At 40.9% G+C, this 72089-nt stretch overlaps 1 protein-coding gene and 1 long non-coding RNA gene across 2 annotated transcripts; both read right to left on the bottom strand.

The window, feature by feature from the left end:
- Positions 1 to 7139: 7139 nt before the first annotated feature.
- On the bottom strand, positions 7140 to 23947 carry MCHR2 (melanin concentrating hormone receptor 2). Its single transcript, XM_036890445.2, has 5 exons — positions 23766 to 23947; positions 16071 to 16280; positions 11703 to 11897; positions 9571 to 9690; positions 7140 to 7628 (listed from the first exon to the last, which is right to left on the bottom strand). Exons 1-5 carry the CDS (start codon positions 23945 to 23947, stop codon positions 7313 to 7315), a joined length of 1023 nt encoding a protein of 340 aa, XP_036746340.2. The 3' UTR covers positions 7140 to 7312.
- Positions 23948 to 35879: 11932 nt separating this feature from the next.
- Positions 35880 to 37893, bottom strand: LOC130680088 (uncharacterized). The gene is made up of 2 exons (XR_008993101.1): positions 37682 to 37893; positions 35880 to 36252 (listed from the first exon to the last, which is right to left on the bottom strand). It is a non-coding gene; the product is annotated as an uncharacterized LOC130680088 (long non-coding RNA).
- Positions 37894 to 72089: the final 34196 nt, after the last annotated feature.

Raw genomic sequence — 72089 nt, forward strand, 5'->3', positions numbered from 1 at the left:
ACAAGTGCTGTTATTGGTTATGCTGTAATACAGGGATCCAGGGAGGAGTATGTAGGTACCAACAAGGGGAGGGCTAATTTGGCTTATTTGGGGAGTGGGAGTATAAAGAAATAACCTTTAAATCAGTTCTTAAGGGTAGGAATTTGTTAGGTGGAGGGGAAAAGGGTATTCCAGATAGGAATGGCACATACAAAAGCATGGGTTTGTGAATGCATATCTCATGTGTCATACTGACCAAACCTTAGGGTAAGCAGAGGTAGAGACTGGCCAGTGGGGTTCAATTGTGAAGGACCTCGCACACCAGTCTACATAATTAAGTCATTCACTGTGGCGTCGGACAGGACCAATATCAAGCCCTTCAAGGCCAAGGGTCATCTTGTTATTTTTCTTATCCAATTATCACAGACTTTCTGTTTGGGTATGCAAATAAGGCTCCCTCTGTGCAGAAGACAACCCTCCATTCCTGCTGGAGAAGCCCTTTGCCTAAGCCCATTTGTCTCTTCAGGTGCACCTCTTTCAGAATCAAAGTAGACAGCACCCAGAGCGCTTCCCGAAGACCTTCTCATTGGCAGTGACCCAGGGAACCCGAGCTCTGTTAATAAGCAGTGAGCACCTACTCAGGCTGGCAACTGGGTCGAAGAGTTAATTAATCTCCAATAGCGACATTTTCCCTTCCCTCTTCTTTTGCTCCTTCACCTCTTCAGAGACTTTAATCGAGTCTGAATTTTCCTTACTGCCGAGACTACTGTGGTGTTAAAAATAAGTTAGCCCTTTGCCTGTCTCCTGGGCACCTGTGATCTCAGGCATCATTAGCTTCTCTCCCTTTCCAAGTTAATTATATTCAGTGTGAGCTTGAATTTTCAAATCCATCTGTTTTCTCCATCTCTGGAGACAGTTTATTTATATCTACTCTTTTAAATAGGAAAGAAAACAACAGTTAACTCATACTTTGAACATTTTGAGCTTGATGCAGTAGCCATTTCTTTTAGAATAAGATCAATGGGAATTTATTTTACAGCTGGTCTGTGTCTAAGCACTGATGAAAAGCTGACCAGTAGCTAAGGTCTGTCTCTGTTATTCTCTTTAGGCACTATCATAATTTATAACAATATACTATTTATACACTAGCATTTTTAATGCTAACTGAACTGTAAACTCTGTCGGAACAGGAAAAATATTTTATTCATCAATTATATCTGAAACTTAGTATGTTACCTGGAATATGCTAGGTGCTCAGTAAATATTTATAGAATGAAGGAAGAAAGGAGGGAATCAAGATTCATAATTACTGCAAAACTTTAGAGATTCACTTTTTTTTAATCACCAAGGACCACTGTATTAATTTTTATTTCCATCAATGCTATTTCAGTTACCCATTGGTGCAGAACAAATCACCCCAAAGCATATGGCTTAAAAGAACAACAATTTATTATTTCTCACAGTTCTGCAGATTGGTCAGATGGTTCCTCTGTTGCTCTCACCTAGGTCACACATGTGACTGTAAATGCTGGACAGTCAGTTGGCCCATCAAGTCCAAGATGTGCTCATTCACATTTCTAGCGATGGGCCTTGGCCACCAGCTGTGGTGCCTCAAATCTCCTCTATGTGGCCTTTCATTCTCCAGTAGGCTAGGCCGGCTTTCTTACATGGAACCTCAGTGCAGGATTCCAACAGAAAACAGGTAGAAGCTGCAAGTCTCTTGAGGTCTAGACTTTGGAATTCATGCCGTGTTCCTTCTGCCACAATCTATTGGTCAGAGGAAGTCACAAGGTCAGCCTAGCTTCAAGGGAAGGGGAAATAAGTCTTTACTTCTCAATAGGAGGGATTGTAAAATATTGTTCCTATGTTTTTCAACTTGTCAAGCATTTCTAAGTGATGATAATGAAGATGATGATGATACTAAAAATGCTAAGTATTTATACTATCTAAGCAGTGTTCTAAGTGCTTTAAGTGTTTACACTTCACACACAAAAAAGTATCAAGTAGCGGTATCTTCATCCTCAGTTTCATCCTCAGTAAATGGGAAACTGATGTTTAGAACAGTTAAGGAACTTACTCAAAACCTTAGAGCTAGTAAGTAGCAATTTACAGATACAAATACAGGTTGACTATAGTTTCCCCTCCTTCTCTTTTCTGTACTCTTTATGGAGTAATTAATCCCTGCTGTTTGTATTACGCTTTTCCATCTCAACATCAATCCTGATTTAAGCAATTATACAAAACTATAAAGGGTTAATGATGTTATGAAACCAGAGATTACTGTTGTGTCTGGGTTGCTAATAAATAATAGAGTTGAATAATGAAGTAGACATGTATGCACTGTTAACTACTATTGGTAGCCTAATTTGGTAATTGCTGATAGAGTGAGTCCAGCCTTTTTCTTTTTAAAATTGATTTAAGAACAGATAGAAACTCGATTTAATGAATACATTTTGTAGTTGGCCCTCCTCCTGGGTTTCCATGTCAATCAGTAACTTCCCCAGATGATAGAAGTCTCAAAATAACTTCCTTTCCTTTCCATTTTCTCAACCTACATATGAAATTGATGTACATATACAAATTGATTGATATAATATACTACATTAACAGAATAAAAACTAAAAACTGTATGATTATCTCAATTGATGCAGAAATAGCACTTGACAAAATTCAACATCCATTCAAAATAAAAACTCTTAACAAAATAAGTAGAGAAGGGACTTACTTCAACACAAGATTAAGGCTGTATATGAAAAGTCAAAGCTAACATCAGTCATAGTGGTAAAAAACAGAAAACTTTTCTATTAAGAACAGGCCAAAGATGCCCATTCTTGCCACTTCTATCCAACACAATACTGGAAGTCCTAGCCAGAGCAATTAGATAAGAAAAAATAAATAACAGGTAACCAAATTGGAGAGGAAGAAGTAAAATTACCAGAGTTTGCTGATGACATGATTCATATGGAGTAACAAAGGATCCCAATAGTAAAGGCAATCTAGAACAAGAAGGACAAAGCTGGAGGCATCACACTACTTAATTTCAAAACATACTTAAGAGCTACAGTTATCAAAACAGTATGGCACTTGTATAAGACAGTCATATAGACCAATGAAACAGAATAGAGAGATCAGAAACAAATCCACGCTTTTATGATCAATTGATCTTCGACAAGGGTACCAAGAACACACAGTGGGGAAACTGTCTTCATTATGTAGCATTGGAAAAACTGTAAAGCCACATGCAGAAGAATGAAATTGGACCCTTATTTCACACCATATACAAAAATCAACTAAAAATGAAATAAAGAATTAAATGTGAGACCTGAAACTGGATAAATATTTGCCTTGAGTGTTTTTCAGAGAAATAGCAAATGTATTCATTTCTGTAAATTAAGAAGAACACAATTTATTTAATGTGCTACAGAAACAACTGTATTCCCAGGAAAAATCATGCAGTACTTTAGAAATGTTTTTGGCTTTTGATTAGGGGGTGACTTTATACTTTGAAGTAGGTTTCTGAAAGAAGAGAATACCTTTCGAAGCTGCATCCCAGAATTATATACTCAGTAACAGTGTGCTGAAGTCAAAGATAGCTTTTTATTCTCAAGAAACTCAAAGCTTTATTTTCAGGATGCCATGTTAAGTTTTTTATTTGTTAAGGTAGCAAGTACTTGTGACTTTGTTGCGATGGAAATACAATTTATTTCATAGTTATTCACATTGTTTTCAATCCTGCACCTGAAAAAAGGTAAAATATTTTGTGAGATGTTTAATCAGTTTTATCCTTTTGTATGATTCATTTATGTGTTTGGGCTTAGACATTGATTACAAGTGAGGAAATCACTTGGAGAATTCTTTCATTCGATGATAGAGATGAGTAATTTAATCTTAGAAAAAACGAATGGATGGAGTTGTCAGTATTGTTTCTTTTTTCTCAATGCTGTGATGTGCATTTTCTCACATATTGGTGTTTCTAAAATTAGGGAACATCTTACTATTAATGTGTATGTTTAAAGTTGTATTTTTGTCTCCCAGCAGCACTTGTTGCATTAATGGTGCATTTACAATCGCTTGCATTTTAGAACTGAGCCATTACTGCAGATTGTTCTCAGGTTCACCCAAGTAGTGGAGCTGATCTACAGGAAACACAGGAGACATAAGAGTTCTTGAGATTGGGTCCTTTTTTTTTTTCTTTTAAATTTTCAGTGGATCTAGCGTGGTGCCTTCAAAGTAAATTTTTCTGTAAATGCTAGTTAAATGACGAATTTACAAGCACCAGAAATCCAGACATCAATTTAGCATAGTCATTTGAATAGACTATAGCTGTATCTGAACTAATCAGTAAGAGGGCAAATGAAACAATTTGATGCCATCCTTGCAGGGTGAAGGAATAAAGGGGTCATAGCCACAGGCTGATCCTAACCCGAGGTGAGCAAGGCCACCTGTGGAATGAACTGAATGCTTGTTGTAGAGAGGTATCAACAGAGCTGGGGATAGTAAAACAAAATACTGTTCATTTCTACATTTTGCTTTGGGCTCACTCCATAGAATTCTGTGAAGCGAATGGGAAGTTAATGTCTATCTTCTTGACAGAAGTCCAAGTAAGTTGGAAGGATCCATTTAAAAAAAATATTCTACAACTTTTAACATGTTATATGATCTTGATTTACTCACAAAACTGTCAGAGATTTGTTATAGCCATTATGTGTCCACTTTAATTTTTTTTACTAGTTGTTTTCCACTGTCCCACAAGGGAGGGAATTTTGGAGAAAAGAACTGAGGGCTAGTTTTAAGCTGCCCATTTGGTGTGAGTCTCTGGATACACAATGGACTGTTAAAAATAATTTGATGTATCTGGGTTTATTTTTCTCATTTTAACATTCTATAATCTCTAAAGTATCTTCTAGGTCCAAGATTGCCTGACCTCTATGATATCATAACCCATGGAAAGCAGTAATTCCTGGACTTCAGTTGTAATTCAAGTGCCTACATTTCTGAAAATCTGGTGCCTTCAGACTATTAGCCATATTTAGGACACATTTTACTAATTCTGAAATATTTATTCTTTGTTCAGGAAAATCTGTATTAAGGAAATATGAAATCCTTTATACAAGAAAAACTTAACAATAGAAGCTATAAGCCAGAAGTAAATTAATATCCAAGGAATTTTTATTCATTGACTTATAGTCAATAAAATTTTAGTCAATAAAATAGTCAATAAAAATTTAAATGAGGCACTTGAAATTGAACAAACATAAAGAAGAGATATATAGTTATGATTTTACATAATGATAAATACTCAAGTATTAATTAGATATGTGACTGATCATTAACTTCTCTTGAGAGTAAATATGTACATATCATGCGCAAAAGTTCAAACACAGAGGATCTCTGTCAAGCCACCTCTGCAAATCTGCGTGTGTGTATAAATACGTACATATTATATATAGTGTATATATATATGCCTATGCATAGGAAAGCTCTATAAAGGCACAAAAATGAATTTAATAGTCACCTTTTATTTGGTACTTTGATTAAATGCTAAATTTCTTTACAACCCTAAAAGAATATAAATTAAAATAAATCATGGCCCAATGTATATACTGGAATTATTTGAGGGCTCTTAGAAATGCCATTAGAAAAATGTCTGTTGTTTAAACCCATTTAAATCTTTAAAAATCATGATGTTTTCTGTATTAAAAAAACAATGGAGGTAAACTCTTCAATTGCTCTTCAGTTGAAAGATGTAACGATTACATCTGTTGATGGCCCATTGCCCTGGGTCTTCAGATGTCAAGGTGATTCCCTGAACCCTGACTGTGGCACCATAGAGAAGAGAGAATGAATCCAGGCCCCTGGAAGGGCAGCCTTGACACAGGTTTGGATGGAAATCGTAAAGGAGTTCCCAGTCTCTGTGTCCAGTGTTCCAGACTGTGGTTACAGAACCCAAATATCTCACATGTGACCTGTCTCCATTTGTAGTTCATGTCATTTACGTGGCCTTTCATCGATATATGTATTTAGATATTACCTTATTCCAGAATGATCTTTAGAAGATCCAGGACCAGACACGCTGGGTTAAAAGTCATGTGTCTTGGTAACTGAGATATAAAAAAGGAAAGGAGGTTGTTCAAAAGCTGCCCTCTGTGACTCTTACAAAGGGCTGATTGAAAATCAGCTTCAGATAGCCATGGAGCAAGTGGTTTTGAGTATTTAGACGAGAGAGGTGGGTTTACAGTTATTACAGACAAAATTATGATATTTACACCTTTGGTGAGAATACAGATTCAGAAGCATATTTTTCCTCTCCTTACTGGATCAAAGTGCATGTTTTATACAAGCCAAGAGAGGAAAATATAGATATAATGAACATCTACGAATGTAAGGGCTAATTAACTTTTGTACCCTTGGACAAGCAAACCTATACTGTAACCTAAAGAGAATGGGACTACGTGTGGGATTAACATGCTGTAGAATACTTAAAATGCAGGTGTCAGTTTCTATAATTTGTAGGCATGAGAACAAAGCTAAATGCAAAAGAATATGCTTCAACAGTCAACTTATTTCTTTCACTTTAGTTCTTTCTTTGTAGGGGAAAGCAAAAATCCCCCCCAATACTGGCTCTCTCGGGTATGATAAGCACAGGTTGCCAGGGTGGTGCAGTAAAAACCAGAAACAGGCAGACCTGGATTTCAGCCCAACTCTTACGTAGCTGTGAAGCATTAAGGCCCTTTCTGGGCCTTAGTAAACTGAGATAATACTTAACTCACAGGTTTGTTACATGTAATCTTACATGTTACATGTGTTTAGTACATGGTAACTGTTATGCTAACAGGTGGAGCTGATTATTGAAGGCATTAGATTGGATCATATGACTTTGATACTTTTGTAGATAAAAGAAGTCCAAATTTCAGACCTTGTTGTAAGGTGTTGCCCTCCTAAGAACCTCAAGGGTGCTGTTACAGTGAAGCCAATGTACAGACGGTCAGATTCCTTGGTGAGTTTGCAGTCGGTGGTCATGGACTGCCATTTTTAATCAGTGACTAGTTTACATGCTAGTAAACTAGTAGCATGCTGAAATAACATCCATCCCACAGGGCTCGGGGATCTTAGACGCCCCCCCCCCCACTCCCAGTACAGATTAATATTCTATGTCTTACTAACGTTAACATATTAAACTCATTGTATTTGAGTGGTTACACTTCTGTTCCATGCAACTAAGAGTCACAAGTGCACAAGAAGATGGACACGAGCACACTGCTTCACCTGCCCTTTCTAATACTACCAGTAACAGAGACCCGCCTGTCTAGACTTTTGGTGACCCATGACTCTCCTAAAGGCTGGATTTCAAAGTGTTTTCCATCTGGTTGATTTCCCTTTCAGTCACTCTCCTTTGCACTTGAGGCAGGCGTTTCCGGAAGTTTCCACTCAGCAGGATGTAGAGAAACGGGTTAACGCTGCTACTGGCGTAGCTGAGACAGACAGACAGGTAGTAGCCCACATAGAAAGCCAACGTGGGCCGCCCCACCTGTAGGTTCACCAGTTGTATCACATGATAGGGGGCAGCGCTGAGGATAAAGACGGCCACCAGCACGAGCACCATCTTTGTGAGCTTCATCACTCTCTGCTTTGGGACACCGGGGTTGTAACTACAAAGGAAACGTTAGGATACACAGAACATAAACCAGCACAGAAATCATGGGGCAATGATTTCCTAGAACTTTTTGGACAGTTCATACTGGCTGTGCAGTAGAATATGAACTTCATTTTTATTCCTACTTATTCAGAGCATTGTTAAAAGATTTTTCTTTAATTCCTGTAAAAAATTCCCCATATTTTCCAAAGCTGGACCATTTTGAGAAACTAAATTCCATAGTATTGAATTAAAATCCGAAATACCACACAAATATACATGAGTTATACTGACATAAATAAATGATTGAATAAAATGGGAGAGAAGAGGCAAACTTTCTTTATAGAAGAATTCCAGATAATATAGGTAGATAGTCCCCTTTGTGGGAGGTGGAGCTTAATTTCCACCCACTGCTTTTCACTCTCTAAAGAGTGGGTTATACCTAGTGATTTGCTTCCAAAGAATAAAGAGGTAAATAGTAACCCTATAGTGGAGAAACTACCACAGACACTGCCTTAACCACATGGTCACGGCCAACAGCACCAGCGATGTCATGTAGGCATCATGAGCTACCTGATGTGTTGTGATGAGAAGAGCTGATTTTTCCCCCCAAAACATATAACTACAGTCTAATTGTGATACAGTATTGGACAAACGCAGACTGGGGAACATTCCTCAGGATACCTGACCAGTACTCCTCAAGATAATCAAGGCCATGAGAGACAGGGCAAGTTGACAAACTGTCACAGACTAGGGGACACTGGGGGGACATGACAAGTGAATGCAGTGTCTGGATTGAAACCTGGAACAAAAAGGGGGCTTTAATGGAAAAATTGATGAAATCCAATAAGGGTAGAGTTTAGCTAATAATAATGTGTCAATGCCATTTTCTGAGTAAAGTGTTAGGAGCAAAGTGATCTGATTTAGAAAGCTGCCTTAAAAGGGCTCCAGCACCCTCCCCAGCAATTGGTCTGTTAATATTCTATGTGATTCCAACCTTCTCATCAACTCAGTTCCCGTGATGCATTCAGAAGCTACATTTTTTTTCCTGTAACTGTGGCTGTTTCTCTTTTCCCATTCTAAGTAGACCACCTTTTAAGAATGCAGTATTTCCAAAGAATTTTAATAAGAATTATAAGGAGCTAATTGGGAAAAAAAAGTTATGGGTCAATAGACCACCTCAACCTTTGGTGCCAGGGTTAGCCACAAATTTTGACTAATGGTGGTTAAACTTTTCATCTATTCTTCTTAGTTTAATCTTCATAGTGTTCTTTATGGTGAGTGGGAAACCCAGCAATCTTGTCTTTCCAAAATAAATACAATAATCTATTCTAAAGACACATTTGAATAATGATTTTTTAGCCCAACATTTTATGTAATCACTGACATACTCATTTGAACAATTTGTTGTAGACAATTTTAAGTACAAAATAATTTAGATTTATTCATGTGGTTTTAGAGACAAGTATCTTTATAGGTTCTTCCCAAGTTTATGGTCTTTAGGTAAGTTTTTGGTATAATTTAGTCCTAATTAATCTCGTCCTAAGGTTTCAAATGTTAATGAGATACTTCTTCTCTAAAGAAAATTAAACACAAAAATTAAAAGGTTACACACAACATCTAGGATATTTACATATGTATACAATTCTGCAAAATGTACAAATAAAATATCTAAATAACATTGATGGCAAATATAAAATTGTTCTTTAAATGGAATATTGAGTTATGTTTACATTACTGTGAAACCCCTGCATTGGTCTTTTTGGCATTTACCACTGAGAGGTCCTCAAATAGCTGCTTCAGACATGTCTTATTTTCAGAAAATGTCTTGTGTAGACATTACTGCCCATATGTCTAAGTGCGGTGTGTTTCAAGTGATTGTTTGAATTCTGTGGTAGACGTCTTAGGATCTGTGAATTGTTCTTTTAACAAATAAGGCAAGATAAGGTGAAACTTACCATCTGGCATCCTTGTTCTGTTGATACATCTCCCAAGTATAGCATAAAATTAAAATATAGCACACCAAAATCAAAGGCAAAGGGAAAAAAAAAGTTGTTATCGTCAAATAAAGGGTGTACCTGTAGAATGAGAGAGAGAGAAGGCATGACTATTGCATCCACAATGCTAAGAACTGGCTTCTTCAGTTTATGAGGCATGGTTCTCTGACTTTTCTGGGCCCAGGATTAAAGTCCTTGGGGAAAAGGTAAGGCTCTTTGGGTGCTTTCACATAAAGAAGTCCTGCTTTTCATGGTTCACTCACCATGGTGCTTCTCTCTTTAGCCAAACCCAACTCTGCTGAGTATGGAACAGGTGAGGTTACTTACTGTCAGCCTCATCTTCAGTGTTATTAACAATAGGCGACAGCAGGTGGCATTTCTTATCTAGTAGGCAGTGAGGGGAGTGCTTTCCATACTGGAACCCATTGAATCTGTGCAACCCCATGAGTACAATGCCATTAGTATTCTCACGTTATGGAAGAAACTGAGGCACAGAGAGGTTAAGTGGCTTGTCTAAGGCTCCCCAGCTAGTAAGTGGCAGAGGTGGGATTTGAACCTAGACAGACAGTCGAGCTGCACAGCCTAAGGTCCAGATGGCCTCTCAAAAGGCCTGCTGTAAAATCAGCCAGTCTCTGCTTTGATGCTCCTCGACGGGGAATTCTCGGGTGGGTCAGCCCCATTCCTGCACAGATCCATGTGTCCTCCTTCCTGGCAGACCCTGGGCATGGGTGAGAGAATGCAGCGCAGCTTGTATGCGTGTGGACGGGGTGGCAGAGCACCTGGGGCCAGAGGGACTCTGTGTGTAGCACAGTCGTTCCAGTCTCAGTTCACCGTGAGGACTTACTTCTAGGAGGACCAGCAGAGGCTGAAACCTCAGAGCAGCCGTGATGATAACCCAGCCAAACTAGCAGAAGGAGCTATTGGTATAACGGACTTAACCTTTGTTAGTTTGTTTCTTTGACATAAGCCAAAGTCATGTAGTCATTCAGTGAGCCTCGGGATGCACCCTTCCTGTAGATAGGCTCTATTTATCTAACCCATGTTTCTCCATCAGCCACCTACTGATCTGTTCACCTTCAGACAGGCTGATGGCTTTTCTCTGAGTGTAGCCAAGGCTGGTGAAGAAATAACAAATAACTGAACAATTCTAGGCTGCTGCACTTCTCTGGAGGCTTTTGGTCCTAGATTTGTGGCCTTGCAGGACCTCCAGCTCCATCTCTCTTGGGCTGCGTCCACGTGGGGCAGAAATAAGTCATCTATTTCACAAGTGGTGGATGGGAAAAAGGAATCTGCCAGATTGACTAGAGATAATGCACATAAGGAGCATCTAGCACAGTATCTGACCTTCAGTGGGTGATGGAAAACTTTTAGTCATGGACTCTAACGCTATGCTCAAACTTTCAAATAAAAGCTTTTTGATTTAATTTTTGCTCTGTCGGTCACCTAGAGCTGAGATAACAAATCACCACAAACTGAGTGCCTTAAAATAACACAAGCGTAATTGTTTCACAGTTCTGGAGCCTAGAAGCCTGAACCTGAGGCGTGGGCAGGGCCGGCTCCTTTGGGGGCTCGGAGGAATCCTCTCTCCTAGCCCCTGGCCGTCCGTGGTGTTTCCTGGATCGTATACACATCGCTCCCATCTCTGCCACCGCCTTCATAGGTGTCCCCCTCTCTGTGTGTCTCTCCAAATCTCCCTCTCCTTATCAGGATACCATGCACTGGATTTAGGGCCCACCCCAATCCAGTATAACCCCATTTCAACGTCATTAGATGTTCAAAGACCCTATTTCTACATAGGGAATGCCACCCTGCCCTGATTGCTGTGCCCGCATTGTGTCTGGCGGCCACGGATCTTCCAAATCCATATTTAAATATATTTGTGCCCACTGAGGTTTCATGATTAAGCTCAAACTCCTTTGTTAAGGTCACCCTCTCCTTCAAGTCAATCTATCAGCTCGGTTGCGGAAAGCTGTGAACCAAGCGGGGAGACGGGCCCCAGGAGGCTCCCCACGGGCACGCTGCAGCTGCCCACGCCTTGGCGAGGAGGATGAAGCCCTTCGCAGCTTCGTTCCACTCTATTTTTGTCAACCTACCAGAGTACGTCGTCAGGGGACGTTAAATCAAAAGCACAACTCTCGACGCCGTCTTTAAATGTGATGACCTTCGAGTAGACCCAGACAGGCAACGCCAGAATCAAGGAAGCTGCCCACAGGCCCAGGTTGACGCGGATGGTCGTGTACCTCGTTCTCCAGCCTCTAAGTCGGAACGGCTGGACGAGGGCCAAGTACCTGCAAAGCCGGCGAAGAAGGGTTTGGGAACAATCAATCAAAGCACCGAGCTCCAAGGATGAGAGGTTCCTGACAAGAGTAAATTATTAGTAGGGCGGCCTGCCTCTCTCAGGGCAAAAGAACGTCTGCGTTCTTCAGAGCTGGTTGGTAGAGAAAACAAGTCTTGACCCAGGCAAGCCTGCATAAACCGCTCACCGAAGGAGCCGTCCCTTCCCCGAGCACTGATGGTTACCTGGTTACCTTCTGCATTGCACAGTCTCTCTTTACCAAGGTGCTTCCCCTCCCTGTACGCAAGCCTCTGGAAAACTGCCTCTGCACAGGGATTTCCTCCAGGAGGGAATGGCCTCTTCCCAGGAGGACTTGCTGATGTAGAAGCAGGAAGGAGGCAAGCACGCTGTCTAGTAGGAGAATCCCCCAGCAAGACGGGATCCGGGTCCTCGCGACAGACATTTTGCTCAGAGGGCTTTACAGGAGGGTCCCCTGGCTCGTGGAGGTTCAGTGCGCCGAAGTCACAGTGAGGACAAACAACTGTAACTAGTGTAGACGATGCAAATGCCCCAGGGGATTTATGCTGGAGGCTGGAGGGGAGGGAAATGGGCTAATTTCATGGGGAAGGGTTTTTCTTTCTTTCTTTTCTATTTTTCCATTTGTGGTCCAGACAAAAGGATAATCATTCATCACACTTGAAATCCTGACATATCAAATATATTTGGTTCACCAGCAAATCCAAAGAGAATTTTTCAGAGCCAGCTGAAAGCTACAGGATGAAAAAGAGAAGGAAGGGCATTTGAGAAAGCGCAGTTTTGCTGGGGGGTGGGAGTGGTGGAGGGCGGTATTCATAGAAATTTAAAAAATGGAAAATAGGTTTTGATGCTTATTTAATTCTTTTCTCCAAGGTTTTGTACTGCTCCTCAGTGAAGATTTATGAAAGTGGGAAATTCCCCACGCCCTTGCTTTTTCAGGTTTGCACAAGAGGCAGCACATTCTGCACCCCTGGTAAGAGACCCCTGGGCCTGCAGGGCGAGGCTCGCGGCTCCTTCTGCACGTGGCACCGGCATTACCTGCAGCTGAGAGGAGAAGCCCCTGCACTCCCTGTCGGGGAAGGAGATGAGGCAGTGATTGACAGCAGCCCAGCCATCATTCTGTCTGGAATTAAAGGATGATGGAGTTGGGGGATCAGTTGATTAGGGAATCCTCTCTGATTATATCCCTACCCCACCCCAAACCCCCAGGGGTAAGCCCTTTGGTGGCTTTCCGTCACCTTGCAGGTTACATTCCGAATTCCCGCCGTGACCCACACGGTCTTTCTCCACCTGGCCCTTCCTGCCCCTCGGGCTGAAGCTTGTGCCACACTTTCTCCGGCCTCCCCCCAAGCTCCTTCCGCTTTCAGGGCCAGGCACGTGCTCTCCTGTCTGCCTGGCAGATCCGCCTCTGCTTCTCTTGCTCTTCCTTCGAGTCCCCCCTTAACTGTCCACATCTCAGAGGAGCCTCCCCTGACCACTCTCTCTGTACAAGGGTCCGTGGCTGGAAAGGCAGATGACAGGGGAACTCCACTTCTCCTTCCTAGGATGTGTCACTATGTGGCTCATAAAGTCTGTCCACACCTTTGAAATGGAAGCCCCACGGAGGCAGGAGCCTTGACTATTAAATAGTCTAGTGATGCTGCATCTCCTGTGTCTGGCATAGTCCCTGGCATATGGTCCATGCTCAGTAAATATTTGTTGAGTGGATGAATGAACAAACAGGGCTCTTTGCTCCTACTTACTGACTTTTGATGTTCTAGAGAAGTTAATTACAAAAGAGGCCACCTGGGTAATTTTCATCTGGTGGCAAATATTTTTAATATTTTGTTTATTTATAAAATTGTTTCTGTACTGCTTTGGAGGTAGGAACCCACTATTTAAGTAAGCCCCATACTTGCAGTTATTACTAGTCAAAGAAAGATGAGTCATGGGAAGCGCTTGAAATGTATGACTTATTAAATTGGCAATAATGATTGAACTGTATAAACAATGAGGCATACCGATGGCACGGACATTGGGTTATGGCCTTGCAAAGAAAACTCCACTTCTAGTTGACAAAATTGTAGATTTTGTTGCATTTTTTGTGAATTTAGTAGAGTTGGGGCTGTAAGAAATGCCAGGGAGGAAGAGGTTCAATTTCGCAGGCTTCTCATGTGTCTCTGGCCACATGATCCTCTAGAGTGAGGGCTGGGAGAAGGGCACGAGGGTCTGAATCCTAAAGTAATATTTTCACACACTGTGTCCCTCGTATTAAACAAACAGACAAAGGCTATTCAGGTGTGTAAGGCATACGTGCTCACACACACATAGGCTCCCTAAAAAAACCCATGGCACCATTAGGAAATATATATGGTTGGTCTGTTCCAGGCAGATTATGTCCATTTACTTTATTTGCAGTAAGAGGTTTACAGAAGAGGTACATTTCCCCTCTTTAAAGCAAAAGCCAACACTCTCCTGCCTTCAGGGAGCAGGATAGGAGAAAGCTTTTACTGTCTCCAAGGGTGGGCTTAGAATCGGCAATTCCTTACTCACGCTGCTTTTCTGCAGTGGACATGCTCCATGCACGGCCTTCTCCCTGGTGCCAGAAGCCTGGCACGCTTACCAGGCTTTATGCAAGACACTGTCAGCCCTGGCTGGCATCAGCTGAGCTCAGCAGACTCACACAGCACATTGATTAAAACATGTGATGTTAATTATAAATTGAGAAGCACACTCTGTATTTTGAGAATTCTGGTGCCAAAAAGCAACAGGATATAAAAAATGCATTGAACAGTTACCATCATTATTCATGTCTGAATAATAGTGATCCAGCAAATGATTTCTATGGACCTGTTCTTCCTTTGCTTAGCCATCACATTCCCACCCCAAAGACCTACTTGGAAGGGTAAAAGGCAGAGTTCAGGGAGAAGTCCTGGATGGGGCCCATGGAAATTTAATCAAGCCTTCAAGACTGACAGCTCTTCATTCATCAGTATTTTTCCAGCACCCACGTGCTGGGCACTGGTAGTTACAAAGACACTTGGGATGTGTTTGCCATCAAAGAAACTGCCTTTGTAGAATTTACATTTGAGGGGTAGGGGAGGCTACACAACAAACAACGCACACATCCACCCACAAAGTAAATGAAATATGTAATGTATTTGACGCAAGGGAGAAAGATAAAGATCAGTGCAAGGGGGATCAAGTGTGCTGGGTGGGGATCAGGTGAGCAGGAGGTGGATGAGATTCTAAGTGAGTTGTTCTCTGAGATAGTTCCCAGGGTGGGCACTGCTGTTTAGGGCTTGTTTCTGTGTGTGGAATGCTGCAAAGCCCTGGCGTGTAGGTCCTGAGATCTGGACGGTGCAGGGCACATCCTAGCTTGCCTGCTTCCTAAGGAGGCCGGATGGAGGGAGGTATGAGCACCTGCCATTTCTCTAGGGACAGCCTGGCCCTGTAAGTCCTTACCAACACCGTCATCTCCTTGAAGAACATTAGCTGACATGGTTGATGGATATGGCTATGGCACATTCCAGGTTACAGTCCAATAGATTTCTAATGATGTTAAATGGCAGCATTTGCATTGACCAATCATAATGATGTGCATCAGAGACTTAAGGATGGTCTTCCTGGTACCGGGACATCCCTTCATAGCTGTATAGGAGCCCGTATCTCCTCCACCGATGCCTCCAAGCTGCTAGGTGATACCCAGAGTGTGTGAGACACTGAATATGCAGAAGTAGCCCTGGACAGGGAGTGAGGAGACCTAACTCAGCTTTCAGCTCTGCTACTGACTTTCTCTGTGTCATCCGCAAATTCCCTCATTTCTTGAGGCCTCAGCTTCCTTACGGCAAGAGTGACAGGGGCATTCATTCTGACTGCCGACACCTTATGACTTTGAGGTCTTTTAACTTGCAGTGAATTGTGAGTAAAACTGAGGTAAAAAAGAATGACTAGGAAAAAGGAGATTTTAGTGTTTTAAGTTTTTCATTTTAAAAGAGTCAACTCCTATGAAAGTTGGAAAAAATGTTCAGTAATCAGTCCTATGATGAAACGAGCAAAGCAAGAGGAATTTTGCTGTTACCAGCAGTGACGTTGCTTAAATTGATATGAACGAGGGGAGGCACAGGAACATCTGAATTACGCTAAGATACTCGAGAGTCTCTTCACTTACCTGTCCACGCTCATCACAGTCATGATGGCGCTGCAGGCAAACTGGTTGCAGGTATCCAGGGAGGTGATGATGGTGCAGAGAGGCCCCCCAAACACCCACTCCCCTCCCCGGGCCCACTGGTGAATGAGGAAAGGCATTCCAATGATGTGGACCAGATCAGCCACAGCCAGGTTGCAGATATAAATGTCAGGAACAGTTTTTTTCCTGGATCTGAAAGAAATGGAGGCAAACCGAGGATTGTCATTGAAAATATGCACCTGGTTCCATGTATGGCACTTGATACAAATTTCCAATTACCAAAATGAAGTTTAAAAGTTGAAGGAAGACTGACACAAACGCACCTATGAATCTTGTGTATACTCAAACATTTTGGGCTATGTATCTGATAACTGGGGGGGCGGTTTAAAAATATGTTCACAAATTCTTTGATACTGCTTTCCAAGGGTCGGGCTGGATCATATGGTAGTTCTATTTTTATTTATTTTTGAGAACTGTCCACACGGCTTTCCATGGTGGCTGCACCAATTTACATTCCCATCAGTGCATAGGAGGGTTCTCTTTTCTCCACATCCTCGCCGACACTTGTTATTTCTTGATTTTTGAATAGTGGCCATTCTGACTGGTGTGAGGTGATATTTCACTGTGGTTTGATTTGCATTTTCCTGATGATTAGTGATGAGGAGCATCTTTCATGTGCCTTTTGGCCATTTGTATGTCTTCTTTGGAAGGATGTCTATTCAGGTCCTCTGCCAATTTATCAATCAGGGTATTTGTATTTTTGGTGTTGAGTTATATGAGTCCTTTATATATTTTGAATATTAGCCTCTTATGGGGTATGCATTCTCCCCTATATATCACAAATGTCTTCTCCCATCCAGTAGGTTGCCTTTTTGTTTTGTTAATGGTGTCCTTGCTGTAGAGAAGCTTTTTAGTTTGATGTAGTCCTATTTTTGCTTTTGTTTTCCTTGCCTGGGGAGGTGGGTCAGAAGAAAATTACTAATGCCAGTATTCAAGAGTTTGCTACCTATGTTTACTACTCCTAAGTTTTATAGTTTTAGGTCTTATATTTAGGTCTTCAATCCATTTCAAGTTTCTATTTGAGGGCAGAAATTTAAATTTAAAATTCAGTTGGTTTCTATCTTCAAGAAGTTGGGACATTCATTATTAGACAAGAATCATCTCTATCTGGGAGATGCTATTCACTAATTCAACAAACTTTTTATTGAGCACCAGGTACATGTCAGCGTGGGTAAAACTGCATTATTTCCAGAATCTCTCACATGGCCTTAGTGCATCTCCTTATCAATAGGTGATTACAAGGTGTGGGGAGAGAAAATGAATCTCTGGACCGGAGAGGTTTTGTGGGGTCCTTTTGCAGCTGGGTCATGAGAGACACAGGCGAGTAGGAGTAGGTGACTGCTTGTAAGCAATAAATGGGTTTCTCCCACTTTATTTCTCCCTTTGACCAGTTTTGGCTTTAAAGGTTATTTGCCCCAGGCTGGGAACTTATTTTCCCCCCCGAGTTACAGTCAGGCATAATATTGTGATCTGGGGATGCAAAGCTAAATAATCTAAAGAACATAACATCAAGGAGCGCGCAGTCTAGACATGTGTAAATAAAGGATCCCATTCTAATAGGAGGGAAAGCTGGAGCGAGCTCGGGGATCGGGGAGCACGCAGGCAGAGCCCCTGCCCCCTCCCCTGGGGACGGTCAAGGCGGATTTCTTGACAGAAGTGGCATCTGAACTGAGGAGAAAGCAGGATTTAAAAAGCACCTAATAATGAGCCCTAAGATTGCACCATAATTGCCAGCTCACTGTGGACCCAGGGCTAATGCTCTGTGGTCTGGAAGCGAGTGTGTCTTTGTAATTCATGGGCTCCAAATCTTGCAGTGCATGCACTTCATTTCTAAGCCACCAGATCCCCATGGGAGACAGTCTGGGCAAGGATATTTTACCCAGGCCCTGCCAACACATGCCGTACGGGGAAGTCATGCCCCCAAGTTCTAAACTCAGCAGCCGGTCTCTGGGTATGGTCGACGCCACTGCAAAGCAGCTTGGTTCCTTGTCCCCAGAATGTTGTGGCTCATATCAGAAAGACCGGGAAGGAGAAGAAACTTGAGGAACAGACTGGGTCAACCAAAGTGACTGTCCTTGGGGTCCCATCCTTTGTCTTTTCCAGGCCACTGGGAGCAGGAGATGGAGAAGGGCTAGGAGAGGGGAACAGATACTAGAAGGCAGGTAGAAAGAGTTCCACATTAAAGAAAAACAAAAGCAAAAACACAACAATAAACCCATCCATAGTCCTCAGGCTATAAATAGATGTTATTTCCAGTTGAATTGGGATATAACCATAAATGGTTGCTTAGGTTCTAATTGCAGCAATTAGATCCGTGGCCCTGGACCCTCTCTAGACAAGCACCCATCATTTACCGATAATGAATTATGGTAATTCCATTGTTGAGGGTGGTGCAGGCCATTAACTGGCAATTAAAAAGAATTAAGTAAAAGTGCTTCTACATGATTCTGTATAGGAAAAGGAAATTCTGAAGCAAATGATCTATTTATCTGGGCAAAGGGTACCGGGGCAATCAAAATAACATTACATTTAGTTTTGCTTTCTTTACTGAAAGGGACAGCATAGAAATTAAAAAATAATTAAGCAGAAATTATAAAATTTCTAACTCTACAACTATGTATTCTTTTTTTAGATCTAATTTATCTTCAGATTTCCCACTGACAGACTTCATTAGATTTCGGTTTCTCATGACTCAAACTTTTAAAATAAAAAATTACTGGTCATCATTTCAGCTATCGTATTTTCCGTATGGTTAGCCATATCTAATGGTCACTAATTGGAAGAATGATAAAATAAATTATGGTACTCCACAATACCATACAATAAATGATATAGCAGTTACAATTCATAGTTTGCAAGACTATTTCATCAAATGGGAAAAATACTTACTAAGCAATAACTCCCAACTATAGAGATAGCATGACCTCAAATGTTCATGAACATTTGTTTAAAAATATGCTGGAATGTGGAATATGTCAAGTGATCACAATGATGATCCGCTTGGTAATAGCAATATGACTGATTTTTATTTTATTCTTTGTATTTATTTGTCTTCAAATTTTTCTATTAAAAACAGGTTTACTTTTTGCAACCAGAAAAATAATAAGTGCTATAGATTAAATAAAACTAACAAAACATGTCACGCCACAGGTGCAGGAGGCGGCTTTGTTGATGGCTTTGCCCTCAAATCCATTCCCCAGCCTTCCCCAGTGCTCTTGCTAAGTCTCCAACTTTGGCCAATATGGCGCACTCCTGGGGGCAACTGGAGAGAGGAGAGGAGAGGCCGGGGTATTTCCTTGTCCTCTCTGCTCTGGGTGTCTGGGGCAGTGGCTGCATCCCTTGCATGGCTCCACCTTCCTAGAGCGGCCGCCACTCCACGGTCCCACATCCTACTCTGGCTGCAGCTCCCACCAGGCAGCCCCAACTCCTGGGTACCTGATACCACCTCTTTCTCTCCATCCAGTGGAGGGCCAGGAGAGGGGTGGTCAGGTTGGGGTGGGGAATGGTTGTAGGATGAGGTGATAGCTTCCTGCTTTTCTCTCTAGGGTGCTTTGCAAGCCCCTGCTGGCATTTAACTGTAGTTGAACTAAATTGCTGTTGTGAGCCGACTTCAGTGGGTTGGAGGGTGTTGTGAAGCCCGGTGCTGAGGGCAGTCCTCAGACGGACACTACTACAGGGCGGATCAGGCGGAGTTGACTGCTGAGAATGGGAGAGGCTAGAGGGACACTTGGCAGTGCTGCTCTAGGTACATCGTGGAATACAGTGGAAAGAGAACCTAACGGGCCATCCTACTTTCACTTCCATGCCCTCATTTACTGTGTCCTTGGGCAAGACATTCAACCCCTTCAGATTCAAGGGTGGTCTTGGTGCGTTGCATGATGGGTCTCCCGCCAACTTCCAAATTCCTGTGAACACGTGAGCTTCTGCAGCATCTAAAACGAAGGGTCTGTGAGCAGCAAGGGTGTGGGTCAACCCCAACAAGAGCCTGCGTATGGTTGACACCTCGGGAATGGTAGCGGGCTGGGTCAGAGAGCCACTGATCATGATTTAAGCTGGGCAGAAAAAAGGAAGAAGCCTTGTTTAAGGGATTTCCTTTCCCTGTCTGTCTTCACAACTATTATTCCACCATTAGGCCTTAGTGTTCCTTTGGGTTAACACACCGACCCTCTTGTAATCTCAGCGTAAAAAGTATAAACTGGGAGGATTAAAGTAAGGCATTTCAGTAATTCATGAGTTATGTGATTAGGTGTCTTGACAGGGAGTTGAGGGCAGGCAATAATAGAATGGGAACTTTATATTTATTAGGAGACAGGGCACCCCTTAGAAAGTCTTTGCCCCCTCAAAGCAGTCTGCCAGTAGAAGGAAAAGGGTGTGTTCAGGAGGTGGAAGTGAGGAAGTGATGGAAAGAAATGTCACTTCCTTTACTGAAGGAGTTTCCCAGGGCCCAGTGTGGCTGAGAAGAGCGGAGGAATGGGGTGAGTTCATTAGTCTCCTTCTGAAGAATGAAAGGGAAAAAAAATATCTTATAATCAGCCCAATTTTCCTCTTACATTTTCTAACCTGGCTTTCTTCTGACCTGCTCCAAACTTAAAATATGGTAGACGGGTCGTGATCTGGCCTCACTACTTTATATTCACCGTCCTGATGCCTCATCTTCCTTAAACCTATTTCTTCCTACATGTTTCTAGTCTTCCTTTGACAAAGTCGGAAGTTAGTTCATTGCTTGCTTCCCAGCATCACTAATGTTCTTACTGACTTTTAGTTCTATGCATCGTCTGCTAATATGAGTATCAATAAAAAATGGGAAAGTCACTAAATCTTCTTTAAATATATCTATTACTCCTTATTTTTAGTGTACTCTTAGGGTTTGAATTGAGCCACCCATCTGTTAGAAAGTTAACAGAAGACCGTGGCACAAGGCATGATGAAACTGTTACTACAAATTGCTTTGAAAAGTTGGGAGGGTAATTTAAAAAAAAGTGTTAAATTCCAAGCCAAACAAATTAAAATGAATTTGCTTTCAAATGAACTTTGAGAGATTAATAAATTTTTGGAGGACAGTTTGAAAAGAGAAATAGCAATACAAGTAAAAATTAAGTTTGCTTCCAAATGTTTTTGAAAGATTAAACGATTGATCATAAAATCTCCATAACATCTATCTTCTCACATATTATCTATAAAATAGTAATAATGTGAAGAAATGACAGATTTTTTTGCAATCACTGCAAACAAATTGGTCAGTGTGATGGCTCAGGTTTTCTAGTTAAATGATTATTTGCTTTACATTGAGAATCTGTTCTAGGCATTACAGCTCAGTATCGACTTTTAGAACAGTTCTCATTGCATGTTTCTTCCTTTTTCCAGTTTTGTCTCCATATGAATAGATGAGATTAGGTCCTTGTCTCTTGGTGTCATTTGAGGGGGACCAAAAGGTTTCTCTGACCCCAAATATCTCAGCAGCTTGTCACAGGGCCTGACATCCAACCCTGAAGAGTCTTTGCATATAAAATTTGCATAAAAATGCAACCATTTCTGCAGAACTAAAACCTTTGAAAGGACTTGGTTTCTCAACAGTGGGAATGTGTTGCATTTTGGATGTTTGTACAATGTATGTGGCCCATGCTATATGTATCTTTTGGAGAGGATGGCAAAAATACTGAGGGGTGGGAGGGAGAGACGGCAGGAGAGGTGGGCAGGTGCAATGGGTAAATTGGTGGCTAGAAACATCCCATGTCTCTCACCATTAGGTTTCTACTAGGCACTGTTGTCTCCTTGAAGCTTCCAGAGAACATTTGATTGCTTCCATTTCCCTTTCTGGAACTCACTGAACCATCATTTTAACTTTTTTCACTTGATTGTGTTTAATGTGTTGCATTATTTTTCAAATTATTTTGTGGTTTTAAATCTTATCTTCTCTACTAGACTATAACCTTTTTAGGGTCAAATGCTTTTCTTTGGTATTTTCATAACTCCTAGGAGAGTGCTGGGCATGCAACAGGTATTTAGTAATATATATTGAGTTGAACTGCATCCAGCACTTAAAAAAATTCATTTAAAATGCTTCATATTCACAAATAGCTTTACAGGACACAGTAATGTACACATGAGTAGAATTCCCATGTACTAAAAAAATTCATCAAGAGTAGAATTCCAATGTACTAAATCAATCTTCAATTTTGCATGGTGTAAAAAAATGCCATTGATACAGTACACTGCAGATTTAATGGCAATAAAAAATTGGAAAGTGGGATGCTGATGAGAAGCCGCCTGGGGAAGTGATGAGTTATGAGCTTTCTTGGGGATGCTGAGCATTATCGCATCTCTATCCCGAGGGCTGCTTCTCCTCTTAGTTGGTCCTGTGAGGATTCTTCTATCCCCAGGGTAAATCCAACCATCTTTCTAGTTTTGGTGATTTGTTTTCATTAATGTGGAGGAAATACCCTGGAATTTTGAATCATGGGATCTACGTACAAGTGCCAGGACTGTCACATACTCTCTGTTGATGCTAAACAAGTTATTTTCGGTCTTGAGCCTCTTCCTACAAGGGGTATATATAATAATAGAGTATATATAATATAACATGTAGTATATACATAATGATAGAGTATAACAATAGTACTGCTGTTCTGAGAATCAAATGAGTTTACAACTGTGCTTTGTGAGCATAATGTGCTACACAAAAGCTTTGTTGTAGTTATATGTTAGCATAATGCTGAAAACACTTTGTAGGAAGTATGCTAGCTTGTGTTTTGTTATATATAACTATGGACACAATTTTTTTTAAAGCACAGTTATAAGTATGATCAGAGACCAGGACAAAATGAATTTAATATCTTGTGTTGATTAAAACAAGTAAAACAAATGTGAAAACAATCAAGAGAGCAAAGATAGCAAGTAGTGATGAGGCCCACGTACACTAACTCTGAACTCATTTTGTCAAACCCATAGAAAACAAGTAAATCTGTTCTCATTCTCCAAGTTAAACTTTACACTCTAGGTCTGAGAAGGAGAAACTTAATCTGGATGAGGAGGGAGGTGTGAAGCAGAGGCAGGCAGTACCAGGGAGCAGATGCATCCCAGGTTAGCCCACATGGTCTATATCGAGGGGAACAGCCCATCATCTATGACCACCTGCAGCTTCAGGTGATCAGGTGGAGCCTCTTGCCCAAGTGAGTAGAAAAGCATCTCACTGACCAACCAAACCAGGTCTGCTTCTTGGAAGAACTCTTCACTGCCAGGAAATAAAATGTTACATTGCATTTTCAATCCGTGCCTGGTCTCCACATTCAGATATCCTGAGTTAATTGGTGTGGGGGGAAACTGTGCATTTGGAGTTTTAAAAGCTGTCCAGGTGATTCTCATTAAGTAGCTAATATTGAGAATCACTGCTCTAAAAATTCACTAACTCACCACTAACTGGCCTAGGTCTTCTCCTTTTGAGATCTGCAATGCAGAGTTTACTTAATACATGATGAAAGTGTTGAATCTTCTTTCATGATCTCAAGCCAGTATTTCCAAAGCCTGATTTCATTAAGAAAAAACCCTAACTGGGGAAAAGGATTTGCTTGGGGAGTATAGAATGTCCCCAAATTATGGAAAAGAATAAGGAGCCCTTACCTTGTTATAGTGAATACAATGAGGATGTTGCCAACCAGCCCTGTTGAGCAGATCATCCCGATCATGGAAGGGAAGATGACTCTATCCACAAGGCTGAGGGTTTGATAAGCAAACTCTTTATTCCAGGATTTGTTCAAAAGTTCAGCAGAGGTATTCCCACCAGATGAATGAAGTGAATTCATTTTCAGGAACTGCCAGTGGTTACAGCTGTGAAGAAATTAGGAAGTGGTTTATTTAATGAATTTTTGAGGCAGTTCCCTCAATACAGATTTTCTTTAACTTAAAGTTAACGTAACTGTAAAAAAAAAAAATCTTTGGGCTTTCTTTGCACCAGGAATTCGTGCAACATAAGGTCTAGGGTGGGTATGATTGCTCCCTGTCCATATGATCTCAGATTACCAGAGATAATGTACACAGCAAATTAAGGAATGGGGTACACTCCGACAGCGTGCACACGCTGTCACTCCTCTTTGTAGCAGAGGCTTTCAGCATGACTGATATTTACTCAGTACATGCTGGCACTGGTTGTTGACTGCTGGCATCTGCTTTTATGGCTGTGTGTCTAATTGTACTGGCCAGTACGCTTGTAAGACAGAGGTTGCTCAATAGATCTCTGATATAAAGTGCGGGGGGACAGCACCTCTGCTTGCTTAGGAATGGGGTGGGATAGGAATGGGACTCCCTGAGATAAATTTCTGGGCATGTTGAAGAATGAGGAAGAGTCAGTTCAGTAAAGGACAGTGTAGGGAGGGAGAAGTGTTGTAGCCAGTGAGGGTACCATGTACAAAGTAGGATATGGCACAGGAGAAAGTGCCCATAAGTCAGCCAAAAATGAACAAGCACACAAACCAAAGAGAACTGAGAAAATGTTTGCTCCCCCAACCATTTTGATAAAAGACATGTTAAAAATGCCATCTAAGTCTTGTTTCTGGTGATGGTAAACTGGGTAACTCAGGTTAACCATCCCACTGAAATAATAGAATATGCTGGATAGAATGTATGTATGTATATGTACGAATGTGTGTGTGTGTGTGTGTGTGTGTGTGTGTGCATGCGTATACATCAATTTAAAAGTACTCAGGATCTGAAAAGTTAGCGGGCCCTCCCTGGCCACTTTTTGGATGAAATCCTGTAGCTGGGAGGTAAGCAGGGGTGCCAAGGCTGTCTGTCCAGAAAGCACCTATTGATGCCACAGCCATTTGAGCTTGGGTCCCATGTCTTTATCACGTGCAGAGGGAAGTCATGACCTTCGGCCTACTGAGGGTGTCAAGTTTTAGTCATACAAGATGAAGAACTTCCACAGACCTGCTGTACAAACATTGAGCTTACTCAACATTCAAGATTGTACTGTTCACTTAAAAATTTAAGAGGCTTGACCTCAGGTTACGTGTTTTTTTTTTTTAACAGAATAAAGAGAATATGTGAGAAGAGAAAATGGCTGTTTGAGAAATGTGACAGAGTGAATGTCTCATATTATAGATGGAATATTCCGGTCATCTGGTAGCCAAATGGTAAAATACGTTCACAAAAAATAAGTAGTAACATGAAAATTGAAAAAGAAAACATATCAAGATAGTGAAAAGGCAGGCCTCACAGGATATTTCTAAGACAGATAATCAACAAAAGGCTCTTGTATAGAATATATAAAATATGTATACAAACCAACAAGAAAAACATAGACAACTCAACAGAAAAAGGGTCAGAGACATCAATAGGCATTTACAAAACAGGTATCCAATAAATATTTTTTAAGGTATTCAATATCACTGGTGATAAGGAAAGGGCAAATTAAAACCATACTGGGACACCTATCAGATTGGTAACAAAAAAAACCTCAAGTCTGTGAGTTCCAAGTGTTGGCAAGGAACTAGAGCCAGAGAAACTCCCAGGACCACAGCAGTGAGAATGCAAACTGATACTGTGGAAAACAGGAAAGCATTATTGAAGTTGGATAAATATACACTATCCTATAACTCAGAAAGTTTCCCTTGGTGGGATATACCTATGGTCACACATGTTCATAGGTACCAGGATAAGTGCTCCAGAATGTTTACAGAAATATTATTTTAAATGTCTTAAAATGAAAATAGTCAAAGTGCTCATTAACAATGAGATGGACAGATTGTGATATATTCAACCATGAAATGTTGCATAGCACTAGAAGGGAACAGTAGATAAGTGCACACAATAGCATGGATGAATCCAATAACGTAAGGTCAGGCACAGAGCAAAACTTCATATGGCAGGAGTCCATTTATATAGCATTGGAAAACACAGGCAGAAATAACCTACCTTATTAGGGATACATATTAATAATGGTAAAAATATGAAGAAAAGCAATGAAGTGACAACTGGAAAAGTCAGATTGGTGGCCACTTCTAAAGAGAGGGTTTTATGGATGGCTTTGCAGGTTCTAGTAACAGTAAAAATAGTTTTTCAAAAGCAGTCTAACATTTGACCATACAGTTTCAAGGCAATAATCTAGATCTCCATTCTTTCTGCTTTATAAATACTTACATTGCTCTTACTTTCCCTACTCTGCCTCTGTTCTCTTTTACTTTCTGTTCAGTTATGTCAAACTTTATAAATCAGCTAATACAAATGTTAACTCTCATCATATTTGTCTTATGCTGAAATTCAGTGCCAAAATGTATGCAAAAATTTAGCCAAAGGATCACTGTCAGGCAAAATACTTATATGTGACTGACTGGCTGACCTCACCAAAGAATTTCATACAGAGGAACATTGATGGTCAGGAACCTCAGGTTGTTTTAAAAACATGTGGCTATTTGAAAAAGTCAGGATGATTTATTTATTTCAATTTTCATTGTTGTTTAGATCATGAAAACCAATGTTTAAGAGAGATTGGAGGATACATAAAAATGTAGTGTTTAAGATATGAGATAAATTGAACTTTTTTTTGTTATCATTAATCTACAATTACATGAAGAACATTATGTTTACTAGGCTCCCCCTTTCACCAAGTCCCCCCCACAAACCCTACCACAGTCACTGTTCATTAGCGCAGCAAGATGCTGTAGAGTCACTACTTGTCTTCTCTGTGTTGCACAGCCCTCCCCGTGACCCCCCCATTACACATGCTAATTGTAAGGCCCCCTTTCTTCTCCCCCCACTTCTCCCTCCCTTCCCACCCATCCACCCCAGTCCCTTTCCCTTTGGTAACTGTTAGTCCATTCTTGGGTTCTGTGATTCTGCTGCTGTTTTGTTTCTTCAGTTTTTCTTTGTTCTTATATTCCACATATGAGTGAAATCATTTGGTACTTGTCTTTCTCCACCAGGCTTATTTCACTGAGCATAATACCCTCTAGCTCCATCCATGTTGTTGCAAATGGTAGGACTGTTTTCTTCTTATGGCTGAATAATATTCCATTGTGTATATGTACCACATCTTCTTTATCCATTCATCTACTGATGGACACTTAGGTTGCTTCCATTTCTTGGCTATTGTAAATAGTGCTGCGATAAACATAGGGGTGCATCTGTCTTTTTCAAACTGGAGTGCTGCAACCTTAGGGTAAATTCCTAGAAGTGGAATTCCTGGGTCAAATGGTAAGTCTATTTTGAGCACTTTTGAGGAACCTCCATATTGCTTTCCACAATGGTTGAACTAATTTACATTCCCACCAGCAGTGTAGGAGGGTTCCCCTTTCTCCACAACCTCGCCAACATTTGCTGTTGTTTGTCTTTTGGATGGTGGTGATTCTTACTAGTGTTAGGTGATATCTCATTGTGGTTTTAATTTGCATTTCTCTGATGACTAGTGATGTGGAGCATCTTTTCATGTGTCTGTTGGCCATCTGGATTTCTTCTTTGGAGAACTGTCTGTTCAGTTTCTCTGCCCATTTTTTAATTGGATTATTTGCTTTTTGTTTGTTGAGGTGTGTGAGCTCTTCAATTGAACTTTTTGACAACTGCTTTTGAAGCATATCCACAATTTTAAAAAAGAAAAGATGGATTATATATTCGAACTAATTGATTTGGGGAACAGACATATTTTGGAAATGATGGTTTAAGTTTAAGACACAGGCAAATTTTGTCCAGTGAATTATACATAGCAATATCCATTATCTCCCACATCATTTAGGTATTTCAAAATCTCTTTTTTGAATAGAATCTACAGGAATATGACTCCCCAAGTTTTAGCCAACAGTCATGCTAATAAGTGTGTTCCTAGGACTAATGGTTTCACATCTAAAATTTGGGAATATAATCTATATGGCTACATGTTCTTTCTTTTAACATGTAATGAAACAAAAATTTGCAGAGTCAGAGGGTTCACCTGTTATTGACAAGTCCTAGGCTATTGGCGTCTCAACCGAAATCTCTTCAGCCATACCCTTCCATCCCTCTGTACCTCTTGCTTTATTTATCTCCCAGCTCTCAAGTTCTCTGAGGATCATGGGAGCTTAGAGCAGGAAAGGACATTATCTGTAAAATAATACTGTGTGTATGGAAAGAACTCCTATGTAACCTTTCATCTAAAACCTTTACTCATGTCACTAAAAAACCCCAATAAAGGAGGACCCAGCACCTTGGCAGTCACTGTTTTTCTTGGTATCAATCACAACCTCAGGTTTAGCATCTCCTGTCAATGTTGGAATTTGGAGTAAAGACAAAGAGGTGTATCTGTGAATTTCTATATAATTGTATTTTTTGTGAATCCTTCTGTCATATTTATAAGACATTTCTTGTTTCACTAATTCACTTAGTTTCAAATATGGGAAATTTATCAATTGAATAATAAATACATGTTGAGGAAAATAATCTCTTTGTCCTTCATCTGTCTTAACTGTGGCAGTAGTGGCCTGCCTTCTCTCTAGACATAGGACTGCTAAACGTGAGAAACTAGTGTCCAACAATATTTGATGCTTTGTAAATTTCAGTGAGTACCATATTCTTATCTTTATGTCCTTAATAGACACTGCTCACCGATTAAGTATATGAGAACACAATATTATGTTACTGGTGGTTGCTAAATATTAGTTGTTGAAAAGTTTTAAATGTCATTTAAAAAGCTATGTTCATGGATGGAGCTAGAGGGTATTATGCTCAGTGAAATAAGCCAGGTGGAGAAAGACAAGTATCAAATGATTTCACTCATCTGTGGAGCATAAGAACAAAGAAAAAACTGAAGGAACAAAACAGCAGCAGACTCACAGAACCCAAGAATGGACTAGCAGTTACCAAAGGGAAAGGGACTGGGGAGGATGGGTGGGAAGGGAGGGGTAAGGGGGAAAAAGGGGCATTACGATTAGCACACATAATGTAGCAGGGGCAGAGGCGGAATATGGGGAAGGCTGTACAGCACAGAGAAGACAAGCAGTGATTCTATAGCATCTTACTACACTGATGGACAGTGACTGTAATGGGGTATGTCGGGGGGACTTGATAATAGGGGGAGTCTAGTAACCATAATGTTGCTCATGTAATTGTACACTAATAATACCAAAAGAAAAAAAAGCTGTTTCTTCTAGATCATAGATATAGAGCTTAGAAAAACACATCTCTGTTTTTATTAGTCTGAAATTTTAAGGAAATGGACTTGGGCCAGATTAAAGGCAATTCTCTCATTTACTCTACATCTGAGAAATGTTTCCCATGTATAAAGTGTCTAACTCTTTATTTGTAACCATAAGAAAAAGCTATGTTCATATTTTAAATATTGTTAATATTTACTCAGAAGGTTATTTTTGAGAATCTTTTATACAAAGAATCCCTCAATTCTTAAGTATGATTTTATCCTATCTAAGGGCCATTTTTGTCCAGGACAAATCCTTCCAATCTTATAATGAGAGCCAGAGCTTAAATAAGATTAACTGGACACATGCTCCTTTGCAGAAATCTCCCTATACTGTTTCTGTCTGTCCTCATGTGGTACCTCTGGGGTGGACCTATTTACCAAGTATCAGTACTTTCCCCTTGAAACTTTTCTAAGTCTAAAACTTTCTCATTTAATGAATTGGACAATTTGACACTTATTTGGAATATAATCCCAGGACACTGGTCTTAAATAGTTGATGGTAGCTTTTTGCAGGAAGATTTTTTCCTTAAAGAAAAAAAAAAACAACAAGGAAATTTATGCTTGTGAGGTTGGTGTTGGAAGAAGATCGACAGTGTCAGATTAATGTATTCTGATTCACATCGTTCATCTATAGACACTGACATCTTCATACATACACAATTTATTCATGATGACTAAGACAAGCAAAAGGGGGAATGAATTCAAAGGAAATTAGCTTTTTTTTTTTAAGAAAAAAGAGTGTTAAGAAGTCTGAAAAGTGACAAGAAAACGTACATGGCAAAGGGGAGAGCATGATGCAGAGAATAAATTCAAAGAACTAACAGATGATGGGTTTACTTATATTGCAGTGATAATTTCACAGTTTTGAATATTTTTTTTAAAAATGCTAAAATAATAATTCTCAGTTATTTTCTATTAAACAGTCATGATGATGAGATTGAGTGAATCTAATGAGGCAGCTTTATGGCTGCTTGTCTTATTATTTTCAAGTTAAATATCAGAAAAAAAAATCTTATGGACCAAAAGCCTGCTGCTAGTAACTAGCAAAATCAAATAGGGATGTTTCAATAGCCACAAAGCACAAAATATAACAATTACATTTACCTGCTATATCCCTGCCCCCATACATACCTATGGGTCCAAGTTGGATAGATTTGTCTCCAACTTATCACCCAATTAGCTAGAGGCTCTTCTTTTTACCTGATTCACTCATCTTCCAGTCTAGCAAACCTCTCTTTGGGGAATCTCTATTTTAATTATCTCCAGGTAAGCTCTATTTCATGTCACTCAGTCATTCAACAAACATTATAAGGTCTCTAGCAAAGAACAAGATCAACAAGATTCCCGCCCCCTGGAATTACATTCTAATATACAAGGGTTTATGGTTTTATAAGTGGTTATGAACATTTATGGTTTACATAACTGTACTGTGTTCTATCACTTTCAATCTGTAACTTTGGTTAAGTAATCTCCCTAAATCTCAGTTTCCCCACTGGCAAAACAGTAGGACTAACAGGACCTATCTCAAAGTATGGCTGTGATGATTAGGCTGATATGTAATATGGCAAATGCTGAGTAGATGTGTTCTAGTAAGTGTTCAGTTAATATCAGTCATCAGGGTCTTCATCATTGCCAACATCGTATGCAGCAGAGTTTGCTTGCTGGAGTCAAGAATCCAGGAATGGCGGTGGAGTGACAAGAATGGTAGGAATAAGAGGTGTGAACCAAGACAGGGCTGACGTTAAGGCTACCACATTTTCATCTTTAATCTAGACTAAGCAGGTTTAGAAACTGTTGAAAGGTAAACTGAGGCACATTCCAATTTTTTAAGAGTTTATCTGAGCAAACATTGATTGGAATCAGGCAGCACCAAAGAGTAGGTGGCTAGGAACACTCCCCAGGGAGCTAGGGGGAGGGATTTTATAGAGAAGATGCAGAAGCAAAGCAAGGAAATTATTTGATTGACTATAGCTTACGGCTGCCTTATTTGGGAACGCCTAGTGGCTGTTCACGATTGGTTGTTCTTAAGTGTTGCTTTCTCAGATTCAGTGAATTGAGTCTGGCTTAGGTTTTGATTTGCTTATGTAGACTATCACGGCATCTTCAGATGGTGAAGAGAACCGGAGGAAAGGAGATCGCTGCCAGGACCCTGTCTCCACCTATTGATAGTCTAAGCAGCAGCTATGATGACCTTTTTTAGATGGGAAAACCAGCCTTGGTGCCCTAGAAAGAAAACCTTCTAGGGGCCACCCCACCTCTCACTTCTCAGTTTTCCATGTATCTCTAAGTGACAAGGAGAAGCTGGGGAGAGGAGCCTATAGACAAACCTAGGAGGTGTCTTGGGTTTGATTCCAGACCACCCCAATCAAGTGAATACATGACAGAGTTTATCCTAATGAAGAATGTACCATGAGTCGGCGATGACGATGCAAACATGTGGTCAGATTGGCTGGGGGTGTGTTTTAAACATACCTACTATTTCATTCTGCCTTTCACCTATCTCTTTAGGACAAGTAGTAGTTAAATACAAGAATCAATGTAGCCTGAACAACTGAATTTTTGCTCACCTTTGATTGATAGATACAAAGTCATTTTACTTTTTATCACAAATGTTCACAGCATCCTTCATTTGAATCCTTTTCCTACCTAACTAGAGAGAAGTTTCTCCCCACTGGAATGATGAAGGAATGGGATGGCATATCTGGTTACAAGTATGCAGACTGTCCGGAACATAGGAGTTTTGTGGGTCCCTTACCTTATGCAGTGGTAAGGGGTGCTGGCTGGCTCTTTAAGAAAAAAACAAAGTTACAAATACAAATTTAAGTGCAAGTGTTTGTTTAGAATGAGAAAGGGCATGACAGCACGTGAAAAAAATTTAAAAGCTAAAAACACCCCAAACACAAAATCCAGGAAAATATAGTATTTTTATTAATTGCCTAACAAACGTCTATACTTTTTTTCTACATGTTTTGTTGCATGATCTTTATTATCTCTTCAAATGACAACAATGATGAAATATCATTTATCTCATAGTTCAGACTCTAGCTAGCCTTAGGAAATGATATGATTTTGCATAAGTCTCAACCTTTTATGTTTGAGTTTTCCAGCCTATATAAAAACCAGTTTTGATGTGTTGGGCACCAGCTCTGCATGGGCTTGGGGCATCTCAGGTTGGCATTAGGGCTGTCAGAGATGAAGCCACTCTTGGTGACTGATGGTGGGAAGGACCAGGGTGCTGTGGGCTCCACTTGTGCAGCCACAGCCACTCCACAGCTCAGTCCGACAAACCACTGCCTACCTGTGCTCTTGTTCCAAAAATTTTGCTCCTGGCATGGCTACTGAAAGCTCACCAAGGCTTTCCTCTGTCAGGAGCATCACCTGCAGCTTTTTGACAGCACTGCTAGCTGTGTCATGTTTACTGGTGAGCCCACCTGAACCTCCAGGTGCCTTCAAGCCCCTGGGTCCTACTTCAGCTCACATTCGGGCACTCCAGTCTCTGCACGCAGAGTGGTCAAGCCTCAGTGAAGTAACGGGTGCTGGCTGGGATCCAGAGCGTCTGTCCAAACTTGTTTTGCCTTGACTTTAAGGGATTTGCATCCTTTGCTAGTGTTCTTGTCTCACACACTTGCTGGCCCCTTGCCACATGCATTTCTTTGTCAGCAACTCACATATTTCACAACATCATAAGTGGTGTTAGGCTTATAGAGGTCATAATGCTAAAACTTAGCTGCTTTATTGTTTTTTTTAAACTTTAACTTCACTTTTATTACGAAGTTATATTTAGTGAATTTGGTTTGATGTAAGTAAATGCTTAACTTTGGATAAGCAATTAAAGTCTGGATACCGTCTGACATGTTATCCCACTCGTTCATGAATCATTCCAAATGTGTGAATCAAAATTAGTTTTTCCTCTGCTCAAGCAATAACTAAGATTTTAATTAGCATGTTCAAAATCTCCTTTGACCTTGAACTGTATTAGCTGGAAGGGATGTTCTAAGTGGATTTAAAAACAGGTTAGAAAGTTCAGACCTTCACATTCTAGGCCTTCTTTGTCTGAACTCTTCAGACTCTTAGAAAAACTACTTCATCGTTTAGCTGGGAAGTGTTTTTTACAATAGTTGGTGTCTTGCCAGTGGGTTTCAGCCCTGGAGAAGTTCACTCTTGATTCAGTGAGACCGAAAAATGACACTGGAACATTCTTGGGGTGAAAGGGTTTATACCCAACACATGGTGGCAGGTCAAGTGCTAGAATCCCATCTGTCTCCAGGCAAGCCGGCCTCTGCCTCTGGGCCTCTGCATCCCCGCAGCCATCTCAGTCCCCGTCCTCAGCGCTGCCACCACTCCAGTCTCTGCTCTCCTGCTGCCCTGCAGCCCAGATCCCTGGGTGGAGCTCCTATAGAGTCAGTAATAATGCATTGCCCACACGTGTGCAGCAGGCAAGCCGACCAGGGCCAGGGGAGAATCCTGGCCATAGGAGCTTTCATTTTCTCTACCATTGGAAAGAAATTGTAAAGGAAATGTAGACATTATAGTTTTGCTTATTTATGAAAACAGTTTGCTGGCTGACAGTCGTAGAGCATCTTGTTGTAATAAAATTGGCATATTGTGCCCATTTTCTGACAGACGGGAATCAAGCAACTTGGGGAAGGAGAGAGTCTCTAATTGGCAGAAATTACACTTTGGCTAGTAGCCCTGTACCCGCCAGGAAGGCCCCGCCCTCACATGAATTGCTGCACTTCTGCCCTCATTGAGGGCAAGAATCTTGTTTTATTCCTCATTTTTTCCTACCACCTAATACAGTAACACAGTATGCATTTGAAATTGAACTTTCCCCAAAACCATGGTAGCCGCTAGCCCCATGTGGCTATTGAGCATTTGAAATACGACTTGTCTGAACTGAGGTGCCCTGTAGGTGTAAAATACACACTGGCTTTTGAAGACCAAGTATAAAGAAATAGAAAATGGCTTCCTAATAATTAGTTTATGTTGAATATATATGAAAATGATAATTTTTAAAAATAATAGGATATTAAAATATATATTTAAAATTAATTCCTCTTTACTTTCCAAATATGGCTACTAGAGAACTTGAAGTTACATCTGTGGCTTGCATTCGTGGTTCATATTTCTGTCAGGCAGAGCAGCCTTCAAAGGCTGACTAGAGAAACTGTCCTTGATAACAATTTGTACAAGAATTATTTACACTGTTGCTAATTTAATACCCTTTCATTAATATAATTCTGATCTACCTCATATACTTTTTAAGAATTACAGGAGGTATAATAGGGCTAAGGAAGAAAATTTCTCAAAAATGTATATTCCTTCTTGACAAAGACAATTAAGTTTAAAAGAAAAAAATGATTTTTTTTTATGGCTTGGCACTTTGCGCAGCTGATAGACAAGCTTTTATTTGGAGAAGAGGGTTATTTGTTGCTGAAAGCCTGCTAGTATTATGTAAGTAGGCTCATGTGGACATAGGGACTCATGTTTCATACAGATTCAACTTGATCATTTGAATGTATATGCTGATTATCCTGCTTTGTAGTTTATCTGTAAGTTAATGAGAAAGTGAGAATTCTAAAAGCACACTAGCAGCGCTAACCAACTGTGGACCTTTGCTAAATGCTAGTTTCCAGGTATAAGACTTTTCCTCACCACCACAGGCTCTTCTATGGGAACGAGTGAGGTGAACCACAGGCAGGTCCATACACTCCACTGACTCTGGACTCAGCAAGAATCCGTATCTCTGCATGGAAGTCTGGACTGCTCACCCTCTATGTAGAGATAACTTTACCTGGGTCAGGTCAGGCAGACTGAGACTCAAGCTGCTTTGTATGGAAGTGTGTTGAGTGTGTGACTGAGAAAGAGAAAGAGGGAGACAGAGACAGAGAAGGGGAGAGAGAAGGGGAGAGAGGGAGGGAAGATTTCCTGATATAACCTTTCCAAGGACTACACATGACCACCAATAAAACACACTCTATATTGTGGTTTTCAGGGTTGAATCAAACCCTGGCTGTCCTAAAATTGTGAGTGAGGTCTATAGAACGAAAGAATTCTTTTTTCTGTCAGTATTCAGTGTTCTACTGACAGGCACTGATTATATAAAGCTAATTTCCAAAACATCAAAGAAAAGATACATTCATTGAGATGGTACAGTCCCAGAGAGGATGCATGACATATTTGCTATTTATTTGTGCTGCAAGTTTTATGATAAAAAGTTATCATGTATTTGAGTAGATAGATGTCAATGCAGGGTTGCGAATTTAACAAAGGAAACCCTTAGATAACTTACAATTCTTTCAAATAGGTCAAATGCTCATAAAATAAGAGGCATTTTAGTTCAAAAAACAGAAATGTACTGTAGTAAAATTGAGAGTCTTCCTAGGTGCTAATCCTTAATTTGGTCATCAAAGGAAATACTTTATTTGTTTGTTATAGTCAATTAAACAAGTGTTTGCAGGTGGAAGGGGGCACCTCCCTTCCCCCAGTGCCATAGTTCACCCTTCCTTTGTCTCCTGTGTCTCTAGAAGATCGCTATGGAACAGAAAGGCCACCACATACAGGAGGTCTTAAGATGTTTTATTTAATAGATGTGAGATAAAATTGATGGTACATTTCTGCTAACCATGACGTAAGCATCTCAAGAACAAAGAAAAGGGTAGCCTTAAGGGAAAAACGTTCTCCTGCTGGGCATCAGCTTGTGACTGGGGCTGTTTTCATCAAAGCTGGGGCCTGTCCTCTGGAAAAATTCTTATCTTCTATGAGGCATCCTGGTGTCTTCAGGGCACAGGAGCCTTTCCTGCCCTTTGTCCTTCGTGGAGGGGGTCTGCGGCTGTCCTTCCCAGGGCAGTTAGGGCCTCTGACCAGACGTCGTGCCGGCCATCAGGGCTAATGGGCTTCGGAAGGTCCCATAGGGAACGCGCTGTAATCTCCTCTGGGGCTAGCCTAGGAAGCAGGGGAATTTGGGGTGTCTAGTCGGACCGTTGCTGCCCCTTATCCACTTAGACCATCACTTGGGCTGGAGCCTCGCTTCTCAGAACCGGTACTGGATTGATCGCTGTCCTGCAATGGACCCGGGCCCCACAATCCATTTCTGGTGTTGGAGGAAAGCCAGGCTGATACTAAGAATCCAACTGGTTCTCTCACTCATCTTGGACCTGGCAGGACTATTCCTGGCTCCTCTTTTAAAACGCCTGGCGGTTTTCCTTCCCTACTCAATCTCTGTTTAACTACCTTGGAAACATTAGATGGCCTGTGCATCATGGTACTTTATTCCCCAGCCTAGTGAAACTCTTTCCTTGGAATTGACCTGCTTTGGGTAGTTGAACCACCTGTGCTAGGCTAAGAGTCAAACAAGAGGCCCTTGTAATTACCGTGGCATAGCCATGAGATGGGCAGGAGGGCATGGTTGCTCTGCAAAGGCCAATTCAATTGTGACATTAAACAGAGGTCAGGATCCAAAAGAAATCCAAATAATGGGCTGCCGACCCAAGCCAGTCATATCCAGCCAGTTGGCGCCCCCATCCCATGTCTCTACCCACTAAATTATGCTAACAAACAGGTTATTTCAGTGCAAAATGCAATATTCAAAAGATAGAAAACATTCATTGAAAACACCCTGCCCCCCAGTTTGCACTGAGCTGAGCTCAGGGAAATTTCTGTTCATCCCTCAAATGGGAACAAATTCATGTTCATGCCTGGAGTTTGGCAGTAGCTTCAGGGGCATTTCAACAGGATTTCACTGCTGATAATGATATCAGACACTGGGCAAAGAAGCTCATTAGTAAGTGTAAGAGAGCACATTTCTCTCCCATTGCTACGGAAACAACTTTTAGAATTTCTCGAAGGCTCTCAGAAGCCCCAGGCTGATGTGCAAAAGCCCACGCTCCCCCCTTCCCACTCTCCCCAGACCCCTGACCGCCGCTAACTTCCTGAGGGCTGCGGAGGAGTTGAGACGGCTTTGCGTGTGTCTCGGGACATCTGAGCAACAGAAAGTTAGCAAGAGGGGATGGTGTTTGGTGCAAGGCCGCGCAAAGGGGCGAACACGGGAGAGGAGGAGAGGGCGATCTACCCGGGTCTGTGGAACCCTATGGGCTTTAATAGTTCAGAAAAGGCACCCTGAACTGGTTAGGAGCCCACAACCGCGTGATCCGTGCCTCGCGCTCCCATCTATGCCAGCCTTTTCGCCCCGGGCCAGCGCGGGGGCACGAGCTCCGCGCGTGCAGCTCTCGGAGCGGAGGCCGTGCTTCCCGGAGAGCCCGACTGCCGTCCTTTCCCACCGGCGCTTCCGTTCTCTTTCCCACCTGTGTGCACTTTCCCTCCTGCGTGTCCCGCCCGCCGCGCCGCCCCGGTGCCGCCGCACAGGCCACTCTACCTTCCGAGCCGGCGTGGAGGCGCTCGCGGAGCGCGGGCCCCGGAGGTGACCCGGGTCTCGGCGCGGCCGGTCCCCGCGGCGCCAGCCGCACCTGAGCTCCCGCGGGCGCCCCCGAGCTGCGCCGCCCCGCAGGGCTGGGGACCCTCGGGCGCAGCAGGTTCCGGGGCGGGAGGGCGGAGGCGTGCAGGCTCTGGACCGGGACCGCGGTGCAGCGCAGGGCGGGAGCAGCGGCCGCAGCCCCTAGCGGGGACCCCCCCCGGCCGCCGAAGCGCGCGCTCCAATCAGCGCGCCCGCAGCCCTGCCGGGAGCTCGGGGGGTCGGAGGGGGCAGGTGTTCAAACAGCTCTGCTCCCGAGCAGCGCCCCGCCCGCCCCCGGGACGCTGGGGGTCACATGGTTCCTGTAAACAGTTGTGGATGTTTTCCGCTCAGGAGTGAAGGGACAGAAATCGGACCTTGTTTTATTTAAACAAATGTGTTTACTGCTGTCCCAGAGTCAGAGCAAGGGAGGGAGGGAAGGAGGGGAGACGAAACCTATGATACTTCCAAGGACCTAGTTTCTTTTAAGGAAACTTTGGTTCAGCCTGATTAAATCCCTTCGGTTTCCCAAAAACTATTAATCCAGCAAAACTGCTAGATAATGACCCGGAGCTTCATGTTCTCTCCTTGATCAAATCTGCCGGCCTCATTCGCTACTTGGCATGTGAGGTGACATTTATGAAGCTGGATCGTTTCTTACCACCGGAACCTCATAGGGTTTTGAAGACAGACAGCCCTGATTCCACCCCTGCATCACCGTTTACTCTTAAGCATTTGACCTTGAGCTGATTATTAAATGCCTCTAATGCTCAGTTGCTCCCTCTGTAAAATGGGCATTGTACTGCTTCCCTCCTGCAGATGCTGGGAGACCTCCCTGAAATGACATACACAAAAGCACTTTAAATGGAGTAAGTGCTCAATAAGTGGCCGCTAAGATAATTAATGGTGATTATAGCACCTTTCAGAATCCTTTCTCCTATAATCTGTTCAGAATGGCATGGTGAAATGTGTATTTATTCAACACTTCATTAGAAAAGTCAGAAAAACTCGGAAGATTGGAAAAATTGGCTCCAAAATTCAACAGATCCTGGAAGGTCGTGGAAAGTGTGACTAAGCGTGACAAGTGAGATTTCATCCTGCAGCACCTTTGAGGAAAGTAAAAAGCCCACTTGATCCATTTCTTACTCTGATTCTTACCTGTTATTGAAACTTCCATTGCAATACTCTGGTCAAAAAGCATTTTCTATGTCTCTGATAATATTTTAAAAATGCAGTCTACGATGAATTCCTACACCTTACAATTTCCTCCACGTTAAATTCTTGAAGTTTATTTCCCTGTACAACTTTTCCTGTCCCTGGCCAGAGTTTGAGTCTTTTCCAAGTAAACTCAAGGGTAGCTTGGTCTTGCAGTTTTCCCCTGGAGGCGTTCATCTTAAAAAGGCAGGGGTCTCTGCAGTAATAATCTTTGCCACTTCAATCCTTTGCTCCAGTGATCAATAAAGATGATGACAGTCAGCTTCTAATCGTTTATTCTAAGTGAGGGATCAATAAGTCTCTTTTTGTTGCTGCTGTGTTGTAAAAGTGAAGAAACCAATTTTTTTTTCTAGCCCGATAAGTTGCATTGTGTTTTATAGGCATGGGTAGCTAGAAGGCCTGTGGTAAAGACCAGTATTCAGGAAAAAATCAGTATATGGAATTTAGTTGCATGACTTTGCCTATGTTGGACAATTTCCATAGACACTGATGGAGGCTATGCGGCCTCATCTTTTGTTTAAAAACTGTTTTACGTATATTATTTGTTTTTATAACAGCTCTGGAAGGTGCACAGAATGGGTGTTGTTCCATTTTCCTCATAAAGAAGCTGAATAAAAGAATAAGAGACACAGGAATAGAATCCCATCCAGTACCTACCTAAACCATGGCCTCCTAGGGCACTGTGACCCCTGAGAGCATGGAGGGAGCCAGAATACTGAGTTACAGCCCTGCCCCTGAAATATCTCTGCCCTTGTTTCTCAGCCAGAAACTGGGCTGGGGCTTTGAGACAGACCCTTCAGTGTTACTGGTAGTATGGGGTTGGGGTAGCCGTGCTGGTCTGGTTTTGACCCAGGCTGGACACAGACTTCTGACTATGCTTATCAGACACACTTTCATCTGGTATGAGAATTTTGGGCAGGTTGATCAAGTCAGGTCTTACACAAGTAAGGAAAGGAATGAATGAGATGATCTGCTCACACTTGCCCACGCAAACGAGGTTTGCTGTGCTCCACATATATATTGATGTGTATTGCAAGGGTGTACTCAGGGCCTGGGAATCTATTCTGCCTTATTAAGAGACTGTTCAGGGACATCTCTGTGCTGACCTGGCATGGCTTTCTTCTGAGGACCCTGGCCTGGACTGGGATGTCACTTCTCTCCACAATTCACCCTCTGCCTGCTTGGTCTTTGGCTCTGCACTTACTCAGAGCACAGTCCCTGAGAGCTGAGTCCTAATCACTCACTCCTGTAGAAGGATCTGCCTCCCTCCAAAAGGCTTCACACTCTTCTGGCCAAGGCTACAGAGCGGTGCTCTCTCTCCATACTGAACGCATGGTGTTCACATTCCCTCTAGGGGTTGAATTCTTAGTGAACCGTGACAACAGGCAGGATGTTGAAGTCCCAAAAGCAGGAAGAATCTTTGTCTGCTAAAACTCTTGCAGTGAATGCCCATTTAGATTAAGAAGTTTTAAAACATCTCTCAGACTGCCACATCTCAGGATGTTGCTGTTTGATGTCATTTGTGCCCACTAATATGAGCATTGCATGACCACCAATGAGATATTGCAATATTTTGGAAGTTGTGTTCCATAGAACGCTAGTGTCATGAGACAATCTATAAGCAAAACCATTTATGGTTGTGATAGATGCAATTCTTGGTCCCAGGCCTTTTACGCTTCTCTAAATCCACTTCCATATATATACATCTTTTATGTACACATACATATACACATTGGGACACACTAGATATAATATATATATGTATTATATGTACATACTATATAACTCCTCCACACCCTCTTTGACAGTCATAATCCACACGGATATGCTAAAGGCTTTGAGAAATGCATTAACCCATTTCTTCCCAAACTCTTTTCATTATTGTACCTTTATATTATAATAATATACTATAGAACATACACTTTGTAATTCTTAGAAATTATTAAGGGCAGTTTGGTAATTCCTAGACTTGCTCTCAAGAAACCCGAGATGAACTCTTAGAACAATTGTCAATGATTTTCAAGCCTTACCAATCAATTAGACTCTCTGAAACTTTGCTTATTAATAAGTCTCCATTTACTTTCTCAAGACTGCTGAATTGTACATCAATGACTTGTATGGCTCCAAATTTCTAAATGATTAAAAGTTATTTTCTACTGCTGATGCCATCTGTATTCCAATGACTTTATAATTGGTATAAGCACAGTTACTTTAAAATAAATGACCAGTGAGGTGAACTGATCAATTTTAATTACTTTCATCGGTTTCTTTCAAAAATTACATATCTAATATTTACTATTAAATGGCCATGTTGATGTCAAAAGTGAGAATAATTACCTGAAAACTGGTTAATCCCTTTCTTCTCATTTTTGAGCAATGTGGAGCACATACAGGGGAGCTCTTTTGCAAGCTTATCATGATGCCAAGCACCAAGAAGAAAGGGGTTTCAGGAAACATGCTCCCTTTGTATTTATTTTGGGTAACTATGAGCCATTATTAATATCTGTTTATAGTCTTAAAGGGGTCTTGACTTAGGCATTCATTTCAAGTACAGGTGCTTATGTTAAAAACACCATTGACAAGCAATAAGGTCCATACAACAATTAATTTTTTCCAAATTTTTGAAGAATGGTCATAGATTATCTTGTATGCCATTTTAGGAATAAACTATGACCCAGAATGTCTTAAAACAAAGTGAAAAATCCATTGACTTTTTATACCTTTTTCTCCTCTTAGGTGAACTTCTTTCTTTACACTGTATTTACCCATAGGTGGTTGGTCTATGGCAAGGTGTTAATCTGTTAACTAATATGTTAGTAAAGGTTCATTATTTTTTTAAAGAGGTATCATGATATATAAGTTATACTTTTTAAGGGCATCTATTTCCAATGTCAAAATGCTCAGAGACTTGAAGAACTTAGTCTATAAGGGTAGAAAGATAAGTGATGAACTTGGCAATATTGACAATATTCTGCTCAATAATCTTTCAATCATACTTTGTGTGCAGTTTTGCAAGCCCTGGCAAACACTCTTGAGGCTAGACCTATGCTGAAACTGGGATTTCACATCTTGATGGGATTATATTTTGCTGCTTAAGAGGTTATAATTAGCTACTTAACCTTCATTTGTTTTTCTTGTATGCTGTGATACAAAAAAGTTTTGCCAATGTAAAGTTTTAGAAATTTTTAGAACAGACAATTGTAGAACTTCCTTGAACTGTTACAGAATTTTAAAAATTTTGTTAAAGAAGATACTTATTCCCATTTGAACTATCTGTAACAAAAAAATTATTCCCTAGAATAACTCACTCAGAGGTGAAAGGGTAGAATTTTCAATTTACCTTGAAGAATTTTTTTTAACCATCAGAATTAATTCACTCAGTCAGTTGATCAAATAACCAGTCAACCAGCTAGACATCAACCAACCTACTGTTCAGTCATCCAGACAACCAGACAACCAACCAGTCAACCAACTAACTGGAAACCAACCAACCAGCCAAACAACTAACTAGAAAACCAGGGAAACATCCAATCAGCCAGACAGCCAGTAAGCCAACCAGAGTTACAAAGATGAACAAGACACCATCCCCGCCAGTGAGGAGGGGTGTTTGCAATCTTGTGGGGAAAACAAACAAATAAATAATTACAGGGCAGTATGAAATGGAGACATGATGTACATTTCCAGACAGAAGTCAAACATGTTAGTTCAGTATTCTTAAAGGGAAAGTCTCCTTTAAGGGGTGTGTTCATTTTGGGGACCAGAATTATGTTACTATTTAATGAGTCTGAGAATGTTCAGCCTAGCTTGCATTCTTTGAAAAAAACATGAAAGTTGCTACTTTGGATTTAAAGAAAGGCAACCACAAAGACTCATTGTCAACCACTGTCTGTAATCTTTGGAATGCACATACTGAGTGTTACCAAGTTACCCTTAGCATAATTGTACATGATAAGTCATATATAATACAGAAAGAGAAGGTAGGTGCTAATATCCAACTCTGTCCTCAAGAATTTATGAAACACGTTAACCAAGAAAATTTAAGAGAACTGACTGGTTGAATCCAATAGATATTTCTCTCCTGTTGCATTAGGTGCAATAGTCCTCTGCTGTCTCTGGTGCTTCCTGAGCTGAGATAGAAATGCCAGCATCTCATTTTCAGTCCCAGCTAATTCACTTGCACAAGTTTTCACTTTGAGTTCAGAGTTTTTAGGGATAATTGCCTTCCAAAATTTTCTGGGTGCCTGCTACCTGCTAGTCAGGTCCCCATCCATCTCGGCTTGCCTGGAACAATTCCAGTTAATGCCTTTGTCCCAGTGTGATTAATAGTGTCTAAGGCCAGTGTTGTGAGTTTCTGGGGCAGCCACCTCTGTGTTCTACTCACCCTACGGAAAAGGGCTGGGAATTTTGTAGTCTACTCTCTTTGCTTTCAGGGTGAGGTATAAAGTGGAAAGGAAGTAGAAACGTGGGTACCATGAGACTTCTTGTGGGGCATGATTAATATCTTCATTGGGTGTTGTAGCTCATAATTCTAAGGTACTATCATTTTATGACCCCACCAAATGAGCTTCATGAACACACACACATACATGCATGCACACACATATGCACACATACACACACATTCTCTGAGAGCACAGAAGGCAGGTGGTTTGGACTAGATTTGGAGGTTAAGCAAGGAAGAGGGTATTAAAAAAAAGTATGTCATCCCACGGTATGAATGTATGCAAGGTAACCATTTGGTTGTGTCTCTTCAGCACAAGTCTGAACATATATGTTACTGCTTATGAATCATAATATTCAAATGTACAACTGGTTATCTAGAAATGCACTCAATGGTAAAGTCAGCAGTCAAGATACCCAAAAGGATCTTCTGCAAAGGAATCCCCCCGAGTAAGCCCATCATCAACAGGAACAGCCTCGCCGCATCCTGGGTTCCGGTAGACAGTTGGAGCGGTCATTTTTCACCTGCTCTGTTGAACCATACCACTCCAGTCTTCTTCATGATTCTGTTCTTAGAATGATCCAATTCTTAATTCCATTGCAGCAAGCTCATTTTTAAGGGAAATTGGATTTTCCCAGTGAAAGTTTAAAGGGGTCGTATTTAATATTTATGTACTTACAGTATTTATATTTTTGAATTACTTGATTTAGTGATTTATAACTGCCCTTCATTTTACCGACACAGATACTCAGAAAATGATTTAATTCATCCCAGTTTTAGTGAAGTGTCACCATAAAGCCAAGGGGACATTGATGAGAATTCAGTGGTTTACTATTTGTAACCTCTCAATCCTGGCAAATTTCATATCTTTTTATTTCAAAGGTCCGCAATGTCCTTGTGTATTGAGCAAACATAACTCCACTAACCAGTAAAAAGGCATAAGGTATTTGACAAATTCCAGATTATAAAACATATTTATAGCAGAACTGATATTAAACTTTAAAGGAGCATTAAAAAAGTCTTAATAAATATGATCTTTATTTGGAATTATACTTTATTTGGTATTATACTTATGGAGGAGGTAAAATATACCATCCGAAAGGCTGAGCATCTTAGTCTGTCTTTCCTTTGGCAACTCCACTCTCTCTTTGTAAACTAAAATCAAAGTTCAGGCCAACAAAAATTTGTGAAGCATCTGTCAGGATACAGCAATATGGGTGAGGCAGGCAGAAGATGCCAGTCAATGGCCACATCAAAGATGCTAGTCTTTGTAAATTCCACATTGCTGGTTCCAGCTCTTACCAGTGCCTGACCTATGGCTGGGCACAAAGATAAATAAGACCTACTACCTATTCTGAGGCACTCACAGTCCAGTGAGGGGGACAGACACGTACATAGATTCGTTTCTATATGTAGATATAATGCAGTAAATAGTGTTTAAAAGAGTTGCAGAGGAATGCAGAGGCCCTTAGCTACGTCTGACTCTTTCAGGTACAGTTAAGGTGATATTTCAGATGCCGAGTATATTGTGTGTGGCAGAAGCCTATGTAGAGACCAGTATAGCAGAATTTGCAGGACTTAGAAAGAGACAGATGTTCTACCTCCTTGCTTGTAGTATAAAAATAACACGCACAAGTCTGTTGTAAGACAGACCCTGTGCCTAAAACATTATGTCAATGACTTGCTATATTTCAGGGCTTCAGGTTTTTAGTCCATCTGCTGGAATGCAAGCTCTATGAGGGCAGGGATTTTGGCCTCTTTTGTTCATTAGAACAAAACTCAGAACATGGCGAGCATAGTAAGTGTTCAATAAATAACTGTTGAATGGTTCGGATAAATGAAGGCAGCTGTTCAGCTTCGAAGCTTCACTTCTCACCTAGTTTTATTGAGAAGCCATAACCCAGTCAGGAGAGACTGCAGAGGGCTCAGTGGTTTACTACGTGCTTCTCTGTTCTGACGAATATCACCTCTTTGTCTTCCAAATGGTATTTCAAAAGTACACAGTGTCCTTATGTACTAAATAAAAATAGCTCCATTATACAGGCAAAAGGTGAAAGATATACAAGCAGGCTCTGCTCATGATGGCTCTGCTCATGACGCTTACCCGTGTGTATCCATGTCGTCTACCGTGTGGCAACGTCCATGCACGTTGGGAACTTTGCAAGGATCTGAAGACTCAGGTCTGTCTATAAAGACGGTGCCACTGAACATTCTTACTTTCTCTGTTTTTCAATGTTTTGGAGTTTCTTTTTTTTAAAAGTGTACAATTATTCTGCAAACGACCTTTTTTCCCAAATTATCAAAGAGAAAATTATGAATGTGCTAGAAGGATCATCAATCAGGCTACACCTTTTATGTGGATTATCATTTAGTGGATCAACGTATTGCACATTTCACTGGGCGTCTATCCATCCCACAAGTATTAATTACCCTAGAGAGCCGGCAGGCATCTGCAGCTTGCAAGTGGGTCTTTGGACAGGCAAGTAACACGGGGTCCAGCACCAGGTGCAGTTCCCATTGTTGGCCACTTGGTGGCAGTGGCAACTAAGTACCAACGCGGTCAGGGTACACAAACGTGTGATTCCCAACTTCGCTTTATCCATTCAAATCTTAGGACCTACAAGAGGTGATTGGTCAATTTCATGGGTTAGGATAAACTTTGCTAACTGAGAAAAAGCCTACAGTAAAATTTTTAAATAAGTTTCTTCCTCTGGATGACATTAGGACAGGCCCATAGTTAGGTGCACATGGAAATGTGAATAATGAAAAATCTCACCGGTGTCCTTTAATAATCTTGACCTCCACCCCATCAGGCATGCACTTTCTGGGCCGTATCCAAGAACGAGTTATCACCTAACTTCTCCACTTCTGAAGTCTGAAGCCCTGCTCTTTCACCACAGACACCTACTGCCCCTTTTCACTGTTACTGCCAAGGTTGTATTCCCTCAAAGACCACCGCGTCTTGAATTTTTCTTTCCTTCACTCTTTGCTTCCCTCCAGGCTCCAGTGTCTATCCTGCAACCCCTCCCTTCGTTAGCTTCTTTGTCCTTCTTTGATGGCCCTGTCGATCCCCCCGTGCCACTTGCTCTCATCTTTCATATTCTCTAGCATCCCTTAGCTAGGGACGGTCGTAGGACTGAGTTCTCACCAACAAATGTGAGTGGAGATGACATCAGCTAGTTCTGGCTTTCTTTTTAAAAAGAAAGTTCCTTGCTCTACACTCCTCCTGTCTTTCCCGTGAGCTGGAACACAGAAGAACCCCCTAACCAACTTTGACTACAAAGATGAGGACAGGATGCAAGGAACCTCGGTCCCTGAATAAACTCAAGGTTCTGAGCCTCCTGGCCAACCTGGGCTTGTGAGAGTCCATATGTGAAAGAGAAACAACCTTCTGTTTCCCTGTAAGCCACTGTGTGATGGGGCTGCTTAGTCACGGATGCTTGCCTTTGGCCCTAACCAATACACGACCCTCCTGGAGGAACGGCACGCGCAGATCAACCCAGCTCTCTCTCTCTCTCCCCCGTGTTTGCAGGCCCAGCGCTTCCAGGTAAGCCACACATCGGTGACCTCATTATATACCAATGGCAGCTTTCCCCTCCAGCTAGGTCCTCACACTGCCCACCCTTAGTGGGTTCTATTCTCCTACTAGCTTTTCCAACTCTTTCCTAAAACCGTCTTCTCCTCTACAGAGAAAACAGAAAAGATCAGGAAGTAACTCCTTCAACTCCTGGCCCTGATCAGTGTAATTCCTTGCTGCTGTCGTAACATTTTAACCCCCTGATGGAATTGCCTCCCTTCCCTCTGCTCAGCCTCATCCTTGCACGTCCCCTGGGCCTCGTGCCCATCTACCTCCCCAGGGACTTGACTCGATGAGTTATCTGTTAGCTTTCCTGCACCATCAAATACTCCCTGTTTACTCTGTTAATCACACTTTCTATAGGCTTATTTCCCATTTCCTATATTAGAACAACTCAAAATCATCAATTGATAGCATCAAGCTACTGCCCGATCTTCCTCCTTTCATAGAAAGGATGAATGAATGAATGTACACTTTGGGCCTGTGGAATATTTGGTGGCGCTGCCACTAAGGAAAGGTAAGCTGTAGCAGACCATTGACGTCAGTGCACTTCCTGTTTGCAGGATACAGACAGTTAACATCTGGACAAACCCTGTCCAGGTGCTTAAGGCAGGTACCCAGGCACGTGGTGAAACACCTTCTCCCTCCCACTCCTTCCTGTGCTCTTATTGCCTCAATTTTTTATTTTGAAGTTTCTTTTTCTTTTTTCACTTCTGGAGTCTTTTGTTACACAAACACTGCAGAAATCTTCGAAAATGCAAATAAGCAAAGGATGGAAAAAAAGTTATCCATAATGCTGTAACCTAGCAATAGCACTATTAACACTTAAGTGAATATCTTTCCATATTGTCTTTTTATTTTTAAAATATTGTTAATATACAATCTTATGCTGGTTTCAAATGTACATCACAGTGGTTCAACAGTCCCCATGACCAGTTTATACTGTGATTGTGAATTATTGTGCCCTTTTATCCCGCTCCCTCTCCCCAGTGCACCTGCCCAACCCCTCCCCTTAGTGACCGCCAGTCACTTCTCTGTGTCTGTGAGTCCAATACTGTTTTGTTTCTTCTGTTTGGCTTTGTTTTTGTATTCCACAAATAAGTGAAATCATATGGTATTTGTCTTTCAGTTCCTTGCTTATTTCACTGAGCATAATATCTTCTAGATCCAGCCATTTTGTTGCAAATGGGAGGATTTCTTTTCTTTTTATGGCTGAATAATATTCCATTGTGAGTATGTACTACTTCTTTATCCATTCATCTATTGATGGACACTTATGTTGCTTCCATATCTTGGCTATTGCAAATAGTGCGGCAATAAACATAGGGGTGCATGTATCTTTTTGAATCAGGGATTTTGTTTTCTTTGGGTAAATTCCTAAGAGTGGAATTATTGGGTCAAATGGTATTTCTATTTTTAGTTTTTTGAGGACCCTCTGTATTGCTTTCCACAGTGGTTGCACCAATTTGCATTCCCACCAACAGTGCATTTCTCTGCATCCTTGCCAGCATTTGTGATTTCTTGCCTTTTAGATAGTGGCCATCCTAACTGGTGTGAAGTGATATCTCATTTTGGTTTTAATTTGCATTTCCCGGATGTGAATTTTCTTAAATTACAAAAAGAGAAAAAGAAAAGAAAAGTTGAAAGAATAGCAAAACACTCATGTTTCTTTCATTCAATAAAATTAATAATAATTCTGTATCATGGAAAATGCACCTAGATTTTCCCTCACATGTTCCCTAACATGTCTTATTGTATAGCTTTTTTTTCAACCCTGTATCTAATGAAGCCTCATGCATGGCATGTGTTTGTGTTACTTTCACCTCTTTAAATCTAGAACAGTCCATTGCTTTCTTTTGTTCATTTTTTACATCATTGACTCTTTTTGAAGAGCCTTACAGAATGTTCTACATTCTGGATTTCTCTGCTCTTCAGTTATTAAAGTGTTATAAAGTGAACTAAGAACATGTGGCCAAGGTCCCTTCTATTAGTCAAGGATGTATTAAAGAACTGGGCTTTTAGGTACAAATGTCAGTCTTAATGGGGAGAGATTTCATCAAATATACAGGACGAGGGCCCCCTTTCCATACAGTCAAGGAAAAGAAAACAATAGTTATTTCAATGAAAGAGTCATCATTTAGAATTTGTTGATAACTTTTTTCTTGTCAGAAAATTAGGTAAAATTTCCCTTAAGTAATTTCTGATGCACAGCACCTGGATTTGAAAAAAATATTTTATTCATTTAAATGATGTTGGATTTAGTCTATGTTTTCAACAAACATTACATGTGAGTGCCTTTGGAATAAAATGATGTGTCACCACATGCTAATTATGGTTTTTATTAGTAAGTGGCTGAATAGGGTGATAAAGAGGTATATTTAATTTTATTCAATATTTCTATGCAATATCATTTTTTGGTCACTCGTGGTGGGGGATTAGCTGTTAGTTTGTTTGTTGGCAGGGAATAAAGTAGGCACAGGCATCAGCCCAAATCCATTCTCAGTTCATTTAAACAGACTGCTTCATATTGAATCAAGGAATGGCATTTATTTGGTTTTGCTGCATGAGGTGCTGAGAAAAGATACAGAGAATATAGCAGGTATGGCTTCTGCTTTGGAAGATACTCTTTTCTAAAAGTATAAATAAGAGAGACACATGGATATGTGCTTTTCCACTGTCACTTTTTGCAGTGTATGTACACACACACACACACAGGCACACACACACAGAGTCTTGGGCACATTGCATTTTATTGTAAATGCCTTATTATCCATGGCCTTAAATTAACCATCTTTCATCTTTCAGCATCTTGGGCAGAAGATGGTAGGGGCTCAATAAGTGCCTTTTGCACAAATAAACTCAGATTTGTTCTGTGCCTATTGCTATTTTCAAATTGCTGTCACACATGGTCTGGGTGAGTCTCATCTGCATTGAATTGGGAGGAAGCTCTTGACAGATGACAGTGTGGGGCCCTGCGGGGTGAGAACAGAATCCAGTGCCAGCCTGGTGGAGTGAATAACGTGACCTTAAAGCTGCCCTTGAATGACAGTGGGAGTGTGAGGCGCCCACAGCCTCCCTGGCCCCTCTGTGAGGGCGGTGGGGAGGGGGGTGCCCGGATGTACACAGAAGAAAACAATAAGTCCATTAGCATTCAGAGCTGTCCCCATCCAAGTGCCACCTCCTCCAGTGTCGTCTGCAGATGGGAAATCTGAGGATCTTTAGAGGGTTTTTATGATGATTATAATGCCACTTAATGCTCATCCTTCTCTACAACGTTGCTCATGAAGTAATTACCTAACCTATTATGCTGTTGTTAAAGGATTAAAAAAATCAAAATTACCCAATTTCTTTGTTTACATGAAGGCCTCACCCAGCAGCATACATTTACACACATTTGGACGAAATGTATCCCTTCTGGTACCAAACAGTATTGGATCTGTGGCTTCCCTTCTCTGCGGTTTAGTTTCTTCACAAGCAGAGAGGGAATAAAAATATCCACTCTGTCTATCTCTGAGTTTGAAAGATCAGATGAGAGGATGAATGGGTGTGGAAGAGCTACCACGTGTCGTCTTACTGTCACGCCCTCGCCCGTGTGTGTGACCCGCGTGCATGTACGGAGCACGGACATCAAGAGTGTCGGCATTCCTGCAGCCTGCTGTGAGGGTCGGAGTGAGCGGAACAGACGGGTGGGGGTGATGACGGGTGAAACTTGGTTCCCTGGGGTCAGAAAGTGTCCCAGGAAGGGGCCTGGGACCTTTAAAGTCAGGAAGGAAGGCTGTGCTGGCAGCTCCCTAGAGATGCTCTTTTACTCTCCCTCTCTCTCCAGCCTTCTGTGCCCAGCTCAGCAGTGCCCTCTCTGAGTCTGCGGAGGGCATCCCTCCCAGAAAGACCTTCCGGTGTGGTCCAAGGCTGTGAGCCCAGAAAACATAAAACAGGAACCCTAACTCTTCCGAGATTTGGTATGTGAGCTGCCCAACAGCAACTCTCTCGAAGTCTCATTTTCTTCTTTGTGCGACAGTCTTAGTGTTGTTGACAGTCCTGTGACCAAGGAGGCACCCAGTGCCCGGAGGGTTTCCAGAAATGTCGTTTCCCTCACTCAACCTGAATGCCCTTATTTTGGAATGGGGGTTACACTTGACTTTCAGAGGGGCTGTTCAAATTCATGAGGCAATGCATGTGAGCCCCAGCTCAGCGCCTGCCACACGGGCTGTGATGAATCCATTCAGGCTCTGACCTATGTTGGTAATGCAGCGAGAAGGGTCTGGGCGGAACCCAGGAGGGATCAGATCGAGGCCCTGATGAGGAGGGAAACTATCTGAACTGTGTATATGAGGAGGCTTCATGGTCAATGACTCCCAGTTGGGACACGGACACTTGGTTCCTCAATTGTTTGGAAATGACAGCAAATGCCAATCATCAGGTATTTTTGCATTCGACTTGCTCGGTGACATTGCTGTCTGGAAGGGACGTGCAGTGCAAAGCAGGCCTGTTCTCTGGTGTACGTTGGCTTGGGGCTCAGCCTGATGTCCACGATGGCCTCCTGACTGCTATTTCACCTAGAGGAGAACGAGGAGCAGAAGTGGGACAGACTCAGCGTTTTCTAATGTGTTTTCTTGTATTTAAAAATTTAATACTCCCCTACCTACCCCCGCCCCATCCCCATCCAGCGATGAGTCCTCTTGACTCTATCTTCAAAATACATGGACTCTATCCACCTTTTTCCACTTGCACTGCCTCCATCCCAGGCCAAAACACGCTTATGTTTTAATTCGACAATGGTGTCAAAAGTATTCTATCTAGTTCTGCTCTTTTCTCCTCTCCTTCCTGTGGTAGATACGGTGACTGTCTTGCCAACCTCCAGCCGTCTGCCTGCAGGAGCAGCTGTGAGGTGTGTGTGTCACCCCCTCTCTGGGGCAAAGCCCTCGTGGCCTAGAGCCTATCAGGAAAATCTAAGGCCCAGTGAAGTAGTAATGGGTTTGGACAACCCGGGACTAATCCAATCAGCCCCTGACATTTATCTGTTGAAGACGGTCCAATTAGTGCAAAGCTTAGGCGTTTGTCAAATGGTTGATGGCCGCCGTCCTCTTCTGCTGTCCCGGGCTTGAAGGAGGCAGCGTGAGGTGGCGTCCAGGTTGGTGGCCATGTCGTGCAGCCAGCCTGAGGACGAAGCCACCACAACAGAAGGCAGAGCTGTCAGAATCCCAGAGAAATGGAGTAAAATCCCCAGTCACACCATGTCTAAAGTCCTTTCTTATTCTTAATTTTTCACTAACATGAACTAATCAAGTCCCTCTAAGCTATTTTTGGGTCTCGTACAATGATTGCTAATGGTTATATTCGCTGTACTGTAGGCAAAGTGATCTTTTCAAGTTTAATTCAGTCCATGTCATGCCTGTCTTTGTCCAGTTCCTAGTCCTTTTACCTTCATTAAGTTCAACCCCAGTTTGGCTGCTATGAGTTCAGTTGAATAGATTGTCCTTTGAATGGTGCCCCTGGAGGTTTTCAGAGCCCAGGTCCAGTCTGATCCTGCCTGCTCCCTGGTTGGTACTCATACTTGGGCTAGAAATGTCTTCCTTACCCCAGCCACTGGCTGCAGTATGGATGCACACTGCCAATCACTGGACCATCATCAGTGCTGAAGCTGTTACCAGCTTGTCCTCAGCACAGCTGCTGCCTGGCTGCTTTGCTCAGCCTGCTGGATGGGCAACCTTTACACTCATCTGCCTAGAGAAACTGAATGGCCAACCATTCAGCCAACCACATCCAATATACCCAAGAGCTTCTTAAACTCCTTCTCCTTCCACATTTTTTGGGCAATTTCTCTTCCTTACCCCTACCATGTTGTGGAGCAACCAGACTGAAACTCATAGCTGATCCCACTTCAACTCTGGGGAGTTCTTGACTATTTTCCTCCGGAGCATTCTTCACCATTTCCTCTGGGGTATGTCGTCATCAAACGGGACAGAATATAGAGAACTAGGCAGTATAGGAGAGTGGATTATGGACACTCCAATGGGGAACAGAGGCAAATCAAAGAAGTAGGACAGCTACATCTTATATTAATCACAGAAATAAAGGAAAGACAAGTAATGTAATTATTCAGCTGTATTCCCGTTTCATCCCCTGGGCCTGCCTGTCTTTCTTATTTTATTGTGGTATAATTGACATACAGTAGTATGTTAGTTTCAGTTACACAACATAGTGATTTGACTTTTGTAGACATTGCAAAATGATCATCACAATAAGTCTAGTTACCATCAGTCATCATACAAAGTTAATACAGTATTAGACTATATACCCTGTACTGAACATTATATCCCCATGACTTATTTTACAAATTTGTTCCTAAGTATTTTATTCTTTTTGATGAAATTGTAAATGAGATCATTGTCTTAATTTCTCTTTCTAATAGCTCATTATTAGTGTATAGAAATGCAACAGCTTTTTCCATATTAAATCTGTTTCCTGCAACTTTACTGAATTCATTTATTAGTTCCAATAATGTTTTGGTGGACTCCTTAGGATTTTCTATATATAATATGTCATCTGCAAATAGTGACAGTTTTATTTCTTCCTTTTCAATTTGTATGCCTTTCATTTCTTTTTCTTGCCTAATTGCTGTGGCTAGGATTTCTGTGGGTTTATTATATATTGCCTTTATTGTGTTGAGGTATGTCCCCACTATACCCACTTTGTTGAGAGTCATCATAAATGGCTGTTGAATTTTGCTGGAAGCTTTTACTGAATCAACTGGGATCATGATGTGTTTTCTATTTGATTTTGCTAATATGGTGGGCATGTTGATTGATTTGCCTGTCGAACTGTCCTTTTGTCCCTGCAGTAAATCATACTTGATAATATTGTTTGATCCTCTTAATGTATTGTTGAACTTGTTTTGCTAATATTTTGTTGAGGATTTTTTGCATCTACATTCATTAGGGATATTGGCCTGTAGTTCTCTTTTTGTGTGTGATGTTCTTGTCTAGTTTTGGTATCAGGGTAATGCTAACCTCATAAAATAAGTTGGGAAGTCTTACCTCTTCTTCAATTTTTTGGGAGTTTGAGAAGAATGTATATTAAATCTACTTTGATTGTTCAGTAGAATTCACCAGTGAAGCTATCTAGCCTTGGACTTGTGTTTATTGGGAGGTTTTTTTTTTAACCGACTCAATCTCCTTTCTAGTAATCAGCCTATTCAGCTTTTCTTTTTCTTCATGGTTCATTCTTGGAATATCATATATTTTTATAGATTTATCCATTTCTTCTAGGTTGTTCAAATTGTTGATGTGTAATTATGTGTAGTATTCTTTTATGATCCTTTGTATTTCTCTGGTATCAGTTATAATTTCTCTTTCATTTCTGATTTTATTTACTGAGCCCTCCCCCCAACCCTGTTTTTCTTGGTAAGTCTAGCTAAAGGCTTTTCAATTTTGTTTATCTTTTCAAAGAACCACATCTTAGTTTCACTGATATTTTATCTTTAGTATCTATCTCATTTATTTCTGCTCAGATCTTTATTATTTCTTTCCTTCTACTAACTTCGGGTTCATTTGTTCTTCTTTTTCTAGTTCCTTTAGGTGTTAAGTAAATTATTTACTTGAGGGTTCTCTTGTTTCTTGAGTATACTTGTATTGCTACTAACTTCCCTTAGAACTGCTTTTGCTACATCCCATAAATTTTGGTATGTTGTATTTCTGTTTTCATTTGTCTCTAGGCATGTTTTTATTTCTTATTTGATTTCTTCTATGATTCAATAATTGATCAGTTACATGTTGTTTTAATCTCTGTAATTTGTAGTTTTTCCAGTTTTCTTCTTGTAATTGATTTCTAGTTTCATACCCCTGTGATCGGAAAACATGCTTGATATAATTTCAATCTTCTTAAATTTATTGAGACTTGCTTTTTGGCCTAACATGTGATCTTGGAGAATGTTCCATATATACTTGAGAAGAATATATATTCTGTTGCTTTTGGAGGGAATGTTCTGTATACAGGCATACCGTGGAGATATTTCAGGTTGAGTTCCAGTCTGCTGCAATAAAGCAAATATCACAATAAAGTGACTTAAATAAAAATTTGTTTTCCCAGTGCATATAAAGTTATCTTTGCACTATATATACTGTAGTCTTTAAGTGTGCAATAATATTATGTCTAAAAAAACCAATGTACCAACCTTAATTAAAAACTACTTTATTGTTAAAAATGCTAACCATCATCTGAGCTTTATAATCACTGAAGCTGTAATCACTGATCACAGATCACCATAACAAATATAATAACAAAGAAGAAGTTTGAAATACTGTGAGCATTACCCAAATACGACACAGAGGTATGAAGGAAGCAAATCCTATTGGGAAATTTTCACCCATAAGTTGCTTGATGCACTATTACCACAAGCCTTCAATTCATAGAAAACACAATGTCTTTGAAGTACAATAAAGCAAAGAGCCATAAAACAAGACATACCTGTATATCTATTAAGTGCATCTGGTCTAATGTGTTATTTAAGGCCAATGTTTCCTTATTGATTTTCTGTCTGAATGATCTGATGTAACTAGGGTGTTAAATCCTCCTCCTATTATTGTACTACTGTCAATTTCTCAATTTAGGTCTTTTGGTATTTGCTTTATATATTTTGGTGTTCCTGTGCTGCCTGTAAGTATTATATTTTCTTGCTGGATTAACTCCTTTATCACTATGTAGAGCCTTGTTTGTCTTTTATTACAGTCTCTGTTTTTAAGTCTGTTTTGTCTGATATAAGTGTAGCTACACAAGCTTTCTTTACATTTCCATTTGTATGGAATATCTTTTTAAGTCTTTTTACTTGCGGTTTGTGTAGTTCTGAAGGGAGGCTCTTGAAGGCAGGATCTGCCTTTCTTTTTTTTTTTACTCATGCATGGAGCTGAGGCAGACTAGAGATTAATGGAAGCAGGTGTTGTGAAGTCCTCCATTCAGAATATACTGTCTCATACCACAGAGGACTTCTATTGTAATGTACAACTGAGAAGCTGGGGAGAGGGGGCCTTACAATTGTCATGTGCAATGTCATTTAGAAGAAGGAGTAACATTATGCAAAAAAGTGGGTTGATTTGGATCTACATGTTCATACACTCAAATCTTTCCTTTGATAATGGAACTGAGAAATATCTTTAAGTCTGGGTTGTCCTTTTAAATATCTCTGACATTTATTTTGATTTCTAAAATGACCAAAGTGAAATCTTTTACATCCAAGACTTTAGTACTGATTTAGATTAATCAAAGGCTTAGGTAACAAGCTAGCAAAAAGCACTATCACCTTAAATCTCTTGACTCTCCCCATTACTCTTACATGATTGGAAAAGGTCACCACTTGGAGGCCTGGCCTGGGAGTCCCACCACCTGTTTCCTGGGTGATGTGACACCAGAATTTTGTTTCTCTGAGCCTCAGTGTTTGTATTTGTGAAACAAAAGATGGCTGAAAACACTTTCAGCTGTTCCTATGAGTCTAACTTTATCTGGGGCTCTGTTTGTGAGTGAATTCAGAAATAAACTGTTGGTGTCAATGCCTTTATTTGACCCAAAAGGCCAAATGAAAATGGACCTGTAATCTGAAATTCTGGCTTTATTGGAGTACATGCTAAGTCATTATTGAAGTTTTAAGTCAGGTTAGTCTGTAGGTTACAGCTGATTGGATGTCTCTGATGAGCTTAGGGTTTGATGGTAGCAATAGGCCATATAAAATGCTTTCTCATTAATAAGGAATCTCTAGGCCAATAAACTTCTAATTTATGACCTTTCCCAGATAGGAGGAGAATTGCCTACCAGAGCAAAAGTATGTCATCTCTGCCCAACAGGTGGGGTTAGTGGTTCCTTGCAGACTTTCAAACAAAAAGATTTAGGAATGACCCTGAGCTTTAAATCTGTTCATAATGATCTGATTCCAGTTCAACCTTGTTGCAGGGTTGCATTGCATGATGTATCTGAACTGGACTTAGATACCTTAAAATGATATGGGGATGTCTAAGGACTTGCCAATGCTTTTTTACATTTTAATTAGTTTAATTTTTAATTAAAATTCATCCTGTTTGCATTTTAATTGGTTTCTAGGAAGAGTATATTTTCACTTCACTTTGGCGTGGGGGAAACAGTTAATATCATTACAAAAGTGATTAAGAATATCCTGAGTACTTATTTAATTGGCTTCTAGAAAGAGTATATTTTCACTTTACTTTTGTGGGGGGGAAACAGTTAATATCATTAAAAAAATGATTAAGAATATCCTGAGTACTTATTTTTACAACAGAAGGATATTCAACCAAGAGAATTTGTGAAATAGTCACCCTTCTAATGAAGATTCTGAAACTTACAAGAATTAATTTAAAAACCCATAATTATTATTCAGTCAAGCAAAGAGGTCCTAAGTTTTCCTTCTGAAGGGCTGGAGTGTCCCAGTGAGCTCCGTCAGCTTTCCCTGGTGTCCACTCCTAGTCAGGAGGCCCCCTCAAGCAAGAGTAGAAATCCCAGACGGCATTCAGCAATGTGTGGAAACATCAGGGACGGGTAACACTGTTGTGTATTTTGGCAAGTATATGTTTTGGTTAGAAATTTCCCATTGCTGATGTCATAACTCCGGTCTGGGGCACAATGGGTAGTGTGAAACTAGGCAGTATGAAACAATAGTTTTCAAGACCTTGGATGTCAGATAATGAAAAACAGTAACCACAAAGAGGAAACGAACGAGGCATGATTGTCCAAGCTTACTGGTGGAGCTCAGCAGCGTCTCTTGAGGTCAAGGAGATGGAGCTCAGACGCGAGGGAGGCCAGGGTGGCTAGCGTTTGCAGGTCCTGGAGACGGCACAGATCTGGAGAGGGTCTGCTATAAATCTTCAGCTAAGCACTGATCAGCACACGCTTGAGGAAACCATTCAAGACCAGGAAGGAAACCTGAAAGGCATCAAGGGAATAATCATTGGAGATTACACAGGGCCAAGAATAATTCGTTTTTCTACCAGCCAGAGCAGAAAAGCTCATAAATCAGAGGATACTGGGTAAGGTCTTCAGAAAGGTTTTTACTCACTAGTAAGGCAAAATTAGAGCTAAATTAAAGGCTGTTCTGGTCCTTCTTAACAAAGCTAAAAAGCAAGATCTGAAAGGATCAAACTGTGTTCAAGTAAGTGAATCACTTCCTAGAAAAAAGCTCAGGAACATTTATAGGAATACGAGAATATCTAGCACCCAACAAGATAAAATTCACAATTGCTGGCTTCCAATAAAAAATTACTGGCATGCAAAGAAGTAGTAGTAAATGTTTTTGACTATATGACACATATTGAGGAAAATAATCAGTCAATTTGCAACCAAACCAGACTTGAAACAGATGTTAGAATTAGCCAACAGGTACATACATTAAAACAAGCATGGTTATTATATTTGTATTCCACATATTTAAAAAGCTAAGTAGAGATATAGAAGACATAAAAGAAGACCCAAATCAAACATCTAGGAATAAAAACTACAGTGTCTAAGATGAGAATCTACTATAGACTAAGAAGTTTAAAATCCTGTTCGTTCAGTCAAAATGGAATTACTCATCACAAATATTCATAAGAAATGTTCATCTCACCCCATCCAAGGTGTCAAAACACCCGATTACTTTTAAGTCAGCTCAGTCAGAACTGGATCTTTGCAGATATGAGCCCCAGACAGAATAATTGGGACCCCTTCTAACTGATATGTTGAGTATTGGTTTCACATTGATTTACTGGTGGGAGGAAAAAATCGACTTTGAATTCATAAAAGTTGCATATCTTTTTATGTTGAAAACTTAACATTTATTATATAGTCATCCCTGAATACAAAATATATTTAAAATATGTATTTAAAAACATATATTTAGAATAGTCTTCCTTCTCAGTGTTTCTATTACTCTCATTGCTGAATGGTGTTAATCACACACAGTCACTAAATATAGAGGCCACTCTCCTGGAAATTCAGTCTTGCTCCTCCATACCCTCTCACCAGTCTTCATCTTGCTCTTTCCTAATGGACGCTGGAGGTTGCATCTCTGGGCATCCATGACCTCCATCTATGAGCTTCCAGTTGGATTCAGACAATTGGAAGTATCTGCAAGTGATGGGAGACCAGGAGGAAAGACTGGGGTGCATATTTCCCTAGGTCCCTCCCTCCTGGATTGCTGCAGATTGGCTTCATCCGTCCACTGAGTTCCAGAAACCATTCTCTGCCATTGCCTTTTCAGGTCTAGGAGTGGTGAGGGCTCATGAATGGCACAATCCCTCCCTGGCTTCCCTCAACCCTGCTCACAGCTTTGTAGATATTCCCTCTACTAAATTCTGCCTGTTTAATGTGTTGCCTTCTTCCAGACTCTAGCTGACATATGTGTTTCATGACCTTAGTCACGAAGTTGTTTTCAATTCATGTTCTTGCCTAAAACTTATTTTCTCTGACTTCCATGGGTGTAAAACATTTTCTGTATTTTTATAGCTCTTGATCTCTTCAGTGTGTGTGTGTGTGTGTGAAAACCAGAAAACTTCTACAGAAGAGTAGTAAAAGTTTTAAGATTTAGTTCATACATTTTCAGGAAACAGCTGTATGTAATATATCATTTGGTTTCGGAATTTCAGTAACTGCAGCTATTTACTTCAGCCAATGACCGGCTGAGTATTGAGTCTCGCACTGGTGTCATAGCTTGTGATTGCAGCCGTTGACTTGCCCAATTTCAGCAGAGATAGTTCAGTGCCACCGCCTCGCCTCCTAACAAGGTGCCAGTACCACATACTTCAGTAGGAAAGGGACCAGTGTACAATTTTTCTGTCTTATATAAGGAGGTGCATGAAGAAGCTAAGTTACTTGCTACCATTGTTTTAATTTATTCCAGTGATGCTTTAATTTCCCTTAAAGTCCATCTCTTGATCCGGCTCTTGCCCAGCGTTCTTCCTCTCATTTAAAACAATTTGGGTTCACGTTGGAAATAAAGCAAAGTGTGGCCAAATATGAGACATTGTCTTTGAAAAGGAATAAAAAATGAATGATGATAGCAAGTGGATGAATATCTTCATCATAAATACAGTCATCAGGATTGCACTGGGAATTTTTGCATGTTGGGTTTTTTTTTTAAACAGTTTAAAAATTGATGATTCATAAATTTTATTAAATAAAGAATCAGAGGGTTTTCCACTAAGTTCTTTATGCTGATTTTGGCTTTTTGTGACATATACACGATCTTCCTAAAAGGTTATTAAAAAATATAAGATGTGATAAAACCAATTATTCACAGCAGGTTCAGCTCAGTGATTTTGGAAAGAAAATGTTAGTTCAGAGGAAAAAAATTAGCATTTCTTTCTTTCTTGCAAAGACAGGAACAACCATTTCCTTAGTAATCGCTCTTCCAAGAGGCTGCCTCGTTGTCATGTCCTGTTTGCCTTGGGGGCTGTTCCTGTCTAGAAGCCATCAGTGCTTATTCCTGCCACTTTCTTGTGACTGATCATTTCGTTGGGCAAATTTTATGACATCCTCCCTGAAGATCTGAAGTGGAAAATTGTTTCTGTGTTTCTGTTTTATAAAAGCCACAGCCCAAGCAAACCCAAAAAAGAATGTATTATTAGTGTTTCATTAGAGGTGTGTTCTTTATTTCTTTTGCACATACAAATTTGCATATTCAGCGACCTCAGTAGGTGTTGAATTGGTCAGCCTTTAACTTAGAAAATGTAAGAAATGTGTTAAAATGAAGAATCAGAAAAACGTAACAGTCACTTACTATCCTCTGATGTCCAGATTTCTATCTTCTTGCGCGGTGTCTGTATTTCCTTGTTGCTCTCAGCCTCTTTGGTAGTGTCCGCAGCCTAGGATGTTGCCTCCACCAGGGAGGAGGGCCTGGCCCCCAGCAGGTGAAGGTATAGGGGTCTGACCGTGAAAGGAGGGTCATGGGCAGGCGTCTAAGCCCTGGTGTGCAGGTGCCCTGGAAGCTGGAATTCTAAATGGGAACAGTTTCCTTCAGTGATCTAGGGATAGAGCACTGAGTTACTGCAGTCTTTTAGAGATAGAGTTGATAAAAACAAATTGGACTTAAGAACAAACTGGATGTAGTAAGGGAAGGAAAACTAAAAAAGAAGAAGAATTTGATGATGAACACGTGGTACTGAAGTGGGAACGGAGTATCCCCGTGGGGTTTTCATGGGTGTTGTTGGAGAAACGGGAGTCCAGGAGCAGGTAGGTGTGAGTTCAGGGCTGGAGAGATGGACCCAGAGGCCTGACAAAGGGCTGGGTGTTGAAACTTTGCATGGAAGTCAACCCTCCGAGGGAGGCTATCAGAGAAAAGCAGAGGACAAGTAACCCTTAAGAGTTGCCCATCAGGTGGACGTGTCTACAGAGACATCTGGTGATGTGATAGTACAAGTGTAGTGAAGGATAATGGTAGTTAAGAGAGAATGACCATTTGCCATGCTTTTCCAAATACTGGAAAAAAAGTTTCCTGGGGCCAGAGATTCAGGTCTGTTTCATTCACCTCTGTAAACATAACCCTTAGAACACTGGCCCACACCAGGTTGCTCCTCAATACATATTTCTTTATTGAATGAAAGAAAAAGGATAGAGAAAAGACCCTAAGATTTTGTAAGGAATTCATTATTGGCCATTTCAGTAGAGCTGCTGTGATAGAAGCCTTATTTCAGAGGATGGAGGAGGAAATAGACATTAAAAAAGGAGAAAACCAGGAATAGACCATCTGATAGGAAGTATTGGGAGGAAAGGTGAATGAATGAGAACTGTAGATATATTTTATGATCAAAACGTGCACACCTCTTTCATTCATAATACAGATATCAGCACCTGCAGACTGGTGGAGTCCCTATTGAATTTTAAAATAAAACTGGCTGGACTCCATGATCACACCTGTAGGAGACACCCAATGCGGCATTCCTTGCTTCCCTCCTCCATTTTCCCCATGGAACACCTCAAGGGATTTCTGAACTGGGCTGTGTCCTCATCTCCTTTGGTTCTGAATTCCTCCTTCAGTTGATCTCAGAGGCCCATCCTTTGCTTCCTGTGGTCTTTCTGCTCCTCGCTGACCAAGGTGGAGAACACATGGCTTTGATTTCCTCGTAGTGTGATGCACACACGCTGGCCAGGCATAGCAGAGTCGTACCAAAGTTCCTGCGAGAACAAAAGGACCCCCCACAGCACAAACATCCATTTAAAATTTTTTCCTTTTTTATTACGTAACAACTATTCACAAAAGTGCATAAAACATAATTGTAAAGCTCAATGCACACAGTGTGACTGGTACCCAGACCAGCAGAGAGGGCATTACCCGCATTCCCTTGCTCTGTTTCCTTCTATCAAAGTTCCCCCCCAAGGGTAATCACTCCTTTGAATTTTATCACCGTTAGTTTTAGTTATTTTAGCTTTATTTATATAGAAGGAGTCATACAGTAAGCATTCTTTTGTGTTTCATCTCTTTTGCTCAAAATTGTACTTGCGAGATTCATCCATGTTGTTGCTTGAAGTTGTATTTACTCCTTTTCATTTTGGCATTTGTATTTGAATATTTGGAGAATTCTGTCATGTGAATGTAACATGTCTTATGTATTCTGCTGCTGATAGGCACATGGACAGTTTCCAGTTTGGGGCTGTTATGGATAAAGTACTATGAACATGATTGTTCATATTTTTGATAAACATATGTGTTCCTTTTTGGGAGGTACAAAAACACCTCTGTTCTTAAAGATCCTGGGAATCTGTCACTAGTTGATTTTCTTTGGCAGCCCATTTTCCTGGGTCCTCAATTTTGTCTTCCTTTGTAACATTCTTCTCTCCATTCCATGAATTCTTCACTTCTCCCACTCAGGATACCCTAGAAACTCAATTCCTATTATCTAAGATGCCAAACAATTTAGCTATTGCCGTTACTGAGCAAGAACACCCTTTGCATAGTCAAGACAATGGGTTCCCATCAATGAGCACTGGACTTACTATTAGAATGTGTAATTTTCAAAGAAAGGTGTCAGTTAAAGATACAACTGGCTTTCAGGTAAATAAACATTTCATAATATATTAAAAAATAGAAAATGAAGAAAACATGCAACTGGCTTGGTTTTTTCTATATATTTGAAATATTTTATTTTATTTATTTTTAATTGAAGTATCATTGATATGCAATCTTATGCTGGTCTCAAATATACAACACAGTGGTTCAACAGTTATCCATACTGTTAAATCCCTACCCTCTCTGGTGCAGTTGCTATCTATCAATGTAGAAAGATGTCACAGAATCACTGACTATATTCTCCATACTGTACTACCATCCCTGTGACCTACTTGTATTGTGCCCTTTTACCCCCTTCCCCTCCCCCTGCCCTACCCGTCTCCCTTGGTAACCACTAGTCACTTCTCAGGGTTTATGAGTCTACTGCTGTTCTGTTCCTTCTGTTTTGCTTTGTTTTTATATTCCACAAATCTTATCTAAAAATAAAATGGTACATTTATCTAAATATTGGTCTATTCTCAATGATTTTTCAGAGAATAAAATGAACCATTTCAATTAACCTGTTTAATTTTTTTTCCAGTTTCAGGGATTATTTCTTCAGTTGTATCTTTCATTGTTATGTTGTTTTCAACACTCTAACTTCTCCCTTGGGAATATCTATCACTTGGGGACTGGATTTCTGCTATCTGCTCTTCTTCACACCATCTTCTTTCTCATTTTTCATTTTTAATTCCTTTTAATCACTCAGGTCCTTTTCCATGTCAGCGTATTACCTTTATAATTTATTGTGTTCTCATTTTATCTACATGCTCTTTTTTCATGACTCCCTTCCCCTGTTTCAGAGAAATCATAAAGTCTTACACTTATGGATAATTGACAATTAATACTCTTTAAAATATCTCCTGGTTACTGCAGTCAGTTATTTTGAGAAGTATGCTCTTGCTGTAAACTTCCAGGATGGTCTTGCCTTTGACCTACTACCCCACATTTTCAGTATTCCATGTTATTTTCTTTCCCTCTGTCTACCCTGGAATGATAGGAGTTCTCTCTAAACCTGATACTTACCAGGTGGCAGGGGAAGGGCTTTCCACTTCTCCTGGCTCCCTGACTAGTTGGATATGGGTACAATCAGATGTTCAACTGGAAGACGAGTTCAAGCTTTAAAGTTTCTCTTCAGACTCCCACCCTCCAGCAGGCATCTCTTTGGGGTGGCTCTTGGGCTTTAGTGGTATTTTCCCCTGAGAGAGGCAATTGGACTTTCCATCTCAGTATATGACAGGCTCTTCCTATTTCCAGAGTTTGTTGATGAAGTAAAATGCTAGGTCTCTCCCACGGCAGTATGTAATTGCTCTGTTCACCTCTCATTTCCTATCATGTTGGTTTCCAGAGATCACCGTCTCTGAAGAGAAGAACAAGCATTGGAGAGGGGCTGCCTCTGAGTCTACCGATCTGAAGGGTAGCTGCCTAGTGTCCTGTAGGCGTGGCCTCTGGGGCTCTGTGATTCAGGAGTCATGAGGGTACCGCCTCTCCCTCTGCTGTTTTCAGCTTGGCAGGTATGTTCCATTTATGGCAGCAAAATATTCATGACCCACCACGTGGGATTCTAGTCAGCCCCAGTGGTCGTGCTCTTAAGTAAATCAGCCTCTCATTTCCTGGCAATAAGATGGCTTTGAGTCTTGATTTTCTGTTATGACTTCTTATCTTTTTTCTGCCTTATGGATTGATTAGTAAGAAATTGAAAGAGCAGACCTGGAATGGAAAGCCAAGTCCTCTACTTTTGAGTTATGAAACTGCCATGAATATTTTAGTTGATTGACCTGAATAGATGGAAAAGCTGTGACTCTGAAGCACACAGTGACTTACCTGGTCACAAAGTCAGAAATGAGATGAGTGCGGTATTCAACCCCAACTCACGGGATGATTTGTAAAAGAAATAATGAAGATAAATTCAATTATGAAGAAGAGCTGACTTTCATGTAGGTCAGACAGGCCCTTACTTTTCTTTTCCCAATGTCCTGTCAGCCCCTTGTCATATTCAGTTTTATTAACACTTATACTGAGGGCAGAAAGAGGTGACATTTCAATCTGTCAACCTCACTACTCATTAGCAACTCATGCAAAGGGCGGCAAAGGAAAGGATCAAAGGCTAAATTGAGGTTACCAGCTATCTGGGGCTCTCACTTACCTGTGCCATTAGCACAGATAATAGGGAGTTGTATTAAGGCATGAAGAGTTCAACGGATGGAGTGCATGATGAAAATCTGAAGAAGGGTTGAGAATCTAGATGCGGTAATTCTCTCTGGGAGGGATGGGAGCTACAGGCACGCACAGGAGGTAATATGTTGCATACAGATGAGGGTGATTGATGATCCTTGTGTAGTTGAGGAAAAGAGTATGTACTAGCAGATGACATTTAAAACCCACATCTAATGGCAAAGTGCGGAAAGAAGACCGAGAGGTCAGCTTTAAGTATGGGCTTAATTCACCTGTGAGGAGGAGTATGTGAGGATCTGTGCGTGAGACATATTTGCGGAAAGAACTGACACTACTTCCGGGTCAGCAGCACGTACTCTGAATTAATGACTTCTTCTGCCGCCACTGGTTATTGTGGACAGAAATGGTAAAGGTGCAGTGTGTAGAGTTTGCATTTAACTTTGGATTGCTTTTTCCCTTGATACCTTATGCATCTTTCACCAAACATTATTTGCTAATTTTGGTCTTTCCAAGAAAGGATCAATGTGAGAATAAAATCATGGGCACTACAGTGATCAGATTAAATAATTCGAGTGAAAGGTCTAAGGAACAGTATTGTGCTTTATAAACATGAGGAATTTTTCTTTTATAATAAAATCCTTACCTAAGGATCACATATTATTACTGTCAAAGATATATATATACACATACACAACATTTTATCTTCTCTCCTTTCTCTATCAGAATTTTAAATGACTTTACATTTGCATGATTTGTAGATTACTTTCAAAATGGAATGCCAATGAAAATCAGTGAATCAGTATCTTAGAAAGCAGTACGTCTACTTTATTCCAGAAGATGCTAGGGACAGAGATGGGATCCTGTGTGTAGCCCTCAAGTATTCACAATACAGTTGAGGAATCATCAAAACCTACACAGAGATTTGAGGGAAACTGGTATCAAATATAATCTAATAGGATCCCAAGGAAAAGCCAGGGTAGCTCTTGGAACTTGATACTGGCTTTGAAAGATGGGCAGGCCTTGAACTTGGGCTACCAGGGCAGTTTTCCCTTTAGCAGTTTGAAGCCTCACCTCATGGAATGATGTGCTATTTTTAAGGCATCACTCATACTGACTCCATTAGATTCTTTTTGAGCTTCAAGGGGTCTCAGCAGGAGGTGGCAAATGGAGCAGTTAAAGGGCCCCTCTTTTGGAGGCAGCCTGGGGGACAAGTCACTGTCTAAGGCTCTGCTTTTTCATCCAGTAAAAGCTTCCCTGCTGCATGATGTGGCTGCATGACCATCTCTGCCTGGAGTTTGGCAATAGGTTCCTTACTAATCTCCCTTCTTTTTAGCTCCACGTCCCCCACCTGTGGGTTGTTCTCTCGTCCTTATGTGCTCTGCCTACAGATATCAACAGGGTTGACGTCCTCAACTCCTGATGTCTTTGCCTACATGTTACTTTTTCAGTGTCAATCACTCTGACCTCCATATTTAAATTTGCAAAGGCGCCTGTTTTAGCTCATCCTGTTAGACTCTTTTTTTGTCCCCATAGTGATCACCTGCTAACATATTCTGTCATTTGCTCATTTATTATGACCATTGTTTAGTGTCTTTCTCCCCCAGTAGAATATGTTCCCTTCACTGTTATATCTGAAGCATAACTGGAATATTCTAGGCAATTGATAAATATTTACTGAACTGGACACAAAAAGATTAGCACTGTGCCTGACACATAACCACACATTCCATTAATGTCAGCTATTCTTACGCTAATCCTACCAGGAGATTATCAGAGCCCCATTAAAATGGGGCTCCCTGCACGGAGGGATCTTTTTTTTTCCTCAAGCACATAGAAGAGTTCCTGGCACATAACCGGTGCCCAGTAATCATTTGAAGAAAGGAACAAGGGAGATAGTGTGAACATGGCTTGTGAGCCATACACAGCGAAGCCTCTCTTACTTGACTGGAAGATTCCTGTTGAGCAGTACATAAAATCTGGTTGGAAGGGCCTGTCTGAGGGCGGTGGGATGGATCCTCAGAGGTCCAGGATGTTCTGATAACCAGCTTAGAGGAAAGTATCTAAATGGAAGTGTTTTCTATTTGTTTAGTAACAGAAGAATAAAAGTCAGGTAGGTCTTCAGGCATGAAGAAAAGAATCAGAGGTCATATCCTTAGAGGCAAAACTTGAAGCCATGGGAAAAAATGAAGATGGGAGGAAGTGAGAAAATGAATGACTTAAAATTTTCTCGTGGTTTGAAGATGGCTGATGATCCAATAACTGGAAATGCTCTTACATATGGGGCAGGACAGAAAGTAAAACCTAATTAAATTTTATCCTTAGAGTAGTGCTTTATACACAGTAAAAATGTGTGATTTTTCACAGCAAAATACGTGACTGTAATTGTGCTTTTCTCAGTTTATTGTTGGTTAAAAATGCTAATTGTCAGTTATTTGAAAGACACACAGTTTTGGGGAACCACCACATTCCTTTCTAATTTAATTCTGCTTCAGAAGGTGCCTTCTGAACCTGTTTTGAGCTTATGCATAATTAATTCTAGAAGGTGATATTTAAAATTCCATTCACAGGTGGCTGGACCTTTGAAATGTCAGTCACCATTAGAGTATGGTTGGAGGGGGACCAGTTGATAAGGAACTAAAACCGAGATTGAAATGCAACTATTTAAAACCCTTTAAACTAAGAGCCACCCTATGCTCATTTTACATTAAACATATTAAGCATATAGATTGATATCAAGATTTTTGAATCTCAGTATAAGTCAGAACAAAAGTCTCCTAAGTTTTAACAGATCTAAACCAAAGAGCCCGGGTTTTTTAATACCATGATTAGTTATCATAAATGTCTTTGTGTCAGATTTTTAACATAGATTATTTGATATTGTAACGGGCTTATTTTTTTAAACATCAATCATTCACTTGGAATCTCCATACAAAATCCTAAAGCTAAGATCTTTACCAAGTCACGTCCCTACTCCAATTAGTCCTACACTCCCCTCCCAATCCGTTCCAGCATGATGAATGTGTGTACTATGTTTAACCGTCTCTCAAGAATGGCTCTGATAGGTCTGAGAAATTCTATTTCAATGTTTAATTATTGTCATAGTCAAGTAATGCTTCTGTACATAGTATAAGCTAAATTGCCTTCCATTACATATATAAATACATACACATATTCCCAAAGCAAAATCTAAAGGGGTATGTTTTTAATTCAATGACTAACTTGCAGCATAGGGAATTTTAGGGTTTGAAAACCCAGATGCTCTCTGGGTTTGAGGGACACATGAACTATCCAGTTGATCTTAGGTTTCTGATTGTCACAGGACAGCCACCTCCACAGGGAAGTAAAATAACGGGTCCCACTTTGTAGGGACCAATATATGTCTCATATCATCCATTTCCCTCCTTTTCCTTTTTAGCATAACCTGGAAGAATTTGGCCAGCTTAAAGGGGTATATTGCCCCAACTCTCTTTCAGCCTCATGTAGCTATGTGTTTAAATATCAGGCAGTGAGATATAAGTGGAAGCATATAGGACTTTAAAGACCTTTGAAAGGATAGGTACTGGCCTGGAATATAGACATAAAGGCTGGAGCTGTAGCAACTCTTTTGGTCTTGGAGGTGCCCTCGAATATGGAAGCCATGCACAGAAGATGGCAGAACATAAAGCTTGGAGCCTAGGCTTCTGATGATGTGATGGAGCTGCTAAACTGGACCTGGACTTTCTTTATCTGGACTTCATTGAGATGAAAATGCAGTAAACTTCCCTCATAACTTAAGCTATTGTTACTTTTTCTTTCTGTTATATGCAGCTGAATCTACTTTTGGCTAATGTATCATGTGAGGGCTATGGTTTGACTGGAAAGGTGGACTAATCCAGAACTTTCTTCTTTAACAATTTGCCTTGATGCCTAAAATTCTCAACATTAAGATTAAGTTCCTCTGGAGGTTAAAGCATTATTCCAACATGCTTTTTTAAGATACATATGTTCTGTAAGGCATGAACAAAGTAAGCTGCCCTTATGAGGGCCTGGCATTAGAGCTTTGAGAGTGATGGAGATGGTGAGCAGGAGTAATGCTGGTACTAAAGGCAACTGATGCTGTGTCTGGAGCAAAAATAGGAAAGGGGTTGGGTGTTGTAGAAATGTTCACTTCACACTATTGGCAGTGAGGGAACATGACCTCGTGGAAAATATTTTTCTTAAAGTAAGCTTTGCCTTAGAAATGATATGAAAACCATCTTCAAGATGTATTGTATTAAGAAACTCTAAAAATAGCTCAATGTCTTAATATTTAATTAATTAAATTTAAACTGATTATTTCTTAATACTGATGTTTTACATCACCCGGAGCATCACACTTTCCTTGTAATTATGTTTCACTAATTATAATTGAAAACCATGTTCTAAGGCATGTTTCAATGTCCATTTTTGTATGTCTTTTAAGAAGCTGGTTAACTCAGTTAACTCGAAAGTCAGAAATGAGTCTGTGTTATTACAGGTGACAGTGCAGAGAGCTGGATGGAGAGCAAAGGGCAGCAGGCTCCTGGGGGGGTGACTGCCTGGGTTTGAAAACTGCTCCGTTCTTACTAGTTGGGTGATTAGTTGTTTAACTTCACACTGCCTTGGATCTCTCATCTATACGAAGGGAGTAATAGCAGTACCTACCTCACAGGTTTGGAATGAGAACTGAGCTAATTATTAGAAAGTATGTAGAACTCTGCCTGTACGTTTGTTAAATATCTGAGATGTAATTTCAGTCAGTACAGAGAGTGTAGCATTGAAAATATGAATTTTGGATTCTAATGTGGATTCTGCTTTCTCCCAGCATGATCTCAATCTGCTTAAAATCCCTTAAGATTCAACTTCCTTACTTGTAATCGGGATGATAAAACTGACCTCTAGGGTGGTTGTGATAAGTAATTAGGGTTGCCAGCTAACACACAGGGTGTCCAGTTAAATTTAGTTTTCAGATAAACAGTGACTCATTTTTAGTATAAGTATGTCCCATGAAATGTTTGGGGTACACTTATACTAAAATATTTCATTGTAATTAAAATTTAACTGGGCACCCTGCTTCCCCTCACCCCCGTGTCAAACCTGGCAGTTCTGTGAATCAATGAGTTAGTTGTTAGTGTCCTTGCTTTTCATAAGAGGACGTTAACCCTAATTTAGATGAAGGATTTTCTATTGAAATAACTTTTCTATGATGTTGGGGGGGCAGATCAGCAAAGTATTTAATCTAGTTACCTGCATAACTCTCCCAATTTCCTGACATTTTATTTTTAAATAGAAGTGGGTATCATACCACCACCTGGTGTCAGCCTACCAGCATCCTCTGTGGCTCTCATTACCTCTCATTGTCCTCTAGAAAATAATCGTGACTTTATGGATTGTAGGGCACTCAAGGAAACTCTTTGAATTCAGTTCTGAATGAATAATTATGCCTCTACCAATAACTTGGTGCTAAAAACAAAAACGTTTATGCAAAGCTATTTGTGTGTTTTTAACTTTTCTTATGGAAGCATAGTTTTTATTATATATTATTATATTATTATTAAATATATTATTATATTGTTTTCAGGTGTACAGCATAGTGATTTGACAATGATCTACATTGCTAAAGGACAGTTTGCCCAATCCCTCATACCTGGGGAAGGCAGAAGAAAAAACACGAGAAGATTTTGAAAAGTGAATCTGGACAATTTTACCATCAACAAACAGTAAGCTGCTCTTAAGTTGAAGTGCTTATATTTTTGGCTAACAATTTATTTTCTGTGAAACAACAACCATGTTTTGCTCTTAGTAGTTGCTATCCTAAAGCATAAAAATGTACAAGTGAGGGTGGAAACATTATGCAGTGAGTACGTTTTTCTCAATTTCTTTCCTAAAAATGTTTGAAGTTAGAAGAGTATGTGAGAAGGAAATACATAAGTTGAATTTTGGAAGCATTAAGAAATATTTTTGTGGGAATTTTTGAGATACTTATTTCACGAATACAACAAATATGAAGATTTTATCACATGGTGCATCAACCCACCAACCTGAAAATGGGCAAAAATGCTAAAAATAATATGCTAATATTTCATCTTTAGCTTCGCCAGCTGAAAAAAAAATTTCTGAGTGACTTGTGGCTTACAAAGAAATCCTGGTGAAAATAGTGGAGCTCTTTTAAAGAACTACTCATCAGGGCCTTTGCGAGCAGAGGATGGCATTTGGGGGGAAACAGTACATGTCTCCGACTGCGGGTAGAAAGGAAGGTCAGAAGCAGTACCGCCCCGCGGCCCAGCCAGCGGGCCTGCTCTTCTAGGACTTCATATTTTGCAAACACTGAAACACAAACATGTTTGGTTTTTTTTTTACATTTTTTAAGAAGCTTTTGGAAAGCAGCTGAGCATCTGGGAATTATGGCCCCCCAACCTCCTCGAGGAAATGGGGCAGATGGTTGGAGGGGACTGAGGATGTTCTCTGGGCAACCAGAGGAAGAGGGCCTGTTTCGGTTCCAGCTGGCCCCCACACACGCTGGCGGAGCAGGGCCCCAGAGTAATAGGGTGCCCTTCTCTGCTGGACGGGGCGGTTTGGTGAGGTGCTTAGAGCCCTCTGGAGTTGGGAGGCAGAGGAGTGAGGCTAGGGAAAGGGCACGCGTTCTGTCCAGTTCCTGGCCACTGACCTGGTTCTGACAGACCCAGTTGCCTCCCAGAAGACTGGGTCCAGTTTTGCCCTGCCTCGCTCAGCAACTCCACCGGGTTGCAGGAGGCAAACGTGGTCAGGTCAGGGAGCGCTCTTTGCCCCTCTGGGTAAGGAGGGTAATCCCTGGGGAGCGCGGTGGGAACAGGGGCTGAGCTGTCCTACAGTTGAATCCATTACTTTCACTGTTTAGAAATATGGTGTTTGGGCGTCGTGCTCTTCGGTC

The sequence above is a fragment of the Manis pentadactyla genome, chromosome 12 (assembly GCF_030020395.1).
Source record: "Manis pentadactyla isolate mManPen7 chromosome 12, mManPen7.hap1, whole genome shotgun sequence".
NCBI classification, from domain to species: Eukaryota; Metazoa; Chordata; class Mammalia; order Pholidota; family Manidae; genus Manis; species Manis pentadactyla.

What these genes read in the sequence shown, in the direction of transcription:
- MCHR2 (XM_036890445.2), bottom strand. Translation starts at nt 23,947, where the DNA reads ATGAATTCACTTCATTCATCTGGTGGGAATACCTCTGCTGAACTTTTG. An exon ending in ATTGTATTCACTATAACAAG is followed by an intron (nt 16,281 to 23,765) that starts GTAAGGGCTCCT and finishes CATTTCTTTCAG; the next exon opens with ATCCAGGAAAAAAACTGTTC. An exon ending in TCCCCTGACGACGTACTCTG is followed by an intron (nt 9,691 to 11,702) that starts GTAGGTTGACAA and finishes CTCATTCTACAG; the next exon opens with GTACACCCTTTATTTGACGA.